General features: G+C 46.0%; 1 protein-coding gene across 3 annotated transcripts; it reads right to left on the bottom strand.

Moving 5' to 3' along the window:
• Positions 1-23,669: 23,669 nt before the first annotated feature.
• ZDBF2 (zinc finger DBF-type containing 2) lies at positions 23,670-69,850 on the bottom strand. 3 transcript variants are annotated; one of them, XM_088449483.1, is made up of 7 exons: positions 69,732-69,850; positions 60,888-60,990; positions 57,511-57,562; positions 55,744-55,795; positions 46,849-46,954; positions 44,986-45,113; positions 23,670-27,105 (listed from the first exon to the last, which is right to left on the bottom strand). In XM_088449483.1, exons 3-7 carry the CDS (start codon positions 57,560-57,562, stop codon positions 24,462-24,464), a joined length of 2,982 nt encoding a protein of 993 aa, XP_088305609.1. In that variant the 5' UTR covers positions 60,888-60,990; positions 69,732-69,850; the 3' UTR covers positions 23,670-24,461. The 3 variants fall into 3 exon arrangements, with proteins under 3 accessions (XP_088305609.1, XP_088305610.1, XP_088305611.1); XM_088449484.1 differs by lacking the exon at positions 60,888-60,990; XM_088449485.1 differs by lacking the exons at positions 55,744-55,795; positions 57,511-57,562; positions 60,888-60,990; positions 69,732-69,850 and adding an exon at positions 50,625-51,010.
• Between the last annotated feature and the right edge of the window lie 2,239 nt (positions 69,851-72,089).

Below are 72,089 nucleotides of genomic sequence, written 5' to 3'. Positions count from 1 at the left end.
TAGGAAGGCGTGTAATACAGAGGGGAGCTTGTACGCAGCATAGGAAGGCGTGTATTACAGGGAGGAGCTTGTACGCAGCATAGGAAGGCGTGTAATACAGGGGGGAGCTTGTACGCGGCATAGGAAGGTGTGTAATACAGGGGGAACTTTTACACGGCATAGGAAGGCGTGTAATACAGGGGGGAGCTTGTCCACAGCATAGAAAGGCATGTAATACAGGGGGGAGCTTGTACACAGCATAGGAAGGCGTGTAATACAGGGGGAACTTTTACACGGCATAGGAAGGCGTGTAATACAGGGGGAGCTTGTACGCGGCATAGGAAGGCGTGTAATACTGGGGGGAGCTTGTCCACAGCATAGGAAGGCGTGTAATACAGGGGGGAGCTTGTACACAGCATAGGAAGGCATAGGAAGACGTGTAATACAGGGGGGAGCTTGTACGCATCATAGGAAGGCATGTAATACAGGGGGGAGCTTGTACACAGTATAGAAAATAGTGCTTACATGACAAAACATAGAGCAGCTCTAGCGTGCTGCTAAATTCCACGTCACTGTGCCTCACTAGCAATGTACAAAATGGCTGAAGGGTGGCGTAAGATGGTCCTTAAATGCTCCTAAGCTTTGCACGACGTTAACAGGCTATGGGCACCTGTATGGTGATCATGTCAACATTGATGAAGTCTGCACTGATGATTTGTCACCATGATAGAATGTCGACCTAATGTCCCCGGTGTTCAGTGGTCACTTACCTTATCCCGATGGATGCAGGGGCTCCAATGTCATCTTCCAGCGGAGACGTCTGACAAGCGGCGGTCACGGTATTATTCCCCTATCCTTACACCTAGTGCCTAACCCAGCGTTTTTCAACCACAGTGCCGTGAGCAGTTGTCAAGTGGCCATGGCATTCAGCTCAGCACACTAGTACTGTAGTGTGTTCTATTCCTGAGGCCAATGTAGTTTGTTTTATTCCCGAGGAGGCCAATGCAGTGTGTTTTATTCCCGTGGAGGCCAATGTCGTGTGTTTTATTCCCAAGGAGGTCAATGTAGTGTGTTCTATTCCCGAGGAGGCCAATGTAGTGTGTTTTATTCCCGAGGAGGCCGATGTAGTGTGTTTTATTCCCGAGGAGGCCAATGTAGTTTGTTTTATTCCCGACGAGGCCAATGTAGTGTGTTTTATTCCCGAGGAGGCCAATGTATGTATGTTTTATTCCTGAGGAGGCCAATGTAGTGCGTTTTATTCCCGAGAAGGCAAATGTCGTGTGTTTTATTCCTATTGAGGCCAATGTTGTGTGTTTTATTCCTATTGAGGGCAACGTCGTGTGTTTTATTTCTGAGGAGGCCAATGTCATGTGTTTTATTCCCGAGGAGGCCGATGTAGTGTGTTTTATTCCTGTGGGGGCCGATGTATGTGTGTTTTATTCCTGAGGAGGCCAATGTATGAGTGTTTTATTCCTGAGGAGGCCAATGTAGTGTGTTTTATTGCTAAGGAGGCCAATGTAGTGTGTTTTATTCCTGAGGAGGCCAATGTAGTGTGTTTTATTCCCGATGTCAAAGCTGAATAATTGGCTGAGACAAGTTCAGTTTAAGATTTAATCGCGACGACGCCATCTTGCTATTGGCCGCAAGATGCCATCTTGAAAATGAGATCGCAAGACGCCATTTTGTGAATGGCCGCCTAAGCGTCATTTTAGATAAACTCACATTTTAGTACATGTGGCGATAATACTATTAGCACCATGCGATTGCATCTTTCACCATTTCTCATACACACTTTAATATGCACAATTGCGCTGTTAACTAGTCGCATATTAGCGAATGCATAGGACTTTGTATGAAACCGCTGTTTTATTAGTTTTATGCGCACGCATCTACCCCAAGTTAACTAACATCCTTATATCAAAACCCCGAATACTCACACATTACATATTCACACATAAGGTTCAATAAGCTTTAAAGTATATGATTTAAGTTGGTTCAGTTAGTTTAAATGCTGAAAAATAAAGATATTTGATAACTAAGGTTTTATACATGCTAAACAAGTCATGTTTGGTTTCGTACTGATGCGTACTCTTTCCACAGTATTCCGGTGTTATCGGTGGGGAGATCGCATCATGCATTCTCGAGTTATGGATCGCAGAGACTACAAGCAACAAAATGTATATTTCATGAACAACTGTTAGGATGTTACAGGGGGCAGGAAGGGAAAGACCCCCAGCTGTTAGAGGCAGGGAGAGTCTATTTGAACCAGCCTGTTAAATGCTCTGTAACAGATGCTTCTCCCCTGGGAACCAATGACATCAGCAACAAACTTCTCTATTGTCCTGTCTATTCTGGGGGGTATAAATATGTGTGCTCAAACGCTGGGTTCTTAGTCTTCGTGCTGAATGACGAGGGGTCTCTTGCTAATGCCTATCTTTGGGTCCGGAAGCGCCTGCGTATGTATACTGTACTTGGGTCTGTATAATTCCTTTTGCGCCTAAATTGTGTCTGGATCAATTGCGTGTAACTGTCTGAACTTTTACTTGAATAACACTTGTGCTTTGGAACCACAGATTCCAGGTCTAAGTCTTTATTTACTGTATGACTGCGTACGCAAATTAGCGTCATCCTTAGATGTTTATAGGAAGGATTTTAGAAGGTACAGGCAGGGGTATATAGAGATTCATTTTAATATCGTTAGTTGGGGGCTGGTAGTGAAGTCACTTACCTGCTCACACGGTACATACGGCTATCGATATTTCAGCAAAGAGTGGAGTGGCCACATGCAGGGTTTGCCTGCAACCGCTTTGTGCTGAAAGATCGCTATCCGTCTCCGTGTGAATCAAGGAAGCTGACTAGAATCCAGGGACAAGAGAGGAAAAAGTCTGTTTTCCTCTGTTGATAGAACCTTACGTTTAAAGGGGCGCAGCAGTACTGATTACGCGGCTAAGTTGCAGGTTTGCGCATAGCAAAGACGCACTTTTGTGTACGCAGCTAAAAAGTAATTATACGGTTGTGTGGTAGTCGCATTATTGTGCATGCGGCTGGTCGCACAATAGCGTATACGCACTTTCGGATCTGCTGCCACGTGTTTTAACAAAGCCGTTGAGGTTTACCTTTTTCAATTGTTACCAATATCTGAGTTAACGTTTATTTTTCTGCGCAGGAAAAAAGTGTGTAACAGTGAACATTTGTTGAACAAAGTTAAGAGTATCGTATGATCCTTAAGGGCTAGGTGCAAGGGTTAGTCTAGCCGCTCGGTAAGTAGCTTTACCGCTCTATACACAGTAGCAGGTGTACATTTTGTCTTTGTTATAGAGAGGTGCGTAGGAGTGGCCGACATATAAACTCCCATAGATGTGGAAGTTGCCTTACTAAATCTTATCCGGGTGTGGAAGTTGCCTTTTTCAAATCTTATCCAGGTGTGTGGGCGCCGCTGACTTAAATCGTACACAGGTAAGTGAAAGTATCTTGATTGTCTTTCACCAGTTTAAATCTTTATTGAAAAGCGTAGGAGTTGTCTCAGAATGGGAGCCGCGCAAACAGTAGAGATGTTAGACAATGATGTGCTGCTAATGGAGGCGCCGATCGGATCGGCCCGTCGTATCATGCATACCAAGTACGGTACTTATGCAATAAGGTATTGTGATTTATGGTTTAATATGATGAGGAAGAGTGTTAGTCCGTTCCCCAGAATTGGTAGTTTTGATAAAAATGTGTTAGACAATGTCCGGGATCACATCAGTCTGATGCGCTCCCGAGAGAAAAAGGTTAAATATTTTGAATGTTTAAAACTGTGGCAGCATGAAGGGGATGCGTGGCTTAAAAATGTGCAAACGACGCAAACTAGCATCGTGAGCACATTGCCAGAAAATACATCCATGGCGCTAAATTGCAATACGGATGAGCCGCAAAATGGCGCGCCCCTGTGGCAAGGTAGCGTCGTGGAGAGTATTGCCAGCAGTTTACGCTCACCTCCCCCACCTTATGTGGATGGAGGTGCAAGTACAGTTACCAAAAATACCCATAAAAATGTAACAAGCAACTTGTACCCTCTCTTAAGCAACTATAAAGAACATGTTCATGATGTGGATGATAAGCCTATTGTAATGTCTGCCATTTCCCATGCTGTACAAATCATAGATGCGGCATCACCACAATCACGAGTGGTGCCTCCATCTCCATCGGTAACAGCAAGGGAAGTGTTAATGCCCTCTGCACCCATAGAGGAAGTTGTTCATACCATACGTAGCAGCAGCAGACTAAACCCCCAGCCAGGTAATCAGGTCAAAGGTAGCAGCACTACCGGTCTGCATCCCATTTGGACAATAACTTCCAAATGGAAATGCAGATGCAAACGGTATAGTGCCCACGAGGGAAGTAGTAATACATTGTCCTTGGACAAGAGCAGAACTAAATTCCATCATAAATGATTTCCCCAATCCCAAAAAGGAATTAGCCAAATGTCAAAGATTTTTGAGAAATTTGGGTAGTTCACATGAACCCACTAATAAAGATTGGCGTGTGGTGTTAAGGGCCTGCCTACCACGCAATACCGACATGACAAAATTTATTTGGATGGTGACGTTCCCTTAACAGACCAAGTAAACCAAGGTAACATTTCCCGCATTGTAACTCAACTGGGTATATATTTTCCAGTAGTAGTTAACTGGAACAAAATTTTCACCATTAAGCAGAAGGAGAGTGAAACTGCAGAAGATTATTGCGATCGGGCTCTGCAGGCTATCACCCAGTACACTGGGATAGTGGATATTAAAGATAGCACTCACCACCGGGGAATGATAGTCACGGTACTTGTGGACGGTCTGAAAGAGAGTTTAAAAACTCAGGTTCAGACCTCACAGCCTGGCTGGCGGGGACTCACAATAGATACCCTCATAGAAACCGCCATCGAACATGATAAAAACATCTCCAAGAAGAGAGAAGCCCAGAGGGAAAAACTAATGGCTGTCAGTATACAAGCTCTGGAGGGAATGACGGTAACATCACAGCCAACAGACACACTTGCACACACACTCACTTCTGAACAAGTATGTGCTCTCACTAACCCCACGCAACAAGCACAACTCTATCCCACTAACCCGATGCAACCACAGGTCCCATGCTACCCACCAACTTATCCCCCACAATACCCTTACCCTCCCTATCCTTACCCATATCCACCACCTTTACCCTCTGCGCAAACCTCACAACACCACGTCTTCACCCGATACACAAACATGTTTTAACTGTAAACAACCAGGACACTTAAGAAGAAACTGTACAGTAAAAAGAGTAGGGACCCCACATCAGGGAAGACCTGGATATCCCTAAGGGATATGCACAGAGGCCAGCAAATGTTCAGCAGGTACCAGCTCCAAGTGTAGCCGTAAATGCTTTATTGGAGAATGGTAGCCAACGCTAGGGGTCAGGTCATACCTGTAGTCTACAGATAGTCAGGTTAACGGGAAGTACTAGGGAAGAACCGGTCATGATGGTTGATGTAGCTGGTACTGAATATCCTTTTCTTGTAGACACAGGGGCTACCAGGTCAGTGATAAAATCTCCCGTTAATTTGCAGGTGACCAACGAGACAGTACCAACAATGGGTGTAACAGGTAAAGTGGAACATTATCCTTTAACAAAGTCCACAGAGGTTACTATTGGGCCGTTGCATACCAGGCATTCTTTTCTCCTGGCTGCTGCGACTCCTACTAACCTACTGGGCAGAGACTTGTTATGTAAGATGGGATGTGTTATATATTACACCCCTGATGGTGTATTTTTAGATATCCCAGAGAGAATGGTATACGAGGTGCGGGATATGTTAGACACTCCTCAAAGGATAATGTATCACTCTACAGTTTTAAATGAAACCCCATCACAGGTAGATGAAATGTTGTCCCTAATTCCAGATTCCCTTTGGACGAAAGATGGACAGGACACTGGATTAATGGCAAACGTAAGCCCCGTAATGGTAGATTTAAAAGGCGGTAGGCAAGCTCCAAAAATTCCCCAGTACCCACTAAAACAGGAGGTAGAATTAGGGTTTTTTCCAATAATTGAGCGATTATTGCAACAGGGAATTTTAGTTCGTACAGCTAGTGTAGCCAATAGCCCCATCTTCCCGGTGAAGAAGAGTGGTGGGAGGGGTTATAGGCTGGTACAAGACCTTAGAGGTGTTAATAAGGTAGTAGAGAGCCAATTCCCGGTAGTGCCAAATCCAGCTGTCATTCTGATGCAGATCCCACCAAATGCAACCCATTTCACTGTCATTGACCTCTGTTCTGCTTTCTTCTCTGTGCCTCTCCATCCTGACTGTCAGTATCTATTCGTCTTTACATACAGAGGGTTACAATACACATGGACACGATTACCCCAAGGTTTCATAGACAGCCCCAGTATCTTCTCCCAGGCATTGCACGACTGTTTACAATCTTTTCATCCTATACACAAAGAAGAAATACAGGTGCACAACTCCAAATTAACTGATAATATATAAATAAATACATTTTGCAGTAAATACAATAGAGGTTTTTGGCATAATCTTGGCCAAGGTTATGGGCCTGCCCACCATATCCGGGTAACCTCTTGTCGGGCCGGTCCCTAACATACTAAGGCTCAATCCAGAGCGCAGGACACCCCCAAACTAGCCCAGCCAAACCACCCCAAGGCACCGCTCTAATAAGAAAAGTGAAGTGTTAAGAGCAGCCGCTGGCCGCATATAAAGCATAAAAATAAAAAAGTGAAATACATATATATAAAAGAAACAGACAGTGAGGTATTAAAATGTGTTAAAGGAAAATGTGTTATACTGTGGTGCCCTGAAGCAGATCAGCAAAGCAATCTAGGGGGACCCACACCCCAAAAATGAACCAAAGCTGTACTACACAGTCTAAATATTAGCAGGACTTACCTATTATTGTGCCTCTGACTGGTGTGCATATTACATTGCCAGACTCCATGCTGTAACCAATGTAGTAGAAGTGCTAGTCTGAGTGGGAAGTGGCTCAGGCTTCCCAGGTGTGCAAATCAATGCACTAATTAGTTTACAAAGAAAATGGATCTCAGACTGCACATTCTGGACATATATATATATATATAATTGGAGGTGCTACCTGTGGAGACCATTGATATATACACAAAGAAGAAATACAGGTGCACAACTCCAAATTAACTGATTATATATAAATAAATACATTTTGCAGTAAATACAATAGAGGTTTTTGGCATAATCTTGGCCAAGGTTATGGGCCTGCCCACCATATCCGGGTAACCTCTTGTCGGGCAGGTCCCTAACATACTAAGGCTCAAATCCAGAGTGCAGGACACCCCCAAACTAGCCCAGCCATACCACCCCAAGGCACCGCTCTAATAAGAAAAGTGAAGTGTTAAGAGCAGCCGCTGGCCACATATAAAGCATACCATATGTACAACATGATGTACAAAAGGTGGAAGGAGAGGAGTTGCTGGCGGGAGGTGAGTTCGGCAGACATAATGATACGCACGATTGTATGACATATCTGAATTAGACCTTTACTGCTAGACCTGACATACATGACACACCTTTAGAGAATGTGGATGTAACTTTTATACGGATGGGAGTTGTCATAGATAAACAGACACAGGTGAATTATGTACAGGTTATGCTGTTGTAAATGACACAGACATCATAGAAGCTAAACCTCTCGGTCCTCCTCACTCAGCCCAGGTGGCAGAGTTAGTAGCACTGACTAGAGCATGTGAAATGGCAGCAGACAAATCTGCTAACATTTACACTGACTCGAGGTACGCGTTCGGGGTGGTGCACGATTTTGGGGCTCTATGGCGTCTGAGAAATTTTATGACAGCAGCAGGCACACCAGTTGCACATTCTCGACACATAAAACATCTTTTAGAAGCAATCCAACTGCCCAAAGCAGTGGCAGTGATTAAATGCAAAGCCCACACATGTGAGGATGACCCGGTGTCACTGGGCAACAACAGAGCTGATGAAGCTGCAAAATGGGCAGCAGGGTTAAAAATGTTTTCTTCAACTGAAACAATTGTGTCATTTCAAACAATTGATATGCTGAAATTAATTGAGATGCAAAATTTGTGTTCAATACCGGAAAAATCCATTTGGAAGTCCAAGGGTTGTGGGCAAGAGTCCTGACTCATCTGGGTAAACAGGGTATGTGCAAGTTGGTGAGGGCATACTGGTGCGCACCAGGTTTTTCCTCACAAGCAGAAAAAATACCAATGTCCTGTCTGACCTGCTTGAGAAAGAACATAGGGAAAGCGATCCCTACCGAACCGTCCCACATTCCACCGACTGATGGACCTTTCCAGGTGATACAAATTGATTTCATCCAATTACCACCCTGCAGGAACCTTAAGTATGTATTAGTGTGCACAGATGTATTTTATAACTGGGTTGAGGCCTACCCAGCGGCCACTAATACTGCTGCGTTTACTGCCAAAAAAAGTTCAGGAATTTGTATGCAGGTACGGTATCCCTAAAATCATCGAGAGCGACAGGGGAACCCATTTCACAGGTGATGTTTTTCAAAATATGTGTAAGCTGATGGGTATTAATAGCCGACTTCATACCCCCTACCGACCGCAAGCCAGTGCCAAGGTAGAGAGGATGAACGGGACTATTAAAAATAAGTTAAGTAAAATCATGGCAGAGACTGGACTAGGCTGGCCAGAAGCGTTACCTTTGGTCCTACATAGCATAAGGACCACTCCTAGACCTCCTCTGAATCTGTCCCTATTTGAAATATTGTTCGGTAGAAAACCTCATTTGATTATAAGTCCACAGGAAGACCTGAAGGGTAACAACGAGGTAACTGTAAAGTATCTTATATCAATGAGTAAGCAGTTAAAGCAGCAGCAGCAGAAACTGAAATTGTTGTCTAATGATATGCCTGAAACTAACTGTCATGATGTTGAACCAGGAGAATATGTAATGATCAGAAACTTCTTGCATTCAGGTTGTTTGACTGATCGGTGGGAAGGTCCGTACCAGGTGCTGCTGACGAGTACTATATCTTTGAAGGTGGCCGAGAGAGATACCTGGGTCCATTCCACTCAATGCAAAAGGGTCAATCAACCGGTGGAGCAACAAGTCGGAGACAATGCTGATAGCGTGGACCTGTCAATCGCGAGCTTGTTCCGGGAGGATTGAACAGGTTGTAGTGAGATACCTGAACTGAGAGAAATTTGCAGATCTTGTTCTGACAATGGACAGGCTTGCTGTGTTCATTTTCATATTCTCTTTTAGAGTGTTCACCATCCTGGTCAGTTTGGGGATATCCAGTGTCTGTGATGGGGGACCGATTTAGGAAATGGGAGCTGATGGCAGTGCTGATGGAGTGGAGAAAGGAGGAGTGCAATGCCAATCAGGGGAGTGTCTACCCAATCTTAGTACTGTTATTGTTAAGAGAGCTGTAATTCCGGATACTCGGGGAAGGTGTGAAGGTTTATCGTCTGAAGATTCCTGTATTTGTGAGCTTTGTGTGTCCCTAGTTGATGAGAACTGTATCCAACGGTGAAAACCTAAATATAATCTGTACTGGGGTGGGTATCCTCTAGAGGATTATCATAGCATGGTAGGCAAAGTGTTCAATCAAACTGATTGCTGGGTGTGTTCACATGTGCCACAGGGACAGCAAAACGTAGGGTTGGTGCCATTTCCACTAAATACCACGGAAATTTTAGAATTGCAAAAAGGGAAAACCTTGGATGGAAAATTTCTCTCATCCAAACCACCTCATTTCAAACTCTATCAATTCCAAGTAGATAGATCACTTTTGTGCTTAAACATAACCAACCCCAATAGACCCGGGAGTTGGGAAGTGACGGGGAATAATCAGACGATGACCTTCTCACAAAGAGCTGATAATGAGTCCATAAACCATGATCTGTTACGCTCCATTAAGTCTGGTGGGAAACATTTTAGGTATCGGTATACATTGAGTTCCACCAAAGAAATTATTGGTAAGGTGCCAAATGGTTATTGTGCTAAAATAATACAGCCAGAAACTTGCATGCACCAGCTGGAAGACCCAGCAATAGGATTGTTTGCAAGGGAAATGTGCTTAATGATAATGATGCATACCATTCCTTATGTTCTCCCTGATAATGTATATTTCATCTGTGGAAGAAAAGCGTATAAATGGCTCTCCCCGATTGCCGAAGGTTTGTGTTACCTGGGAAGAGTAGTCCCAGAAGTTATGACCCTCACACATGTTGAAATGCTGGGTATACATAAAAACACACCGTCACCATATCTTCACACACAGTATGAACACAGAGGCAAAAGAAATATGATACCTGGTGACGTACATAAAGCCACTCAGTTTATCAGTGAGACAACTGGCTTTTAAGTTTTAGTCGCATTGATCCCACCAGGATCGCTCGGGGTACATTCAATTTTAGATATATCCAGGAACTTGCTAAATTGATAGATAATATCAATTATGATCAATATCACCGAGATGTACGATGACACATTCAGGTATACAGGGAGAGAATTGCAAGCGTACAAGAAAGAACTAGTGCAACACAGGCTAGTGCTGAATTATTTAACTGCTGTTACTGGAGGGTATTGCGTAACATTGGCCACCCAATTTGGAGTAAAATGTTGCACCTATGTCAACAATGATACCAGCGACCCCAAGGAGGTGATAGACCGAAAGATGGATGAAATGCTGCAGCAAAAATGGGAGTTTCGTAAGAACCATAACGCTTCAGTGGCTGAAGTAGGGGAGAAGATAGAAGGATGGGTTTCATGGCTGAACCCAGTGAAATGGTTCTCAGGTCTAGGGGAATGGGTCCAGGTAGTGATCGCCAGCATAGGCAAATTCTTAATCCTTGTACTGATTGTAATCATAATAATTGGCATATGCGTCTGGTGTGTTCCTATTGTGTTGAAGTGTGGAAAATGTAAAAACAGAGTAAAACGTAAGAATAAAACTATGATGGTGGTCAGTAATGACAATATGTATACTGAGGTAAATATAGAACTGCATTACAATCCTGAACTAGGAAATACTATCGTTTGATGTATTATATTTAGACATGCATAGAATGTATTATTGAAATGTTATTTATAGAACACCTTAGATAATGTAAAGTCTCAATTCCCCTTCAAGACTGCTGTTATAGGACTGGTGCGCGGTGTGCGTATAATTGTAGTTTTATGTCCCCACCCAGAGACACATTATTGATGGATTAAGAACCACCTTGTGCCATCCCATAATAACACTAAATAATATGTAAATGTAAGCCTAAATTAAATTCTAATAGATTGTGATAGCATGTTGTTTGCTATCAAAGGGTGGACTGTCGAAGCTGTATAATTGGCTGAGACAAGTTCAGTTTAAGATTTAATCGCGACGACACCATCTTGCGATTGGCCGCAAGACGCCATCTTGAAAATGAGATCGCAAGACGCCATTTTGCGAATGGCCACCTAAGCGCCATTTTATATAAACTCACATTTTAGTACATGTGGCGATAATACTATTAGCACCATGCGATTGCATCTTTCGCCATTTCTCATACACACTTTAATACGCACAATTGCGCTGTTAACTAGTTACATATTAGCGAATGCATAGGACTTTGTATGAACGCTGTTTTATTAGCTTTATGCGCACGCATCTGCCCCAAGTTAACTAGCGTCCTTATATCAAACCCCGAATACTCACACATTACATATTCACACATAAGGTTTAATAAGCTTTAAAGTATATGATTTAAGTTGGTTCAGTTAGTTTAAATGCTGAGAAATAAAGATATTTGATAACTAAGGTTTTATACATACTAAACAAGTCGTGTTTGGTTTCGTGCTGATGCGTACTCTTTACACAGTATTCCGGTGTTATCGGTGGGGAGATCGCATCATGCATTCTCGAGTTATGGATCGCAGAGACTACAAGCAACAAAATGTATATTTCATGAACAACTGTTAGGATGTTACAGGGGGTGGGAAGGGAAAGACCCCCAGCTGTTAGAGGCAGGGAGAGTCTATTTGAACCAGCCTGTTAAATGCTCTGTAACAGATGCTTCTCCCCTGGGAACCAATTACGTCAGCAACAAACTTCCCTATTGTCCTGTCTATTCTGGGGGGTATAAATATGTGTGCTCAAACGCTGGGTTCTTAGTCTTTGTGCTGAATGACGAGGGGTCTCTTGCTAATGCCTATCTTTGGGTCTGGAAGCGCCTGCGTATGTATACTGTACTTGGGTCTGTATAATTCCTTTTGCGCCTAAATTGTGTCTGGATCAATTGCGTGTAACTGTCTGAACTTTTACTTGAATAACACTTGTGCTTTGGAACCACAGATTCCAGGTCTAAGTCTTTATTTACTGTATGACTGCGTACGCAAATTAGCGTCATCCTTAGATGTTTATAGGAAGGATTTTAGAAGGTACAGGCAGGGGTATATAGAGATTCATTTTAATATCGTTACCGAGGAGGCCAATGTAGTTTGTTTTATTCCTGAGGCCATTGTCGTGCGTTTTATTCCTATGGAGGACAATGTGTGTATATATTTTTATGTGGGAGTCAATATTTCTGTTTTATTTATTAGTCAAGCACACCGCATAGTGCGCCTTGGCAATTTTAAAATTTTGTGTAGTGTTCCTCGGGGTGAAAAATCACTGGCCTACCCCTAACACCCTCACCCTCCCCCCAGCAGCACTCAACCCTAAACGACTGCATTCTGAGAATGTAAAAATTGTGACTGTGTAGACATACAAAGCATGTCGTCATGGTGCCTGGATCCCGAGTTCCGCACCAGTCATTTTCAGCAATTGACACAAGCTACACGCCGGTGGAGATGTACATATCTGGCCGATGTGGAAGAAAAAGCTTCACGCAAAAGTGTTACATGTAAAAATCTAAATATTTAATTATTTGAAAGTGGAGGTAGATTTACATTCACGCAGCAGAACCTCCGCAGGCTTCCACGCCTCCGCGCAAAGTCCCGCACGCTTGTAATCTGCAGAGTAGTCTATGGCATGGACGGTAGGTGCGCAGCCGAAAGTGTGCGGGGTCTACGCAACCGGTGCGCATCATAAATGAGGCGCTGCTATGATCTCACAGCTCAAACATCCTAAATGGCTCAGGTGCGACCGTGTGCTGCAGTCATTTCCCAATCACAGCAATGTGTCGTTAGCTTTTATCACCAGCCAGTGGCGTAGCTACTGCCCCCGCGGTGGCTTGGAGGCGCTGGGTAGCTTGGGGGCGACGGGGGCAGTAGTAGTAACTACGGAGGGTGCAGGGGGTGCGGTCGCACCCCCTGCACCCTCCATCTGCCGGGCACCCGCTGAGTGTGTTACCAGCGGGCGCCCGGCTCCTATTCAAACCCCCGGCGGCAGCCGGAGGACGGAGCTCCCTCCGTCTTCCGGGTCCCGCAGGGCACTATGGGAGTGACGTAATGACGTCACTCCCATAGTGCCGAGGAGCGGACGCCGGGGACGGAGCTCAGGAGTGAGCTCCGTCTTCCGGGTCCCGCAGAGCACTATGGGAGTGACGTAATGACATCACTCCCATAGTGCTGAGGAGCGGACGCTGGGGATGGACAGCAGCAGCACTGGAGCGGGGATAAAGGTGTTTGTTTTTTTCTTTTGTGTGTGTGTGTGCGCGCGCGGAGGGGGGGAGCAACTACAGGCGGCTAAATACAGGCGGCTAACTACTAGAAGGGGCACTACAGGGGGCTAACTACAGGGGGCTAACTACAGGCGGCTAACTACAGGAGGCTAACTACAGGGGGCTAACTACTAGAAGGGGCACTACAGGTGGCTAACTACAGGCGGCTAACTACTAGAAGGGGCACTACAGGGGGCTAACTACAGGCGGCTAACTGCTAGAAGGGGCACTACAGGGGGCTAACTACTAGCAGGGGCACTACAGGGGGCCCTGCATAATGGGCACTACTACAGGGGCACTACTTTAATGGGCACTACTACAGGGGGCATTGCATAAGGGGCACTACTACAGGGGACATTGCATAAGGGGCACTACTACAGGGGGCATTGCATAAGGGGCACTAGTATAGGGGGCATTGTATTTTGGGGCACAACTACAGGGGGCACTGTATAAGGGGCATTAATTTGTTACACAGTTTACAGGTTATAAACTATGTTCCCAATAATCTGGTTCTACACGGACATAAAAACTGTGCAACCTGTCTTGAGCTGAGGTGACGGACTGGCAGGAGCAGAAAGGAGGGTTGGTGAAGTTGATCTGTCAGGGTGGGATGTAATGGGCATTACTGTTTGGCATAATGTATATTTGGCATTACTGTGTGCACAATGTGCTATTAGGGGCATTACTGTGTGGCATAATGTGTTGTATGTGGCATTACAGTGTGGCATAATGTGAAATAGGGGCATTACAGCATGGCATAAATTTGTTATAAGCGCTTTACTGTATGTCAATATGTGTTATATGTGGCATTATTGTGTGGGATGTGTAAGGGGCATTGCTGTGTGGCATAATGTGTTGGAAGGGGCATTCCAGTGTGGCAAACTGTGTTATAAGTGGCACATTACTTAGTGTGTCATAATGTGTAAGGCACGCTGATGTATCATGTAACCACACACCTTAAACATAGTCTTTGGGTGTGTTTGATCTTTGGGCAGGAGGGGGGGGGGCGCCTGGAACTTTTTTGGCATGGGGGAGCAAAATTTATAGTTACGCCACTGTCACCAGCAGAAGACTGCATTCAGAAACAGAAGTCCGTCTCAGGACATAGACTGAGAAAATGTACTTACGCCTATGCCGTATTCTATATTTAGCCTTGTTTTAGGCACAATGAGAAAATGAAAGAAGTGTTTGCGTTTTCCGTGTACGCTAGCAGGGGTTGCTGAGGTTAGATGTTGTCAGGTGACAGATTGTATGGTACTATATGAAGACTGAAGCCATGTACATTGAAGTGCCAAAGTCATGGGAGAACAGTATGTAAAGGTTAATGGTAGCTGGCATCACCGTACTGTGACTTCATGGAAATACCCAGGCCTACATCAGTTGTAATCTGACATGTTTTGAGTCAGTCTGAACACCGGCTAGGCTGCTCATGCCAAGGCAACGTGAAGTATCGGAGTTCAAACGGGGAATGAAAGTGGGTGCCCGACGGATGGGACGTTCCATTTCCAAAGTCGTGCGGGCATTCACCATTCCTGGACCTATAATGTCAGGTGTGTACTGGGAATACCTCTTGGAAGGCATTACCACCCACTGAGAACAGTGCCGATGGTCATGTTGCCCACGGGAGGAGACCATGGAGCACTTATTCTGCGGGTGTCCCTTTAACATAAAGGTTTATAAAAAGGTTTCAAGAGCTCTGCGTATCCCGTGTCTTTCGGGGCTGAGTTACCCTGAGTGGGCTTATGGGGGATTCAAGCGATACGGAAGGTTTGATTTGTGCACAATTTTTTTATTTAGCTTAGCAGTTTTTGCACATGGAACGGACGGTGTCAGCTTATGATTCGGGGTAAAGTCCTTCCCTGTGAGACGGTGGTGGATGAGATTCTGCACGAGGTGAGACGGATGATGGACATTGACAAGAAGAGGATGGACGCTGTCAGTTGGTCCCGGTTGTGGCGCCATCTGAGGCCCCCTTTGATTGGGTAGCAAAAATCTTATTTTTTTGTCAATTCTTAAAGGCTGTCTGTCCTGGTGCTGAGTAACATTAGAGGAATGCTATACATACATCTAGATGGCTGTACTTAGGTTTCCGCTACTTAGGGCTACAATAGGTTAGGACTGTGAGGGGGAGGGAGGGTGGTTTGGTTCTTTTGTTATTGTGTGGGAGTTTAATAAGGGACTAGGGTGTGAGGTGGCGAGCGAAGATATAAGAAGTTACGAGGTATTATAGTTCATTATGCAACAATGTATATATGTATTATAATTTATATGTATGTAATATTGTTGCAATCTGCTTTTAATAAACAAAACCACCCACCGAGGACAGTGCAGTGGCCGACCACGCGTGTTTAATGATTGTGACCAACAGTGCCTGACCAGAATTGTCTGTGGCAACAGCCAAGCAACACTGGCTCCCACCACATCCACATTCAATGCAGGGGGTACCAGATGCATATCCAGCAGGACAGTGTAGCAATCTTTAGCTTCCACGAGTTTGTGACATCGTTAATTGGACCCTGGGGGCAATGTGACGTGGTCCGATGAGTCACGGTTCCAGTTTTTGGGCTGTGGGCAGGGTTTGGGTGTGGTGCAGACCCCAGTAGGCCTTGGTCCCCAGATGTCAACAAGGCACTGTGCAGGCTGGAGGCGGTTCCATAATGGTGTGGGGTGTGTTCACGTGGCATGGGTTGGGTCAGCTGGCCCACCTGAACACATCATTGACCGGTAACCGCTACATTGCATTGCTTGATGACCATTTATTGTCCTTTTGTACAACCACAATGATGGATCAGTCTCAAGTTGTCCAGAATTGGCTCGAGGAGCCATCTGGAGAGTTCCGACGAATGGTGTGTCCACGTGTGTCCTTCGTGAACCCAATCATACATTTAGGGGAGGTGGTAGAGGGGTCCATTCATACCCAAAATCCTGCACCTACAAATATCAATAGCATGGGTCAACATTTCTCCAGAGGTCTTCCGTCCACTTGTGGAAATGACGCCACGTCACGTTGCTGCACTTCGCTGGGCTAGAGGGGGTCCTACACGATACTAGGCATCTATCCCATGACTTTTGGCACTGCAGTGTATAACAATGTGTAATATCAGTTTTATATCAGCAACATAAGTGTCATGAGGACACCACTACAGGGTAACAGCTGCCAACATTAAATAAAAGAAAGGTCCAGTGCAATTATTGGTGATTGGGACTGAAATTCTAAGTATAACTCATTAATATATGCTTCAATTCCATCAGAATGCCAAATGAAACATAGCAATAATTGCCAAATCTTATTAATGATTAAAAAAAGAATGTGGGAGCGCTTAGCCAGGAGAAGAGCAAGAGAAGAAAGGCGCAATTCTAGGTAAGTCCTAGAAGTTATATACTGTAGTGCAACTTTGGTTCATTTTTGGGGCGTGGGTGCCCCTGGATTGCTTTGGTTGATCTGTCTCAGGGCACCGCATTCTAACAAATTTTTCTTTTATAACAGATTTTAACCCTTCACTATTTGTCTATTATACATGTACTTCACTTTTTTATTTTCATTTCTTTATATGCACCAATGGCTGCTCTTAACAATCTCTTTACACTGCACTTTTCTTACTATGGTGGTGCCCTGGGGAAGCTTAGCTGGGCCGGTTTTGGGGGGGTCCTTCGCTCTGGATTTGAACCCTAGTATGTCAGGGACTACCCTAACGAGGTTACCTGGATATGGTGGGTAGGCCCATAACCTTGGCCATGATTATGCTAAAAGCCTCTATTGATTGCAAAATGTTATTGCATTTATATATTATAAATAATTTGGAGTTGTGCACCTGAGATTTGTCTGTTTCTGTGCCTGCAATTAGTCTCATCAGGTAGCACCTCCCACTATATATATATTCAGGGTGTGCAGTCCAGGAATCTTTCCCAAGAGAAGAAAGTACCAGAGAATAGAATAGATTAGGATACAAATGCTTTGAATTAGGTGGTATGTATCACATATATAGTATCCCGTGCACAAAGCAGCTACAGCAGACTTACCATACAGCGGATCCCTGGATGATGGCCGGTTTCAGAGTGGCCACATCGCAGCAGCGTTTATACGGATGACATTACAGCCGTGCATATTTGCAAACTCCCAACTAGAAGAGATGAACAGGTCCTTCCCGGAAGCGCTGACTCCGCACGAATAAAAACGCTGACCACACAGATTTCAATTCCCTCACTCATTTTTTTTTTTTTTTGTTTAAAACAATAGTTTCCCAGGTTCAGAATACATGCAGGTGCCTTGCTAAAAACGTAATGATCCAAAGAAAGTAACTCAGCAATATTCCCAGGACAGCGGTGATTAGTGCTGAGTTGGTATGGTACTGCGTACCAGCGTAGGCCTTGTGAAGTCATTTTAATACCAGTAATGTCTAAAACTAAATATCTTAACAAATGCAAGTTGTTACTGCTATGTCAGAGGGCAGGCAACATGTGGCGCTCTGGTTGCTGTGGAACTACACATCCCACAGCATGTCCTGTCAGAGTTTTCTCTTTAGGGCATGCTAAAACTGTGGCATGCTGGGATGTGTCGTTTCACAGCAGCTGGAGGGCCGCAGGTTGCCTACCCTGCGCTGTGTGATACTCTTACCTTAGTATACGATATAACATCTGGGCAGCCACAGCCTATGGAATGGATACACAGAAAATCAGATCCCCATCCTCTGTGTGTACTGTGTGGTATATACAATTAGCATTTAATTTCATTAAACAAAACAATTGTTCCTTAGGGGATGCGGTCAGTATCCCAGCAAAGGGGAGGGCGGAACTTAGAATACAGGAGCCGGAATCCCGACCACCAGGCTCCTGAAAGTAAGTAGCAGGGTTAGAGTGAGGGTTAGACACTAGGGGAAGGGTTCAGTTTAGGGTACAGGGAGGGAAAGGTTAGGTTTAGGCACTAGAGGGGGTGGGGGTGGGAGGTTAGGTTTATGCACCAAGGAGGGAGGGTTAGAAGAAAAGTTAGGAAACCTACTGACAGGTGTCGGTACCCTAACCCTGTTGGGATGCTGGCGTCGGGATTTTGACCACCGGTATCCCATACCCAACCCCTCCTTAGGTCTTTTTAAAATGTTTGATTAATCCCGTAGGGATCTTTTGAACAATTAATTGAATGTTAAACTTTTTTTTAGCAGTTTTGGACGTCGTATCATGGATTTATATATGTCCACATTCATGGCGCGACACAACGTTCTATCTCGAAGTTCCTTTCCATCATCACATACAGGGTGAGAACATCAGAATTTAATCTGGGGGTGTAGTACTGTGAATAGGCGCCAACGTCAGGTCACAGTCCCTTTACATGAACAGGCGCCCACGTCAGGTCACAGTCCCTTTACATGAACAGGTGCTAACATCAGGTCACAGTCCCTTTACATGGATAGGTGCTAATGTCCGGTCATAGTCCCATTACGTGAATAGGTGGCAATGTCAGGTCACAGTCCCTTTACATGAACAGGTGCTAACGTCACATCACAGTCCCGTTACATGAACGGGCGCCCGTGTCAGGTCACAGTCCCGTTACATGAACAGGCGCCCGCGTCAGGTCACAGTCCCGTTACATGAACAGGCGCCAACGTCAGGTCACAGTGCCGTTACATGAACAGGCGCCCGCGTCAGGTCACAGTGCAGTTACATGAACAGGCGCCCACGTCAGGTCACAGTGTCGTTACATGAACAGGCGCCCACGTCAGGTCACAGTGCCGTTACATGAACAGGCGCCCACGTCAGGTCACAGTCCCGTTACATGAACAGGCGCCCACGTCAGGTCACAGTCCCATTACATGAACGGGTGCTAACATCAGGTCACAGTCCCTTTACATGAACAGGCGCCCACGTCAGGTCACAGTCCCATTACATGAACGGGTGCTAACATCAGGTCACAGTCCCATTACATGAACGGGTGCTAACATCAGGTCACAGTCCCTTTACATGAACGGGTCCCAACGTCCGGTCACAGTCCCTTTACATGAACAGGTGCCAACGTCCGGTCACAGTCCCTTTACATGAACAGGTGCCAACGTCAGGTCACAGTCCCTTTACATGAACAGGTGCCAACGTCAGGTCACAGTCCCTTTACATGAACGGGTGCCAACATCAGGTCACAGTCCCATTACATGAACGGGTGCCAACGTCAGGTCACAGTCCCATTACATGAACGGGTGCTAACGTCAGGTCACAGTCCCTTTACATGAACGGGTGCTAACGTCAGGTCACAGTCCCATTACATGAACGGGTGCTAACGTCAGGTCACAGTCCCTTTACATGAACGGGTGCCAACGTTAGGTCACAGTCCCTTTACATGAACAGGTGCTAACATCAGGTCACAGTCCCTTTACATGAACAGGTGCTAACATCAGGTCACAGTCCCTTTACATGGATAGGTGCTAATGTCTGGTCATAGTCCCATTATGTGAATAGGTGCCAACGTCAGGTCACAGTCCCTTTACATGAACATGACGCTATGTTTACTATGCAAGAAGTAAAACAACCTTTATTTTACGCTGGACTACTATCACACGTATCAAAATCTTTTAATGATTTCTCCTTTAACAAAAGATGCACAAATAATTACTGACTATTTTATACATCATAGTTAGTTTAGATACCTGGAAGACGTGGAGCTAAATTATTTTATCAAATGTTTTTGAGGGTATTTGTGTAAAATACGTTTTATTTACATCCAAAAAGAGCAAATGCTATTTCCTTGATAAATAGTACTTCTTTCCTTATCATCGTACGGGGTACTGTGCGCTGATATTAATACAATTTGAAACCTTTAAAGTAGTTACCAAAACTACAGTATTGTTTATTGCTACAACTTGCTGATAGCACTAAAATTAATAACCTTTAACATTCCTGATGTACTGTAATACCCTGTAAATAACAAAACAGTGGTAATATCTTCAGGAAAATAATGTTAATAAGAGGATGATGAGAACCATTTTTAGAGTCCTTTAGGCCGTTTGTGAATTGCACACAGTAACCCTATATTTTGCATATGCTTACAGTGCAACATGCACAAGAAAATAAAGATTTTATTCACTAAAGTGCAAATTCCTGCCAAATGCAAACCTGGTCTGGAGAGCAGCAAATTCTGTCATTTATCCTATTAGAAAGTCAGGTACCATAATTGAGCTATCAGTGCATAACGAATCTAGGGCCTGATTCAGACCCACTCGCGAGCGGCTGTCCACTCGCAAGTGGGTCGATGTTCTGGACTGAGCATGCGCACGACGGAGGAAAGTCCTTCGCTCGTTGTGACTGATCAAAGGGGGCGTGCTGTCGATGTTGATTGACAGCACGCCCCCTTTGGTAGGCGTGCCGGGGGCGTGCCTCCCTGACGGGGGCGTTCCCACGGGAACGCCTCCCGTCAGAATCTGGCCCACTGACATCACTAGTGATGTCAGTGGGAGTGATTTTGGCTCTGATAGAGCCAAAATCACTCCGGAGTTTGCGGTTGAAAACCTCAACCGCAGGCTCCGGCTCGCAGTTTCGATGGTCGCGATGGTCAAGACCATCGCGGCCATCAAACTGCACGCTCGTATAGCCTGTGGGTGGTGACCCACAGCTATACGAGCGTCCAGGAGGACGCTCCATTTTCATGGAGGCCGGCCCTCATTCAGAGCGTGCGCTCTGCTCAGAGCGTACGGCTCTGAATTAGGGCCCTAGTTCCTTTACCTTCACGGTAAGGAAATTGTACAAACCACCATAACTTGGCATGGTGATTCCTAAAGTCTCCTATCCAGAGCCAAGCTCAGCACTTCTAAGATATATGCACACTGTGGGCATACAGGCTCCCAATGGCATCAATAACTGCTGTTGGACTGGATACAATGTCAGACAGTGTACATAAACCGTTAGATACAATGTTAGACAGTGTACATAAACCGTTAGATACAATGTTAGACAGTGTACATAAACCGTTAGATACAATGTTAGACAGTGTACATAAACCGTTAGATACAATGTTAGACAGTGTACATAAACCGTTAGATACAATGTTAGACAGTGTACATAAACCGTTAGATACAATGTTAGACAGTGTACATAAACAGATACAATGTTAGACAGTGTACATAAACAGTTAGATACAATGTCAGACAGTGTACATAAACAGTTAGATACAATGTCAGACAGTGTACATAAACAGTTAGATACAATGTCAGACAGTGTACATAAACCGTTAGATACAATGTCAGACAGTGTACATAAACCGTTAGATACAATGTTAGACAGTGTACATAAACCGTTAGATACAATGTTAGACAGTGTACATAAACAGATACAATGTTAGACAGTGTACATAAACAGTTAGATACAATGTTAGACAGTGTACATAAACAGTTAGATACAATGTCAGACAGTGTACATAAACAGTTAGATACAATGTCAGACAGTGTACATAAACAGTTAGATACAATGTCAGACAGTGTACATAAACAGTTAGATACAATGTCAGACAGTGTACATAAACAGTTAGATACAATGTCAGACAGTGTACATAAACCGTTAGATACAATGTCAGACAGTGTACATAAACCGTTAGATACAATGTTAGACAGTGTACATAAACCGTTAGATACAATGTTAGACAGTGTACATAAACCGTTAGATACAATGTTAGACAGTGTACATAAACAGATACAATGTTAGACAGTGTACATAAACAGTTAGATACAATGTTAGACAGTGTACATAAACAGTTAGATACAATGTCAGACAGTGTACATAAACAGTTAGATACAATGTCAGACAGTGTACATAAACAGTTAGATACAATGTCAGACAGTGTACATAAACAGTTAGATACAATGTCAGACAGTGTACATAAACAGTTAGATACAATGTCAGACAGTGTACATAAACAGTTAGATACAATGTCAGACAGTGTACATAAACAGTTAGATACAATGTTAGACAGTGTACATAAACAGTTAGATACAATGTTAGACAGTGTACATAAACAGTTAGATACAATGTTAGACAGTCTACATAAACAGTGATACAATGTCAGACAGTGTACATAAACCGTTAGATACAATGTTAGACAGTGTACATAAACCGTTAGATACAATGTTAGACAGTGTACATAAACCGTTAGATACAATGTTAGACAGTGTACATAAACAGATACAATGTTAGACAGTGTACATAAACAGTTAGATACAATGTCAGACAGTGTACATAAACAGTTAGATACAATGTCAGACAGTGTACATAAACAGTTAGATACAATGTCAGACAGTGTACATAAACAGTTAGATACAATGTCAGACAGTGTACATAAACAGTTAGATACAATGTCAGACAGTGTACATAAACAGTTAGATACAATGTCAGACAGTGGACATAAACCGTTAGATACAATGTTAGACAGGTGACCACGGGGTACGTTCAATAACCCAACAGAGGGTAATTCCGGCGGTCAGAATGCCGATGCCAGAATCCCGAAGGTAAGTAGCTGGGTTAGGGGGAGGGTTAGGTTTAGGCACTAGGGGGAGGGTTAGGTTTAGGCATCGGGGAGGGAGGGTTAGGTTTAGGCATCGGGGAGGGAGGGTTAGGTATACTTACCTCGAGCCGTCCGAATGGTAACCTAGTCAGGATGCTGGCGTCTGACATGCGGGATCCCGAATGCCGGCATCCTGTACCCAATCTGGTGACCACATCTGGCAGAGCTTAGAGATTATCTGTGATTAGCGTTAGGCCCATACATGCAGAAATTGCGCTTTTAATTGGATCTACCATGTGGAAATTGCTGGGTGTATGGGCATCTTATATATCTACCCCACACAATTTGGAAAGCAATTGGCAACTGGTTTAATAGATAAGAGGAACACTGAGCGTCCTATTTTGCAGTAATACCGTATGCTGGCAGGGCACTATAGGCCTGGCATGATTCTATTCAGCGTGATGTAAATAGCCTCGGGAGATAGCTCCCGGAGCTATTCAATTCATCGCGATGTTAGGTCAGGGAAGGCTCGTTATCGCGCCTTAAACAGGGTCTTTAGGCGCGATAACGGGCATTCCCCGACCTAACTTCCCGGCGCGAGGCTGTCTTCCAGGCGCGAAGGGCAGAAAACAGCCTCGCGCCGGGACTTTTGTCGGATTTCTTATCTCATCCCCCGGAGGGATGAGAGAAGAAATCATTAGTCGGACTTGGCAGCGCGATGTATTGAATAGCTCCGGGAGCACACTCCCGGCGCTATTTACATCGCGCTGAATAGAAGCGTGCCCAGAGACTTACGTATATAGCCAATATTTCCATAAATCTCCAATAATGATCTGCGATCAGCCGTAGCATGACTGACATGCTGCTAGCATTTAGGGCCGGTGACGGGGAGAGTTTTAGAAGACGTGAGCATATTGGCACCATTTTCTGGATGTGCCGATGCCAGCAGCTGAGTCCTTGAATGCAGCATCACTGGCCCAGGCAGCACAATTTTGCCGGACTTCCTGCGTAACCTGAGGGCTATTCAGATGGCCGAAGCCGGCAGCGTGCGGCTTTGGCATGATAACGCACAACTCTGCGACGTTAGCCTCCTGGTCTGCACCAGACCCTATATTCCAGGCTTATCATATGCAATTCAATACAATAACACCAACGTACTTATCTGTTTACATAGATTTATAAAATAAACAAATCTATCATTTTACAATAAGAACAAGGAACTTGTAAAATAATTTGGAAATTAGCTCAATTCTCATCTTCAACAATTATAAAATAAAAAAAAAAATAGTACAAAAAATACTATATTACCCGTTTTCCGGAACACAGTGTTTTAGCCTTTTATAAATAAAGAAATCGGAACAGAACTTTATCTGACTTTTCTCCTCTTGAGCGTATTAGCGAGAGGTCTGGTGCTGGACGCTGTGGTTGTAGTGATGCGTCTGCTCCGCAGATGGTGTATGATGTTATGGACGATAACATCAGACGCGTCACTTTGCGCTCTAGTAACAGTTTTGTCTTGATTCTGTGCGTTCTTACGTGGCTTAGTCAGGCTCGATTTTCTCTTTGCAGGCTTTAGTGAAACAAACTGTGACTTTACACGTGTCCTATGTTCCCCGACGGGCTGCTCATTGCGTCGGCTTGTGCCCGTTTTCTGACTTAGTCGACAGACCTGTACAAACCCCCTGGTTAGTTTCGGGGAGGAAGACTTCCTTCTGGGTCGTTTCTTAGCTTGTGCAAGTTTTCCTAAATTCTTTACCATCCTCTGTGGATTGTCCTTACGTTGTGGAGCAGCTTTTGGTTCCTTCCTCGCTGACGACTTAGGAGACGCTCTTCCAATCATTTTCTTTGGCCTCAATGTTTTTAGAGATTGTGCCCTTGAGGAACTTTGCTGAAGGTCTTCCTTGGCCTGGGTGCCTCTGGCATTAGAAGGGGAGAGAGAAAAGTGTGCATATGGCTTATCGGGGTGCCCTGATCTTGCACAAGCACTGCCGATATAGTTTGTGCTGACTGAGGATCCCCCTCCATTTGTGCTTGAGTTCAGATCCTTTCCTTTGGCAGACTCTGTGCGTACAGAAGCCACAGAACAAGTGCTCAGAGACTTCTTTTGTCCTAACTCTGGTTTATCGACATTCCCTTCGCTACTTAGACTTCTAAACAGCTTCCGAACACAGGGTGCATTGCTACCCAAGCCTGCTGCTGAATTCCTAGGAGGGGTTTTTAGAATACGATTAGTCAAGGGATCATAATACTTCAGAGGGGATTGCTTATATTTATAATATATAGAGTCCCTACTGTCAGTAGAGTATTGATTGCGGCCTCTGCTAGCGATGCAAGCTGCTTTACAAGTCCCCGGTTTTATGTCTGGGTGGGAAAGAACATAGACCATAGTCTTGGGTTGCAAAGGGGTTAAGATTTTGGTGTAGGATTCTGGAAGCTTCAGAGCACACATCCGAGTTTTCATGTCTGGTGTACTTTCTTCTGCGAAATCATCAAACACACTCTGCTGTGGTTCGTTTTTCAGGATTTTCTTTCTTATCACGGGAAAGTTGACCACACTTGTCTGAGTACCATGGCTGACCTTAACGACTTGGCATCTTGACGTTTGTCTCCACGATCTTCTACAGGGTTTAGGGTGCTTGGGTTTTAACAACCTTTCTGACTTAATACTATGAGTATCCGAGTGATGATCCTCACAAATATCTTCAAATAACTGCAGGACGTCAACTTTTTGCGATTCCTTCCAGTCACCGGCCTGTGTCTCCTCTTTCTTTTCTGTCTCTCTCTTTTTATGACGTCTCTTGCTGCCAGCATTCATTAAATTTCCATCTTCGAAGTAGCAATGGAACTTTCCCTTCCTAAACTGCTTGACAAGAGCTTCAACTTTCAAGTCATCTTCATGCATTATTTGGGACCAGGTTTTGCCAACAAAGGATGGAGGCACGTGATTCAGGGCTGGAAGAATCTCTTCTTTATGTTCAGACTTTATAGCTTTTGTATCACTTTCTGGTTTTCCATTGAGAACACATTTAAGTTTCGACTTGTAGTCTTCATCGATCTTCACACTAGATTCTTTGAGCACGTCTAAGTTTGGAATCGCCAGCTTGGAATTATCCTCTCCTAGCTGCATTGGTACATTCCATTCAAAACTTAGACTTGAACCCTCACTGCAACTAACAATCGACTTAACATTTAATGAGGAGACACTTTTATCGTCTTTTTCTGAAGACCTCATTGACGACGGTTCATGGCAGTATTTCCATATGACAGCCTCAATGATATCATCTACAAAGGTCTTACCACTGAGCAAGTGCTTCCCTTTGTCTTGAAGAGGGCTAGAACCTTCTCCAACAGTTCCCGTTCTTTTAAAGTCATTAGCCAACACGCAGTCCCTGAGATTAACTTCTTTCCTCTCCTGACATTTTAAAACGCTTCCTTTTCCAAATAATGTACCTGAGGTCAAATTACAACAGCTGCCTTGGAAATAAAATTGTCTATTTTTTATAGCACTTGTGGGGCTTGTAGTCATATTGGGACAGGGGCACTTGATTCCCTTTCCATGCTTCACGTTTCTGTTCTTATTGGGCCCTAAGCATAATACAGAAAGTGGAGTTTCAAAAGAACCAATTTTTTTTGCAGTCAACTGGTTGGGTGTAAAGAAAGGAGAGGGGCTAAAGGGAGGACTTAGAGGAACGGTATTTACTGCTGTACTTAAGGGTCCTTGCCCAATGGTTAATGTATTACTGAATGCAAGACTTCTTTGCTGAGGATCCTCTCTTGTGGAACACGGCTCTCGATCAGGATGGTTATTGCAGGTCTGTGTGAGTGCCATTTTCCTAGCGTCGTCCTTTGAGCTATGTGGACCAAGCACGCAGTTCTTGTCCAATTCCGTTTTTGCTATTTTGGAAGCAGTGGCTTTACTCGTCTGTGTTTGGGGGGGTGGTAGAATGAAGCACTGGTCTTCTGACGAAGAAGAAAGCGTGCCCACTTCTGGTATATCATCATAAGTTGGTCTGAAAAACAAAGATGTACTGTTTAAATACTTATGGAAATGTTTACCAAATGTGTTTTAATGTTATAAAAAAAAATACCCTGCAAAAAATAAATAAAAAAAATTCAAGTGAACCTGGGATAATTGCAACAATATTAATTTGCCGGGCCCTACTCTCCAGCAGGTGTTGCTCCTCTTTCATACAGTCATAATCGCTGCTAGTCCCGGCATTGTCCGAATGTGCGACGTCAGTGCTCTAGTCTCTACAAATGTCACACAATGTGTTATGTTATAGGAGAGCATACTCCCACCCTTGACCTCTGTCATTCTGTTATCTCCAATCCAGGATGTGAAGATGGTCTCAATTATCCGACCTTCTCTAGTTACCAACCTCAATAACATTGCCCGGCTACTTTCTTGTATGGATCCAATTGCTGGACCATCAGAATAGACGTGCTTACCAGATCTAGGTTATTTTAGTCCCTAACGGTGCCTGGCAGGTCCTGTACCTGTATGGTATATGAGCATTATAGCCATGAGAAGAAGAAAACAGCCAACATTTTGTTAAACCAAATTAATATTTTTAAATATCAGGACACCATAAACATTCATCTGGTCATCATCATGTCCTAAAATATAATAAATAAATGTGACAAATGTCCCAAACAGATTTGACTTTGGCATTATTTATTCAAGAAGAAAAAAAAAAAAATCCACGCGAAGAAGCCATGGGTAGATACTAAGTACCTCCTTACTGCATCCACATCAGAAGGGAAGGGTAGGTGAGCCAGGGGCTACTGTCAGTGCTGATAATTAGGAAGTGCCGACTGCTACAGCTCATCAGCCTGGAAAGTGTTATGAGGCCACTTCTGATCAAGTCCATTCTACAGAGACAATGATTATTTACAAATGGAGAAGGCTGAATACAGCTGGCAATCTTCCCAGGAGTGGCGATGCCAGCAAATCTGGCCGAAGATGCTTGAAGAACAACACTTTACACTTTAAACCTAATACTACTACCATCAGAAGATAAAAGGAAAACTGTTCAATAATAAAAACTTGGCTTAGGCGTGCAATGTTGCATCTGAAAGGAACGCAAGACTTCTGGAACAATGCCTGCTGGACAGACATGACCAGGTTACAGCTGTTTGGTCTTCATGCACAAAGCCATGTCTGACAAAAGACAAACCCAATGTATCACAACAAGAACCACAAATAACAACCGTCATACATGGTGGTAGAGTACTGTACAGGAATATGTTCGCGCATCCGTCTGACTGCTGAAGGTTAACCCTCCGACATCAGTGACCTGCAGCAGTGTGGTAAGGAGTCGTCTGCCTCTATATGACGTAATGACTTATACTGAGAATGATTACTTCACGTCACTGATACTATAGGTGCTTCCCTAAGATACTGAAACGTTATCGTTTCACAGAGCGCTTCTTCATGTATAGTTGAATAAATAATGACATAAAAAATCTGGCGTAATTGAAAACATTTAATAAAGTAAATGATGGCACCAATAGGACTATCCCAGAGCCAAGAGACACACCTCAACTCTATATAGATATACATTTATTGCACTGTATATAGTAAATATATTTGTATTCGAAAAAGACAATCAATAAGCAAATGTTCAACACACACACTATATATATATATATATATATAGTCTGCATACAGAAAATTATACTTGTGTAATAAAATAGGATAAAAAGTGAGAAAAGATAATCTCAAATATACAGTCCACGATCTTATTCCAAATTGTATAGGAGGAGCACCAGCTGTATGCGCCAATATTATGCAGATGAAGCAGTTATTAGTGTCAGTCAATCCTTAGGTGAAGATTCAAGTTAGAAAGTGGCATATGGATAGGACAATGTATCAATGTGTCACTTCAGCAAATGTAATATATCCAACCTTGACCAGCTCTTAATGCCTCCTTAGTGAGGCTCCAATTACTTATGTAATAATAAATGAGCTGCTACTCCACAAAGTCGTCCAAACCAGTGCAGGTATGTATTATATGTGGCTGGCTGACACAAGGCTCATGTCTCTGTGCGTCAAGTGACGAGGGAGAGAGAAGGGGACCGGACTTACATATCACCGCCACAGCACGCTATTCATAGCCGTAACCAGGGAGTACACGCTGATATGACGCTCACCTGGTGTATGTCCTCGGCCGTGCACAGCTGGGTCCTGCCGCTGCAACTGCGTGTGTGGGAATCCCCGTACACACGGAAGCGGCATTTCCTATTGAAGGCGGCGGGCGATGAATGCCGCCTCATGTAAGCGTATGCAGACGGCCGATTGTTGCGTACTACGCATGCATCGCAGTGCGCGTGTGCGAAAGTATCATTGCGACCGCACTGGTGTTACGAAAACCATGGAGAGCCATCGCAGAGTGATTGACAGGCAGTGAATGTTTTGGGGTGGTGACTGGGGGGAGAGGGGGGGAGGTGGTCAAAAAAACACAGGCGTACCTGACCGTTTGAACACTGTTACATGTACGTGCATAAATTACCCACTGCGACGGCATACGCAGCTTGAATGCTCACTGCGTGCAGGACGGTCTGACCTGTCGTAAGTGTGCGTGAGGCTCCAACGTTACTTGATGGTACCGATGTTTTTTCGCTGGACTGCATGGTATTACGTATGTGAGATAGGGGAAGTGGGCGTCTTTAGGTTGGTCTGCGACGACTTTGCGTTAGCATTCATTAGCATATTTTCGCAGCAGACCTGCATGTGATTACGGAGATGCGATCACAATAGCGATCTATAATGATTCAGGCCCTATATCCCCAACCCACCTTAAAAAATGCATTCCGATGCCTCCGACAGGTGCTGGCGCAGCTGCTCGTTAGGAGGAACGTTCCTCCATATTTGGTAGGCCTGTCCGAAACTTACTGGTTCCTGGATAGATATTAAAAATCTGATTTCTGCGATTCTCCAGCTCCCGATACCCTTGGAACCTAACTGTTATCTCGCACTATCCCCGCGGTCACCCACCACCAGCAAAATAAACTTATTAGGCACATTCTCTCTGCAGACAGCCGTCAGCTTACCTGACCGGAAACCGCTGCCCAGTCCCTGTCTTCATTCAATTATTAGTAGGATATAGCACATCCACCACATGGAGTTCATAACCGTCAGCATTATTAGGGAGTCCTCCAGGCCCTTTGACAAGGTCTGGGGTCCTTGGCTACCCTTTTATGCTAGTTCCCCCTACACATAATCTCCTCTCCCACCTTTTTCCTCTTTTCCCCTCTCTCTGATGCTGGCCATACACGGGACGATTTTTCACACGATTTGGGCAGTTTCTACAGGTTGTACAGACCAATCTTATGAAAATATGTGTATTTTGTGTCTTCTAAGACCCCCGTTGCGCGTCCCCGCCGTCCTCTAGTTGGATCGCAGATCAAATGGTTTTGCAGAGAGACCTACGATCTTCTGAGTACAACCTGATTCACTTCTATGCATCTTATCCTACGATCTTAATGATCAATCGTACACCACTTCACCACATCTTATGAAGAATTTCAAGGGAAGAATTTTAAGGGAAATCGTACAACTGATCTTACCAACTTTGAATCTCACCGTGTATGGCCACCTTAAGGGGCAGATTCAATTAGAAGAGAAAAGTCCAGTACTTTTCGCATGCCGAACTTTTCGGCGACATCGCTGGTTTGGCATGCGAAAAAGTATCGCGAGCGTTCCCGCTTATCCCCGTATTTAATTACAAAGGACGCGAAAACGCGTCCCGGCGACACACAAACCATCAAAAAGTGCTGACAGATATGGGGAAATCAGCCTGACACCCCCCAAAAGATGCACTGGCAAGGGGGATCACTATGTATACCCCTGAATAGCCCTGCTGGAGGTATTTGCGGTGCTTAAATGCTCTCAGTTGGTGCTATTTTGCGTCTTTGCACAAGTGGTGAAGAATAGTATTTTGCAGGTTGTTTTGCAAAAAAAAAAAGCAGTCCCAGCAAATTTGGGGTAGATGAAAATGGGGGCAAACATGGTTAAAAATTGCTAAAGTGAGGTCTTAAAAAGCGTTAAAAACGCACCTTCACCAAACACCTGTAATAAAAAAAAACACCTCCCCCATACTTGCAGACCCCCCCCCCCAAAGTCTATTTCGCTAGTTTTTAAGTTTGTACTCCAACTTTGAACTTTTTCGCCCCCTTTTTCAAAGACATTCTTTAATTCTTTTTTTGACGCAGTTTACCTTTAAGGACCTGTCCTAAGGTCATAAAACCGCTATTATGCACTTTTTTCCGCCAGCTATTCATAGGCAAAACTTTTCCGCCGGGTACATTGCATTGCGTTTTCGCAACCGGCGAAAAGTCGCAACAATTGAATATGGGGATACGTTTCCGCTGGTGAAATGAAGTCACCGGCGAAACTTTTTCGCCGCTAATTGAATACGGCCCTAAGACGGTTCTAGCCCCGCTGTCTCCTTCCCCCACTTATCTTTTCTTCTTTATAAATCCCCATATAGTTCCACTGCTGTTACCGTTTATCATTACTGGCACTCCAGCTGCCTGGTTACTTACGGCTGTCATGTGATTGCGCATTTTCTGCTTGTTATTTTGCTACTGTGCTGACCTTTTAATAAACACGTACTTAAAAAAAAAAAAAAAAAAAAAGAAAAAAAAGAATCCAGCAAATACATTAACATCTGGAGCGACGTTACGAAAAGCGACGTTCCGCGGGGCTTTATCACAAGAAGTCTGTGGACAAAACACATTAGACCAGGTGTTGCTTTTCTTAGGAAACTCCAATTATAAATGTTCTATCGGCCAAGCTGGTACCAAAGTATATATATATTTTTTTTAAAGTATTTTTATTCATATGTAACAAAAATATAATATCTCATTTCATACTGAGAAACACAAATCAAAACGACAAACAAATAAATCATGAGAAAAGTTCATTAAACATGCACATCATAAATGAAGCTAGTGATTATCAATATGTTACCTTCCGCACATTTATTAATATTTATTTAAATAGTGCTGGCAAATTCTAAGGGCTTTACAACTGCACATATAAAAGTTCTGGCGTAAAGATGAATGCCCATTTCTTGCTGGGAAGCTATGGCCATCTGCAAAATAGTAACACGGGCATTTCAAATCGCGAGGTATTAAAATTCAAAGATGGTGCCGAAACCCAGTGAAGAGCAATGATTTATATCACATACAGTATCCGCTGGGCATATTAGAGCAGGGATGGGCAAACTGTGGCCCGCCGGGCAATTTATGTCCCACGCCAACACAGCCTGTACGCTGCCCTCTCCTCCAAGCTACCTCGGAACTTTAGGGCATCCTTTAAAGCGGCTGACGGCTCCCTGGGAGCAGAACCAGGGTCACGCAGGATTGTGAGAGTGCGCTGGCGGCTGTGGACGCCTCACATTACTTACACCAGCGTAGAGAGGTCAGTGAGTCAATCGCAGCGTCAGCGTGCTCTAGTGAAGAGGAAAGAGTGCTCCAGTGGCAAAGGGAAGTAGGCTGGGCGGAATTCTGATGGGCATATTGGGATTATCATGGGTATGTGGAAGAGAGGGCATATAGGGGGCATATGGAGCGGAGAGCCTATAAAGGGTGCGTAGAGGAGTGTGATGGCTGATCAGGATCGTGTGTAGGGGTCTAGGCATTTTAGGAACATGTCGTCCACCTATTTTATTTATCTATCTTGCGGCCCCCGACCCCTTACTAAAGTTCTTTAAGTGCCCCCCCCAGATATAATTGCCCATCCGTATATTAGAGTAATTGCCAGTACACATGTACCCTCCAAATCACTAAATGTGCCTTATGGAATCCACACTGTCACAACTTATCGTTATTGTCACCAATAGACCACATCGCCCCAACAACTACTGTCACCAACTTCTACATTCACTGCTCCCGAGACTGCTGCTGTATCACACCAGAACCAAACTGCTCCCGAGACTGCTGCTGTATCACACCTGAACCAAACTGCTCCCGAGACTGCTGCTGTATCACACCTGAACCAAACTGCTCCCGAGACTGCTGCTGTATCACACCTGAACCAAACTCTTTACATAGCCCTTGATAAAGTGGCTCCAGCTACCCATCACACTCCACATAAACTGAAATGACAGCCGTGGCTTTCCACAGTAATAAAACGTCTACATAACTCTCACGTAACGTAGAATGTCAGTGGCGTAGCTCTCTTACCCCAAATGACTTCCTCACATACCGTATAATACGAATCCAACCATCTCTCATTCTAACCTTCTGTCCTGTGCTCATTGTCTACCCGATCTGTGTCACCCCTGCCTGTCTGCTCCTCCCCTTTACAATGTAAGCTCTCACGAGCAGGGCCCTCTTCCTTCATATGCTTTTCCTTCCTTTACTTATATTTTAATCTACTCTATACGCCTTACACCAGCATCTAACCCTACGCTATACTCCTTACACCAGCACCTAACCCTACTCCTTACACCAGCACCTAACCCTACTCTATCCTCCTTACACCAGCACCTAACCCTACTATATATACTCCTTACACCAGCACCTAACCCTAATCTATACTCCTTACACCGGCAACTAACCCTACTCTATATACTCCTTACACCAGCACCTAACCCTACTCTATACTCCTTACACCGGCACCTAACCCTACTCTATACTCGTTACACCGGCACCTAACCCTACTTTATACTCCTTACACCGGCACCTAACCCTACTCTATAACAAGAGATATGGTAAGAACTTACCTTTGTTATCTCTGTTTCTACGAAGTCCATAGGGTCCACAGGGTTGACCTTGGGGTATAGCTGGATCTGGATCCACGGGCACCACACAGTTAAAGCTTTTACTGCTCCCAGGATGCACTTGGGTCCGTCCTCCTCTATACCCCACCCCCGAGCCACAGGCACCTCAGTTGGTAAGCAGCCAAGGCCGGAGGAGGAGACTAAACAGAGAGAAGGAAGACTGGAACACACAAGAAACCATACTCACAGAAATGGGAGACGGAAAACCGGTGACCAGTCACACAGCCCATTTGAAGCCAGGTGCGTCAGGGCGGGCACCCTGTGGACCCTATGGACTTCGTAGAAACAGAGATAACAAAGGTAAGTTCTTACCATATCTCTTGTTTTCTACTTCAGGGTCCATAGGGGGTCCACAGAGTTGACCTTGGGGATGTCCCAAAGCAGTTCTCCTGTGCAGAAAGGAGAATCCTGCGCCCAAAGGATGCATCCTGAGAGGCAAAGGTGTCAAACGCATAAAACCTCAAAAATGTCTGAATTGAAGACCAAGTGGCCGCCTTACAGAGCTGAACAGCAGAGGCACCACGTCAAGCAGCCCAAGAAGGACCCACAGACCGAGTGGAATGAGCCTTAACAGAGGCTGGAACAGGTAAACGTTCCTGTATATAAGCCTCCCTAATAACAGAACAAAGCCAACGGGCAAACGTTTGTTTGTTGGCAGGCCAACCCCTCTTATGAAAACCAAAGAGGACAACCAAGGAATCGGACTTTCTTACAGAAGCAGTCCGATCAACATAAACTCTGAGAGCACGGACAACGTCCAATGAAGCCTCACCAGCTGTAAGATCAGGAGATTGAAAAGCTGGTACCACAAGTTCCTGATTGATGTGGAACTTAGGGCCTGATTCAGACCCACTCGCAAGCAGCTGTCCGCTCGCAAGTGGGTCGATGGTGTGCACTGAGCATGCGCACGACGGAGGGAGCTCCGTCGTGCGCATGCGCCAGACGCGACGAGCGAAGGAAAGTCCTTCGCTCGTTGTGTCTGATCAAAGGGGGCGGCTGTCGATGTTGATTGACAGCACGCCCCCTTTGGTAGGCGTGCCGGGGGCGTGCCTCCCATCAGAAGCCGGCCCACTGACATCACTAGTGATGTCAGTGGGAGTGGTTTTGGCTCTGATAGAGCCAAAATCACTCCGGAGCTTGCGGTTGAAAACCTCAACCGCAGGCTCCGGCTCGCAGTTTCGATGGTCACGACCATCAAACTGCACGCTCGTATAGCCTGTGGGTGGTGACCCACAGCTATACGAGCGTCCAGGAGGACGCTCCATTTTCATGGAGGGCGGCCCTCATTCAGAGCGTGCGCTCTGCTCAGAGCGTACGGCTCTGAATGAGGGCCTTAGAGACTACTTTAGGCAAAAACTCAGGACGAGTACGAAGCACGGCCCTGTCCTGGTGAAAAATTAGGAAGGGGGGACTACATGAAAGTGCCCCCAACTCGGATACCCTCCTGGCTGAAGCAATTGCCAGGAGAAACAGTTTTCAGTGTTAACCACTTGAGGTCAACGGACTCAAGAGGCTCCAAGGGAGGTCCCTGCAGGACCCGAAGAACCACCGCCAAGTCCCATGGAGCCACTGGAGGCACAAAGGGAGGTTGAACCCTAAGCACACCCTGGAAAAAGGTGTGAACATCAGGCAGGGTAGCAATCCGTCATTGGAACCAAACAGACAGAGCCGATACGTGAACCTTCAGGGAAGCAAGACGTAAGCCCAGGTCAAGACCTGACTGTAGAAATGCCAAAATCCTAGAAACCCTGAACACCTGAGGATCAAAGTTTCTGGACTCACACCACTGAAAGTAAGTGTGCCACACTCTGTGGTAAATCCGTGCAGAGGCAGGCTTGCGCGCCCTCAGCATGGTACCGATGACAGAGGTTGAAAAACCCCGGGACCTTAAGACGGCTGTCTCAAGAGCCACGCCGTCAAAGACAGCCGACCCAGATCCGGGTTAAGGCAGGGCCCCTGAGACAGCAGGTCCAGACGCTGAGGCAGAAGGAACGGAGCGTCTACAGACAAGCTTCTGAGATCGGAGTACCTAGGACGTCTGGGCCACGCTGGAGCCACCAGCAGAAACGTGCCCCCGTCCTGTTTGATTTTTCTGAGTACCCGAGGTAGCAGGGAGATCGGAGGGAACAGGTACGCTAGGTGAAACGTCCATTTCACCGACAGTGCGTCCACTAGGCTTGCGCCTGCATCTCTTGTCCTTGAGCCGTACACAGGCAACTTGCAGTTGTGACGGGAGGCCATCAGGTTCAACTCCGGCAGTCCCCATTTGTCCACGAGAAGTTGAAACACCTCTGGGTGAAGCGACCATTCCCCGGGATGCACGTCGTGACGGCTGAGGAAGTCTGCCTCCCAGTTGAGGACTCCCGGGATGAAGACTGCCGAGATTGCCGGAAGGTGGCACTCCGCCCAAGCCAGGATCTGAGACACCTCTGACATTGCAGCTCGACTGCGAGTCCCTCCCTGGTGATTTATGTACGCTACCGTGGTAGCGTTGTCCGATTGCACCTGAACTGCTCTTTCGTGAAGAACGGTGCCTGACGACAGTAGAGCACGGTACACCGCCCGCAGCTCTAGAACGTTTATGGGAAGGGCGGCTTCCTCCGCTGACCAACGGCCCTGAAGAGACAACGAGCCGGTCACTGCCCCCCAACCCCGGAGACTGGCAGCTGTCGTAAGCAGAACCCAGTCCGGGATCCAAAAGGGGCGACCCTGGACGAGATGAGCTGACTGAAGCCACCACGCCAGAGACCGGCGCACTTCCGGGGACAAAACCAGCATCTGGGATCGGATCCGGTGAGGTAACCCATTCCACTCCAATAGAATCTGCCCCTACAGGGGCCTGGAATGGAACTGGGCAAATTCCACCATGTCGAATGCCGACACCATGGACCCCAGGACTCTCATTGCTGAATTGACCGACACTCTGCCACTGCTCAGGTAACTGTGTATCGTCAGTTGTATTGAGGACACCTTTTCCGGAGTCAAGAAAATCCTTTGTTGACCAGAATCCAGAAGTGCTCCCAGATGGACCATCTGTTGTGATGGGATCAGAGAGGACTTCTTCCAATTTATCAACCACCACTGTGCTTGAAGACAAGCAATGGTCAGGTGGAGACGTCGAAGAAGCACCTCCGGGGAGCTTTCCAGCAGCAGAAGATCGTCCAGGTATGGCAACAGCCGTATACCCTGACCCCGAAGGTGGGCAGCCATAACTGCCATCACCTTGGTGAACACCCTCGGACCCGTGGAAAGGCCGAAAGGCAACGCCCGAAACTGGTAGTGATGGTTCAGGATAGCAAACCTCAGATACCGCTGATGTGCCGGTGCTATGGGCACATGGAGATAGGCGTCCTGGATATCGAGGGAGACCGTGTAATCCCCGGGTTCCATCGCCAGAATGATGGAACATAAAGTTTCCATCCTGAACCTGGGAAATCTGACGAATTTGTTCAGAGACTTCAAATTCAGGATAGGGCGAAGAGAACCATTGGGTTTCTGCACCAGAAAGAGTAGAATAGTACCCCGTCCCGCGCTGAGACTGCGGAACGGGAACAATGACCCCTGCTTCTAGCAAGGATTCTATAGCTACCTGAATCTGGACAGCTTTGGTCTTGTCCAGAGAAGGACTCGTACAGAAAAACTGGCGGGGCGGCCTGAACCGAAAAGACAGGGCGTACCCCTGAGAGACTACTTCTCGAACCCAGGCATCCGTGGTGGTATTGTGCCAACACTGGGCGAATTGGAGAAGTCGGCCTCCCATTCTGGGGTCCCCCAGAGAGAGGCCCGTCCCATCAGGCAGCAGGTTTATCCTCCTGCTTGGAAGAAGGGCGCCGAGCACTCCAAGCCTGCTTCTTGGGCTTGGGTGCAGCCTTGGTAGCCGAATGTCTCGGAAAGGACTGACCCTTGGCCTTACCCTGAACCCGAAAGGACCGAGAGGCACAGCTCCGAACCTTAGCCGGCGCTGAACCCAAAGGAAGGAAGGCCGACTTGCATTTAGCCAAGGTATCCACTATTTTGTCCAAGTCCGGAACAAATAGTAACTCACCATTAAAAGGCAATGCCTCCAGACCCTTTTTAGAGTCCGCATCTGCTCGCCAAGACCTCAGCCACAAGGACCGACGAGCAGACACAGCTGCAGCCGACACCCTAGAGGTCAGCAGAGTAGCATCCAACGAAGCTTCCCCTACATAGGAAGCGGCATCCCTCATTTGTCCAATTAACGCTCTCTGGATCTCCGGAGCATCCTCTGGAAAAGTATCCTCCAAAGCGTTAGCCCAGCTCTCAATGGCCTTAGCCACCCATGAGATGGCCATGGACGGGCGCACCACCGCCCCTGAAAGGGAGTAAATGGATTTCAAACATATCTCGACCTTCCTGTCTGTGGGATCTTTCAAAGAGGAAATAGACGGTAATGGGAGCGTAGCGCTCTTAATGAAGCGGGTGACATGGGAATCCACAGCCGGTGGAGTTTCCCACTTCCTGCAATGCGCTTCAGGAAAAGGATAATTCGATGCCAACCTCTTTTGTGGTTGGAATCTCTTACTGGGCAACTGCCAGGCCCCCGCCATATGATCTGTCAACTGGTCAGACAAGGGAAAGACACTTGACGTAACCTTAGCTTTTTTAAAGTTAGGGTACTTAGATTTCGGGGCCGGTGCATCATCCTCTATATGAAGGATAGCGCGCACCACCCTAACCAATGCCGGTACATTAATGGAATATTTAGTCTCCATCTCCTGGGCCGCGGCGTCACAGTTAGTGTCTTCATGAACTTCTCCATCATCCGAAGACACATCCGAGTCCGACAGCTGCGCTGTTAGAGAACTCACAACCTGACGCTTGGGCGCCTTAGGGGGCAAATTACTCTGCAACATAGACTGAAAAACAGGAGGATGAGGCCGCCAGGCTCTGCACAGAGCTGGAGAGTACATCCACCCAAGGTGGAGGCGCTGCATGAGGATAACCCTGAAAAGGCACCATCGACTGCTCACAGGGGGGGACTGGACATACACAGGCACCCCCGCATAAGGACCCACAGTTTGAGACCCGTGGGGAGACTGCAATAAATGCGGAATACCCGGGGAATGGGGAATGTTAGGCTGGGGCAACGCCCTAACAGGCACCGCAGCCGGCACCGCCAAACGGTCCGCAATAGATGCCAACACCTGGGAAAACATCGCCCAAGGAGGATCCTGTGAAATAGGGGGCACAGAGGGGCCAGGCACCAGCTGGCACCGCCCGCACAGACCATCCTGAGATAGATCCCCCCTATCAACTCCAGCAGCACAGCGTCTGCAGGAAAACAGCACAGGAGCTCCGGAGTGCTCAGTCTCCTCATCAGACATGATACAGAAATGCTCAATGAAAACGTATCACCAGAGGGAATATGGTGAAAACACCTCCGCACTCACAGCATGCAACACAAACAGCCCACAATATGGAACTGTGCAGCACACAACTGTATGTGACTGACCTCGCAAATACTTGATTTATACAAGCGAGGTCCACAGAAAAAAGCCCTTCCCCCACACACCTGTCGGGCCGTATGGAAAAGGAAAGGGATAGGTACAAGCTGACAGTAAGTTAGAAATAAGTCACAGACAGCAGCACTAGCAAAAGTCACATACAATGCAGTAAGGATTTGACTCACCGCACCTTCCGCTAAAATCACCCTCCCAGATTCAGTGTCTGGGAGGGCTATAGCGCTGCGTACACTATCCCTTTGCAGAGGAGAGGTACACAGGGGGACCGGTCCATGCACCGCCTGGGAGTCTGCGTTACAGCCTTGAAGATGGCCGCCGGAGAGCTCTGAGGAGTGGCCGCATGAAGAACAGCTCAGCGACGCCAGCACACATGAGAGAAGGCGCGCTGAGCTGAGGGGAGGAGCCGCTAAACCAGGGAAGGCTGCCTCCCCTGGCTAGCAATTAACCCCAGGGACGCTGGTTCCCCTCCAGCCATTATTCCCTGGTGGTCCAGCGGACGCGCGGGGTATGCCTGCAGAGAGGGGAGCCTGCCGACGCTACTAGCGCCGCCGGTCTGTCCCCAGAGACCAGCGGCTAGAGACTACATTTCCCCCGCGTGCAGCGCTGATAGCGCTGCTCGCGGCTTACCTGAATCCCCATGAGCCCGGCAGCAGTCAGTGGGAGGTCCCGGAGCCACGCTAGTACTGACTCCGGGGTCCCGCTGCGATCCCCAGATCAGTACTGGCGTCGCAGCGCCAGCGGGGCTGTTGGAGCGGCAGCGTGGATGTCCAGCTGGACAGTCTGATGCTGACGCTCAGAAGAGTAAAAAATAAAACAATAAATCTTCTATCTTCTTAAAAATAAAGCTTAGGGGCTGTCATAAACAGCCCCACTGCGACAGGGTGACCCGACTCCGGCCGGGCACCAACTAAAACTGAGGTGCCTGTGGCTCGGGGGCGGGGTATAGAGGAGGACGGACCCAAGTGCATCCTGGGAGCAGTGAAAGCTTTAACTGCGTGGTGCCCGTGGATCCAGATCCAGCTATACCCCAAGGTCAACCCTGTGGACCCCTATGGACCCTGAAGTAGAAATACTCCTTACACCAGCCCCTAACCCTACTCTATATACTCCTTACACCAGCACCTAGCCCTACTCTATACTCCTTACACCAGCACCTAACCCTACTCTATACTCCTTACACCAGCCCCTAACCCTACTCTATACTCCTTACACCAGCCCCTAACCCTACTCTATACTCCTTACACCAGCACCTAACCCTACTCTATACCCCTTATACCAGCACCTAACCCTACTCTATACTCCTTACACCAGCACCTAACCCTACTCTATACCCCTTATACCAGCACCTAACCCTACTCTATACTCCTTACACCAGCACCTAACCCTACTCTATATACTCCTTACACCAGCCCCTAACCCTACTCTATATACTCCTTACACCAGCCCCTAACCCTACTCTATACTCCATACACCAGCACCTAACCCTACTCTATACTCCTTACACCAGCACCTAACCCTACTCTATACTCCTTACACCAGCACCTAACCCTACTCTATACTCCTTACACCAGCACCTAACCCTACTCTATACTCCTTACACCAGCACCTAACCCTACTCTATACTCCTTACATCAGCACCTAATCCTATTCTATACTCCTTACACCAGCACCTAACCCTACTGTATATACTCCTTACACCAGCCCCTAACCCTACTCTATACTCCATACACCAGCCCCTAACCCTACTCTATACTCCTTACACCAGCACCTAACCCTACTCTATACTCCATACACCAGCCCCTAACCCTACTCTATACTCCTTACACCAGCCCTAACTCTCTCTATACTCCTTACACCAGCCCCTAACCCTACTCTCTACTCCTTACACCAGCACCTAACCCTACTTGACTTTTGCCATCCTGCTACTGTTGCAGCAATGTTTATATACCATGTACTTGTCCTGCAATGTCTTATACTGTATGTCACTGTATTCTTGTTCTGTTCAACTGTTTATGTACTCTGTAAGGCGCTGCAGAACCCTTGTGGCACCATATAAAGGATAATAATCATAATAAATGCCAATGAACAGTAGCTCTATCAACAACCACAAACAGCTCTTTTCACTTGCATTGATGACTATGGTCTATAGCACTTATCAATTCATCGCTGCAGAGGTTGGCGCTAATGACGGGATTGCTGACTGTAATGTTTTCAGACATTCTTCAAAGGGGAGGAAATGTCAGAAGGTAAATTCAATTTGCCACTCCGGAGACATTGCCAGGAAACAAGAACCTTTCTCCTATGTACTGACAGCTGATCAGGCTTTTACGCTATCAGTAAATATGCCGGAACCTCTCCCCAAACATGGACTTTCTGTATGATGCTGAGTATTTAATTACTGACTTGCCAGAGCCGGGCATCTTCCAGCACTGTGACAACCAACATGTGTGCTATAGACAAGGTGTATTCTGCAATAAGGGCAATGTGTATGTTATGCAAGGTTGTCAGGCAGAAACTGGACCAAGGAGCTGACAGGCGGAATATGAAAGTAGGAGATGGTGACATGGAGGGAGAATTATTCTGGCTGTATGGAATGATTTTACAGTTATGTTGTGTGTGATGCATACATAAACACTAACTATATCTATATATATATATATCTATATATATTTTACCAGTTATGTATATAGCGCACACATATTCCGCAGTGCTATACAGAGAATATTTGGTCATTCACATCATTGACGTGAATATATATATATATATATATATATATATATATAACAGTGTCAGTACCTATTGTAGGTGCTCGATGCCGGGTGCATCATACCAGTCATCAGCAACTGATGCTGCTTAGGGTGTATACTCATTTGGTCAGAGCCGTCTTCATGTCATTGTAGGTTATGGGTATAAATCACGATCCCTCACATATACAACAGGTCAGAGCCGTCTTCATGTCATTGTAGGTTATGGGTATAAATCACGATCCCTCGCATATACACTAGCTGCACCACGATGTTGGTGATTTATAAATAAAAAGAGGTTGAGGATTATCTTCCAAAATCCATGCTATATTCAACATGGTTCTCATGTCACACTACAACAATTATACTAACTTCTCCAACACCTTACTGTGACGTCAATCTGGGTTATGTTAGTCCCCACCTGTACCTGGCAGCTCCTACCGCTGTCTGTAACGAGCAATGTTATACTCCCATGTACACAGATCAATCATCAGGAGTCCCCATGTCACTGACTGTATATTGTATGGTGACATGATGTAATGTCCCTATGTCACTTACTGTATATTGTATGGTGACGTAATGTCCCTAGGTCACTGACTGTATATTGTATGGTGACATGATGTAATGTCCCTAGGTCACTGACTGTATATTGTATGGTGACATGATGTAATGTCCCTAGGTCACTGACTGTATATTGTATGGTGACATGATGTAATGTCCCTATGTCACTGACTGTATATTGTATGGAGACATGATGTAATGTCCCTATGTCACTGACTGTATATTGTATGGTGACATGATGTAATGTCCCTATGTCACTGACTGTATATTGTATGGTGACTATGTAATGTCCCTATGTCACTGACTGTATAATGTATGGTGACATGATGTAATGTCCCTAGGTCACTGACTGTATATTGTATGGTGACATAATGTCCCTAGGTCACTGACTGTATATTGTATGGTGACATGATGTAACGTCCCTATGTCACTGACTGTATATTGTATGGAGACATGATGTAATATCCCTAGGTCACTGACTGTATATTGTATGGTGACGTGATGTAATGTCCCTAGGTCACTGACTGTATATTGTATGGAGACATGATGTAATGTCCCTATGTCACTGACCGTATATTGTATGGTGACATGATGTAATGTCCCTATGTCACTGACTGTATATTGTATGGTGACGTAATGTACCTATGTCACTGACTGTATATTGTATGGTGACATGATGTAATGTCCCTAGGTCACTGACTGTATATTGTATGGTGACATGATGTAATGTCCCTAGGTCACCGACTGTATATTGTATGGTGGCATGATGTAATGTCCCTATGTCACTGACTGTATATTGTATGGTGACATGATGTAATGTCCCTGTGTCTCTGACTGTATATTGTATGGTGACATGATGTAATGTCCCTAAGTTACTGACTGTATATTGTATGGTGACGTGATGTAACGTCCCTATGTCACTGACTGTATAATGTATGGTGACATGATGTAATGTCCCTAGGTCACTGACTGTATATTGTATGGTGACATGATGTAATGTCCCTATGTCACTGACTGTATATTGTATGGTGACATGATGTAACGTCTCTAGGTCACTGACTGTATATTGTATGGTGACATGATGTAACGTCCCTAGGTCACTGACTGTATATTGTATGGTGACATGGTGTAACGTCTCTAGGTCACTGACTGTATATTGTATGGTGACATGATGTAATGTCTCTATGTCACTGACTGTATATTGTATGGTGACATGATTTAATAACGTAACCTTTTTTTTTCTATAAAAAGGTCAAAGTTCTTTAATTCGTTAATAAACTCCAGCAGGAAATACAAAATGAGTCAAAAAATTATGAGTTACTGTCTGTTTAATGGATCTCCCTATACCTATAGTAACTATTAACCTGCCCGGGAGAGCCACTTATATAAAGGCTTGTTAATGACAAAGAATGTGGCAGTTTAAGGAATAAATGACAGGCAATCGCGCCATTCCATACTGAGGACAGGATGTATCAATGCCAAAAATGCGGTATAATGTCGGCAACACATGTGGTTCCCCAGATGTATTAAAAAGGGTCGGCAGCAGATATCAGAGATATACACTGCAGACCTGGGTGCCACTTGCTGGGGGCAGCATAGCAGGTATCCCCGGCATCAGTGCCCCAGTGAGAGGCTGGCCTGGTGGTGCCACCCAGAGGTCGGGTGATTCCCATTTATCTTTTGGTCATTATTAGTTATTTTTGTGTGTGTGTGTGGGGGGGTCGCAGGTGGTAAATTGTGATGCGGTAGGTGGGGGGATAAGGTTGGGGTTACTTTGGCTGTATGGAGGCATCCTGGCCCGCCCTAGCATTAAAGGGGCAGATCCAGCAGTGACGATGTGGGGGGTTGCACAGTAATGTTGTTTCTTGTGGCAGCCTGACCCCCTAAATCTGCCCCTAGCATTTCCTATAGAAGCCTATAGTTTTCTATTCAAAATAAGCCTAAAAAAATAAGCCTGTACATAAGCGGCTTGCTTATGTACAGGCCGATGTCCGCGCACGCGCAATAGGACCCCTGCGTCATAGACCCAGGGGATGTCTCTTCGCTAGGGACAGATCTCCCTATCACAATTGCCGGTATGCAGGGGAATAAGAGTGATATGTATTGGAACGTTCACATCCCGCCCTGAGAGAAGTAAAAATCTCTGGCAATCATACAATAATCATCATATTACATTGCCGCAAGGTCTGTCACACGTATTAAAGGGACCTTTCTGATGCAGGTGTGGATTGCAGCTCGTGTCACAACGAGCCAAGCACCTGGGTCGTATTCTGTCACCAGAAATAAATGATTTGGCACGGCATAAATCTCACCTGGTGTCGTGGTAACTCTGGGGGTGGTAGAGGTGTACGTCCTGCAGGAATCGCTCCATCAACATGCTGGTACTGAGGCGGATCCTCTTACAGACGGAAAGCTGCTTGTGCTGCTCACTTGCCAGATGCTGGAACAACAATGACGCATTTAATGCAGATAGATGAACTCGGTGCAGATGATGCATCTCCTCTATTGCCTACAAATACCATTTACACTCTGGGCGCTTCCATCCAATTTACTCCTTCTGGCTATTTATAACGGAGCTTAGACATCTATCAGTTGTTTCTATGGACGGTAACTGCGCATTAAAAGTCAGACCGTTCCTTAGTGATGCTCCGAATTCCTAGCAAATTCATAGGCTGTATGTAGGTGACCTCTAATGCCGCCTAACCCTCCACCTCCCCAGAGCCTCCTGTGCGATCGCTGCATTAACTGCAGATTTGCAGCAGGACGGGGTTATCAGCAGGTAAATAGTCAGAACTAAAAAAAAACTAGAACTGTACCAAATAGATAAGTAGCCTGACAGCAGGGATTACTAATGGGCAAGGGATATGATAATAATACATATGTATCCATAAAAACTATGCATGTATGGATGTATAAGATTGTTATAATATGGCGACACCAAAATCTCCCTGCATTAGTATGAGGAGTCTCACGTGACTCTGCAGCTGGAGGAGCCTCCCTAATACTATCTGACACTCTGGGGTAAATGTAATAGTCTGCATGCTGCAGAAAGACGAGAGATTTAAAGCAGCAAAACTACCCCTCAAACTGTGGCTTCCTGTTCACCCATCTGTCCACACACACACACACACTACGCCCCACACACACACACACACTACGCCCCACACACAAACAATCTCACTACGCCCCACACACACACACACACACACACACACTACGCCCCACACACACACAATCTCACTACGCCCCACACACACACAATCTCACTACGCCCCACACACACACAATCTCACTACGCCCCACACACACACAATCTCACTACGCCCCACACACACACAATCTCACTACGCCCCACACACACACAATCTCACTACGCCCCACACTCACACAATCTCACTACGCCCCACACTCACACAATCTCACTACGCCCCACACAATCTCACTACGCCCCACACAATCTCACTATGCCCCACACAATCTCACTACGCCCCACACAATCTCACTACGCCCCACACACACACAATCTCACTACGCCCCACACACACACAATCTCACTACGCCCCACACTCACACAATCTCACTACGCCCCACACTCACACAATCTCACTATGCCCCACACTCACACAATCTCACTACGCCCCACACTCACACAATCTCACTAGCTAAAAAATAAAGAATGACATATGAGTCACGAATTACCGAGCGATACAAAAAAAAAAATTACTTCTGATATACCCGGAAGCCGGATCTGTCATTCTCACAAATCATCATGAAGACGGCAATGATAAGGATAAGACTGTAATGTCACCAATAGGATGGACCCGCAATGGGTGCTGGGATGTTTGGCATAAGCGGAGCCATACACTGCTACAGTAAGTGTAAAAGTTATGGATGGGACATCTCAATAGCGAGGACAAAGCTACTAAATACTGCATTATAGTAAATCCAGCAGTGAACGATCCATTACAACCATCCAGGTTACAGCCCGTTCCGCACTGCAGCAGTAGACAACGTGTGGCATTCCAGCCGCTATGGAACCACACATCCCAGCATGCCCTGCTACAGAATTAGCATGCCCTCACAGCAAAACTGTGTGTTCCACAGTGGCTGGAGTGCCACACGTGGCCTACCCCTGCTCTACTGAAAGCTTCCAACACTGGCTAAAGCTGCCTTACCTTCTCTAGGTTAATGTAGTGCACTTGGCAGCAGCTGCAGTAGCCTTGCCTGGAGTGCCCAGGGGGTAAGCTGCTTCCCGGCTGCACAGGGATTCCTGCATTCTCACTGGGAATAAGAGGAGGAACACTTAGGTTTCTTTGCATAGTTAGTTTATAGTACAGTACAGAGATTAATATCGTTTAACAAACCTCTATAAAACCAACACCAAATTAACTGGAGGGCAATATCCAGCCTCCTACTCCACTAGGAAATATAGGGGCCAAATGTAATGAGGTGAGAGGTTAGATAATGTGAGAGTTTAGCAGTAACCTCTCACACTTTTTAAACTCTCCTTATGTAATAGAGTCTGAGAACAGGGAAACTCTCCTTATGTAATAGAGTCAGAGAACAGGGAAACTCTCCTTATGTAATAGAGTCAGAGAACAGGGAAACTCTCCTTATGTAATAGAGTCAGAGAACAGGGAAACTCTCCTTATGTAATAGAGTCAGAGAACAGGGAAACTCTCCTTATGTAAGAGAGTCAGAGAACAGGGAAACTCTCCTTATGTAATAGAGTCAGAGAACAGGGAAACTCTCCTTATGTAATAGAGTCTGAGAACAGGGAATCTCTCCTTATGTAATAGAGTCAGAGAACATGGAAACTCTCCTTATGTAAGAGAGTCAGAGAACAGGGAAACTCTCCTTATGTAATAGAGTCAGAGAACAGGGAAACTCTCCTTATGTAATAGAGACAGAGAACAGGGAAACTCTCCTTATGTAATAGAGACAGAGAACAGGGAAACTCTCCTTATGTAATAGTCAGAGAACAGGGAAACTCTCCTTATGTAATAGAGTCAGAGAACAGGGAAACTGTCCTTATATAATAGAGTCAGAGAACATGGGGACTCTCCTTATATAATAGAGTCAGAGAACAGGGAAACTCTCCTTATGTAATAGAGTCAGAGAACAGGGAAACTCTCCTTATGTAATAGAGTCAGAGAACAGGGAAACTCTCCTTATGTAATAGAGTCAAAGAACAGGGAAACTCTCCTTATGTAATACAGTCAGAGAACAGGGAAACTCTCCTTATGTAATAGAGTCAGAGAACAGGGAAACTCTCCTTATGTAATACAGTCAGAGAACAGGGAAACTCTCCTTATGTAATAGAGTCAGAGAACAGGGAAACTCTCCTTATGTAATAGAGACAGAGAACAGGGAAACTCTCCTTATGTAATAGAGACAGAGAACAGGGAAACTCTCCTTATGTAATAGAGACAGAGAACAGGGAAACTCTCCTTATATAATAGAGTCAGAGAACAGGGAAACTCTCCTTATGTAATAGAGTCAGAGAACAGGGAAACTGTCCTTATATAATAGAGTCAGAGAACATGGGGACTCTCCTTATATAATAGAGTCAGAGAACAGGGAAACTCTCCTTATGTAATAGAGTCAGAGAACAGGGAAACTCTCCTTATGTAATAGAGTCAAAGAACAGGGAAACTCTCCTTATGTAATACAGTCAGAGAACAGGGAAACTCTCCTTATGTAATAGAGTCAAAGAACAGGGAAACTCTCCTTATGTAATAGAGTCAGAGAACAGGGAAACTCTCCTTATGTAATAGAGTCAGAGAACAGGGAAACTCTCCTTATGTAATAGAGTCAGAGAACAGGGAAACTCTCCTTATGTAATAGAGTCAGAGAACAGGGAAACTCTCCTTATGTAATAGAGTCAGAGAACAGGGAAACTCTCCTTATGTAATAGAGTCAGAGAACAGGGAAACTTTCCTTATGTAATAGAGTCAGAGAACAGGGAAACTCTCCTTATGTAATAGAGTCAGAGAACAGGGAAACTCTCCTTATGTAAGAGAGTCAGAGAACATGGAAACTCTCCTTATGTAATAGAGTCAGAGAACATGGAAACTCTCCTTATGTAAGAGAGTCAGAGAACAGGGAAACTCTCCTTATGTAATAGAGTCAGAGAACAGGGAAACTCTCCTTATGTAATAGAGTCAGAGAACAGGGAAACTCTCCTTATGTAATAGAGTCAGAGAACAGGGAAACTCTCCTTATGTAATAGAGTCAAAGAACAGGGAAACTCTCCTTATGTAATACAGTCAGAGAACAGGGAAACTCTCCTTATGTAATAGAGTCAGAGAACAGGGAAACTCTCCTTATGTAATAGAGACAGAGAACAGGGAAACTCTCCTTATGTAATAGTCAGAGAACAGGGAAACTCTCCTTATGTAATAGAGTCAGAGAACAGGGAAACTGTCCTTATATAATAGAGTCAGAGAACATGGAGACTCTCCTTATATAATAGAGTCAGAGAACAGGGAAACTCGCCTTATGTAATAGAGTCAGAGAACATGGAAACTCTCCTTATGTAATAGAGTCAGAGAACAGGGAAACTCTCCTTATGTAATAGAGCCTGAGAACAGGGAAACTCGCCTTATGTAATAGAGTCAGAGAACAGGGAAACTCTCCTTATGTAATAGAGTCAAAGAACAGGGAAACTCTCCTTATGTAATAGAGTCAGAGAACATGGAAACTCTCCTTATGTAATAGAGTCAGAGAACAGGGAAACTCTCCTTATGTAATAGCCTGAGAACATGGAAACTCTGTTTTTCAGATTCAAAAAACTGTCACGATTTAAACTCTCATCCAGATATTTTCCCCATTTTGAAGATAATAATCGACCAATGTGACAGTCACATTTTGTAATCTCTGACCCTGTTACATTTGGCCTATAGGGGGCGATTCAATTCAACGTGAATTGAATAGCGCCGGGAGGGAGCTCCAGGAGCTATTCAATTCAGTGCGCTGTGTGGTTGGAGAATGCCGGGTGTTAAGGCGCAGTAACCGGCATTCTCTGATCAAAGTGCCGGACGCGCAGCTGTTAGCGCCGCACTAAGCAGAAAACCAGCTGCTTGCCCGGCACTTTGGTTGGATTTCTCCTCGCATCCCCAGGGGAGTGCGAGAAGAAATCCTTAGCCCGCCCAAACAGCGCGGTGTATTGAATAGCTGCGGGAGCTCCCTCCCGCGGCTATTCATCATCACGTTGAATTCAATCGCCCCCACAGTGTTCATTCTAGCACCCTGCACCTGTCACAACCTGTGCAGGTCCTCATTCCTGCCTAGGGTGTCACACTCTGCTCTGGTGCTTCTAGCACACTCTGGCCTGTATCTCAGTAGTTAGTTGCACCAGCGGAGAGTGTAAGAAGCACCAGATCAGAGAGTGACTGCCCCAGACAGGAAAGAGGAACTGCATGGGCTGTGACAGGTGCAGGGTGCTAGAATGAACACTAAAATAGTGACATCCTACTGAATGGACACATTGGGGGAGATTCAATTAGCCACGCCAACCAAGACAAGTCAATGAACGGGGTTTACCACACGCGCTAAGACCCAGAGGTGGACATTTCCTTGCAGTTTAAGAAGCTGCGTGGAAAAGTCTGCGCTAAAACGCACCCTGATGGGGATAACATGCGAAGAAACTTGTTGATTACACATTGTACGCAGAAACAATGAGTTAGCGCACGTTATTCCAGTGTTTACAGCGCAGGGAAAAGGAGCTGAATTGCTCCAGGAGTGAAACCCAGTGCTTTTCCCGCACGGCTAATTGGATTCCCACCGTTGTCTGCATGCAGATGAAGGGTCCATTTTCCATACATTGCCCTTATAGATTACATGTCACCCACCGACAGGAAAAAAAGACAAGAGGATCAATAAACTACACCAATCGCACTCATTGTAATAGGTTACATAACATCTAACAATGCTACTGGCTGCCACCTACTGTATTGCAAGTGTTACATTGGATTATTCAGCGATCCGGTTATAAAGCACTCCCAGGCTGCCACAGCAGAACGATGGATGGGGCGGCTCCTGTATAAATAACTTTTATTGGTGCATATAAGATGCAAAGTTTCAATGTGACCATAATTCTTATCAGATATCTCTTCTTGCACGTTTCATACAGGCGGTACCGTACAATGAGTCCAATGACCACGCAGCTATGTAATAATAATCACCAGAGGAGTCCTGCTGTGACCTGCCCACAGGGGTCTCACAATCATCCATTAACGTGCTCCTGTGATAAGTGTGGGAACGACAGATATTGAATGGAATCCAATACGCCCACATAGACGGGTGTAGGCTGAGCAGAAGAGATCCGATAAAACACTTGGGACGATATTCCATGTATATAAACACTGCGATAGGTATATAGAGGAAATCCAGATCCTCAGTAACTGAGAAACATGTCCGCAGGATTCCAATACTTCTCCGGTGACTAAATGTAACAGTCAGCGCCACAGACGGGCTGGAGAGAAGGCCAGGAAAACATCATAGTTCATTATTAGCAGAATAGTGTCAAAGAATGTGTATGTTTAACGTGTATGTTTAACGTGTATGTTTAAGGACATTGGCCCTGATTCAGAGCCGGACGCTCAAAAAGATGGACGCGATGGTCTTGACCATCGCGACCATCGGAATTGCGAGGGAAACTCTGCGGTTGGGTTTCCCAGCCGCAAGGCCAGGAGTGATTTTGGCTCTATCAGAGCCAAAATCACTCCCACTGACATCACTAGTGATGTCAGTGGGGCCAGCTTCAGACGGTAGGCGTTCCCATGGGAACGCCTCCGTCTGGCAGGCACGCCCCCGGCACGCCCACCAAAGGGGGCGTGCTGTCAATCAACATCGACAGCACGCCCCCTTTGGTGCGAGACCCGGAGCGATGGAAAGTCCTTCGCTCGCCGGGTCTCGCGCATGCGCACGACGGAGCTCCCTCCGTCGTGCGCATGCCCAGTGGGGACCATCGACCCACTTGCGAGCGTACTGCCGCTCGCGAGTGGGTCTGAATGACCCCCATTGTTTTTATTTCTAGATCACAGAATCTAAAATCAAAAATTATTTAAAAAGTGGATGAACTTTTCAGCGCAGACATACATCACTGCCTGTTTGTAATGGAGACGAGGCACCTAAATATAATGACCTCTCTCCGATTAGTGGCTCAGGAAGGTATAATGTCTGGCATCACTCTGGGACAATGCAGAACGCAGACTCCCAGTGATAGAAATGCACTTTCCTGGATAACAAAACTGTTCTCTACAGATTGGCCAGTGATGTCATAGCAAACATAACTGACATGCTATGCTTTAGCAGTTTAGCTTCTTGTCCTATAACACTGCACATTATTAGAGATGTGGGATGTAGCATTTGCTATTTATGACGAGGGAAGAGGAAAGTCTCGCACGGCCAATGAAAACAGTTACTGACATTTTGGAGGGAAAGGGCTAAGCGGAAGAACCAATGAAGAGCTGCAGTAGAGACCATAGCAGATTCTCATTGGCCCCCTCGCTCAGAGCCCCGCATTGCAGCCATTTGTAGTGTGGCAGAAAAATGTTCCTTAATTACCATGGTAATCCAGCTCTAAGGCAATATGGACCTCATTCAGAGGCGGTCGTTGGATGGAAGCGGTCGCACAGAATCAGGGCGGCCGCTTGCATCCTGAACGGCCGCCTCCTTGTCGATCGTTAAGCTGTGGGTTACCACCCACAGCATAACGACCGACCAGGTTGATGGTCGCGATGGTGATCACCATCGGGGATTATGACCAGACCCTAGGGAAGGGTCTGGGCACTCGTAAGCCCCAGGGAGCTTTCTGCTCTGATGGAGCAGGAAGCTCCCCACTGACATCATTGATGATGTCAGTGCGGCCGCCCACAAAACGGTAGGCGTTCGTAAAGGAACGCCTCCATTTTGGAAACCACCCCCCCGGCCCGCCTACCAAACGGGGGCAGCTGTCGATCAACATCGACAGCCGCCCCTTTGGTAACGAGCTCCGGAGCGACAGAGTTTCTCTGTCGCTCCGGGGCTTGCGCATGTGTGCGCAGACCAAACCATCAAGTTGGTTACGAGCGCATCGGTGCTCGCGACCGACTCTGAATGAGGTCCTATGTCTCACTAAATTGTTTACCAGATTAGAAATCCTGATTTCATGATAACATTACCTTTACAAACACTGGCAAATACATACGTGGTACCATGTACTTATCCATTGCTAAATTAAATGTAACCCAGCACTGGTAAATACATACGTGGTACTATGTACTTATCCAACGCTGTATTAATGTATCCCAGCACTGCTAAATACATACATGTTAGCATGTGTTTATCAATCTCTGTATTTACGTAACCCATCACTGGTAAATACATACGTGGTACCATGTGTATATCTATCCCTGTATTTCTGTAACCCAGCGCTGGTAAATACATACATGTTAGCATGTGTTTATCAATCTCTGTATTTACGTTTCCCAGCACTGGTAAATACATACGTGGTACCAGGTGTATATCTATCCCTGTATTTCTGTAACCCAGCGCTGGTAAATACATACGTGGTACCATGTGTATATCTATCCCTGTATTTCTGTAACCTAGCGCTGGTAAATACATATGTGGTACCAGGTGTATATCTATCCCTGTATTTCTGTAACCTAGCGCTGGTAAATACATACGTGGTACCATGTGTATATCTATCCCTGTATTTCTGTAACCTAGCGCTGGTAAATACATATGTGGTACCAGGTGTATATCTATCCCTGTATTTCTGTAACCCAGCACTGGTAAATACATACGTGGTACCATGTGTATATCTATCCCTGTATTTCTGTAACCCAGCGCTGGTAAATACATATGTGGTACCAGGTGTATATCTATCCCTGTATTTCTGTAACCCAGCACTGGTAAATATATACGTGGTACCATGTGTATATCTATCCCTGTATTTCTGTAACCCAGCGCTGGTAAATACATACGTGGTACCATGTGTATATCTATCCCTGTATTTCTGTAACCCAGCACTGGTAAATACATACGTGGTACCATGTGTATATCTATCCCTGTATTTCTGTAACCCAGCGCTGGTAAATACATACGTTTAACCAGGTGTACATCTATCCCTGTATTTATATAAACCAGGGGTGGGGAACCTTTTTTCTGCCGAGGGCCATTTTGATATATATAACATTATTCGGGGGCCTGGTGCAGACCACGCTCCCTCCATGTGACGTCACACGGGGGCGGGGCCTCAATCGCCAGTGATTACAGCAATGCCTGGAGCATCCTGAGGATGCTCCGGGGAGCTGTAAGGACGCCCCAGGCGGCACTGCTGCACAGATTCTGGCTGCAGGGTGCTATACTAGGTACACTGGTAGCCAGATGAGGTCAGCAGAGAAAAGCTCAGGTGGCCAGACCAAATGATTCCGCAGGCCCTATACGGCCCCAGGGCCTGAGGTTCCCCATCCCTGATATAAACAGACTTCTTCCATATGTAATATTTTTATTAATGTAGCACAATATAAAATAAACATAAATAGGCACGGCTGCACTTGAAACCAGTAATGCATTTCATTTTTAACAAAAACATTTTAGTGTGAAAGAAAATAATTTGAATCAGCAAATATATTGCCACGTGTTAAATTTCAGACACAGAAATAAGAGGAAGAGAATGAGACGTGACGTTTGCTGACTGTTGCTGTTTTTGCTAAAGGGACAATAAAATGCAAAGATGTAAGTGACGCACGTAATGTTACCAGACGACACCGCAATGTCTGCCTGCGTACATTACATTATCTAATACAGGAAACATTTTGCAGGGCACATCACTCCGATCTGAATCCCCCCCCCCCCTCCAATAGTGCACACTCGCTTTCTTCTCAATATATACTCAGGAGTCACTAATTATTTTACCTTCCTGCATATGAAATCTTGTGACAGGTAATGTCAGCGGTGGTTCATAAGGGGGGGGGGTCTATTTACTAAGCTTTGGATGGTGATAAAGTGAACGGAGATAGAAGTCCCAACCAATCGGCTCCTAACTGCCATGTCACAGGCTGTGTTGAAAAATTAGTTAGGAGCTGACAGGTTGAGAGACTTTATCTCCATCCAAGGCTTAGTAAATAGAGCCCATAATAAGCATTGCCGGAGCGGAAGAGGTCATGTGACCATTGCATGCTCCTCTGTATTGCTGCAAGGACATACTCAGGTTCTAGATCAGTACTATCTGCCTTACGGAAGCCTGTGTGATTTGCTGACTATGACTGCATGGCACTGTGTGTGCGATTACGGAAGCCTGTGTGATTTGCTGACTATGACTGCATGGCACTGTTTGTGTGATTACGGAAGCCTGTGTGATTTGCTGACTATGACTGCATGGCACCATGTGTGCGATTACGGAAGCCTGTGTGACTTGCTGACTATGACTGCATGGCACTGTGTGTGTGATTACGGAAGCCTGTGTGATTTGCTGACTATGACTGCATGGCACTGTGTGCGTTTACGGAAGCATGTGTGATTTGCTGACTATGACTGCATGGCACTGTGTGTGTGATTACGGAAGCCTGTGTGATTTGCTGACTATGACTGCATGGCACTGTGTGCGATTACGGAAGCCTGTGTGATTTGCTGACTATGACTGCATGGCACTGTGTGTGCGTTTACGGAAGCCTGTGTGATTTGCTGACTATGACTGCATGGCACTGTGTGTGTGATTACGGAAGCCTGTGTGATTTGCTGACTATGACTGCATGGCACTGTGTGTGCGTTTACGGAAGCCTGTGTGATTTGCTGACTATGACTGCATGGCACTGTGTGTGTGATTACGGAAGCCTGTGTGATTTGCTGACTATGACTGCATGGCACTGTGTGTGCGATTACGGAAGCCTGTGTGATTTGCTGACTATGACTGCATGGCACCATGTGTGCGATCTGGAATGCTCTGACAGGCCAGTGAACTGCGACCCCGTCACCCAAGCAGTACATGAAATTGCGGAGTTCCGTACTCCAGCGCTGTATGAGTATTATGTGGAAATACCGTAAGACGATTGATTTGGCAATGTAACGCGCTCTCTTACCTGCTGACGCTCTCCATCTTAGCATAGTTTGTTTTGCCTTCCCTATCCCCATCTGTAAGAGAAGCAGATATGTAGTTATGTCATACAGGTTTGCATTACAGGGAGCCCCCCCCCTCACAATCCCCCCCTTTACTATTGCAGCTGTACGACTGTGCGCCATATTCCTGCCTGTTGTATACGACGAGTATCTCATTGTTACTGGTCATGTTGTTGGTGTCTCAGCCACATACACATCTAGTCTTATTTACTTGGGTTCATAGCTCTGTACAATTTATTTAGCTTTATTTCTGTGTTATTGATTCTGAATAGAGTTTATTCAGTTCCCCATTTTATGTGCTTTATTGTCGCTATGTTCAACAATTATCAGAATCCATAAACTATATTATAAATATTTAGATTACTATTGATATTTATTTTTACCAGCCTCACACTAATAATGGCTAGCACTGTGCAATCCAGACTGCATGGTCTGTTATTTACTGACAATTGAGCTTCATGTTTCCAGACTATTTTATATTTTTGTATATTAAAAAAGGAGCCTGTCTGTATCACTATTAAACGCCCGGCAAAGAGATTTATGGACACTTGATTTTCAGGATTACACTAGTAGCAGCAAGTGCCGGCCTTTCATACACCAGTGCTATAAATATCAAGATTACCGGCACCACGGCCGCGTGACAATCACTACTGCATTAACATAAAACCTGCACAATTTACTACGCATTTTTGCCACCGGCACCTTGGAAGTACTGTGGGCCACATTGGCACTTGTTTTTATGGAATAAAACATCGGCTGACTATTAGGTACCCCAATTATTCAGCACATATACTGGAGGTTTTCACTTCACCTATTACAGTCGGCGTGAGAAGTTCCTCGTAGTCACACGTATACAAGATGGATTCGGCTCCTGCTTCTTTGGTTTCAGACATATTGTTATACATGTATCAACTTTTTCAGTGGTATTTAAATACATTGTCATCACACTAAATTGTGATTAGCTGCCTCTGACAACACCAATTGTTACTATTCACTTCTTTTTACTGACTCATTGCTTTCATATATTATGGGTTTATGGGTCAGCAGACTTTATTTATGTACAATTTTTCTATCACATATGTTCTTCTACATTTTACTCTGTTTTTAGTCATATATTGGTTTATTTATTGTGTTTATTTCAATACATTATTCATTAAATTATCATTTAGCCGTTTGCTCTCCGTTTGAAACTTACTTGAGCTTCAGCTCCCCAATTGTTAGATTATCCTTTTTATTTTATTATTTCTTTAGAAGCGCCCGGGTTTAGCGTTATCTGTGTTCTTATGACCATGCGCCGTCTGATTCAGGTTAACGGACCAGGAAATGAGGCGTGCGCTATTTTGCTGGCGTGCTTGTGTGGATAACGAGGCTCCGGTCACTGCAATCTGTTAAAGCTTAGACCTCAGCGACTGCCACATTATGTGAAAGTACTGATCATCTGACGCAAACGCCGGCGTGTCTGACCGGTTAAACGCCATTTCATGGGTGTAAATGACCCATTGTGATGGCTTTTGCAGCATGAGAGCTCTTAGTGTGTCAGGAGAGCTGCAGTGTATGTGGAAGGTCAGATTTGTGACTGCCCGACGCGCGTCGATGCTACCGATGTTTGCATTAGCGTACATCTCTGGTTCATGCCATAAGTTACTACTGAACAAGCAGCATCTATCATTCCCTTTGCTGTATACTAATACCGTATATGAAGAACTTTTTAGTGTCTCCCACTGTGTTACCTTGTACTGAAGCAGACGATCCTCCCTCAGACGGCCTTTTCTCATCGTACATCTGGAAATAAATGTCACATTTAAATGTGATATCAAGAAATACATTTCATCAAACAAAACAAAGTACTAACACACAATATATAGTATAGGCTCCTATATTATTCTTACTCAATACAATAAGAACAACCATTTAAAACAATGTAAGAATACGAATAAATAATAAACCATAATGAACATAAATCTCTATTATTCCATGTTCGGGGTAGAGCGGCACCCTATGTAATATAGAGATGTATTAGATATTAAGTAGGTCTAGGAGTAAAAGTGAGAGGATTTTGGTGGTGGGAGTGGAGCCTTTATATTAATATATTGCTCACCCTCACCCCACTCCTCCTCCTCAGGTCTATGATAGATGGCGTTCAAAGTGTTCCTTCCACAGGCCAATATATTCTCCTTAATATATAGAAATTGTCATTCTTCCTGGCTTTGCTTTCAATTATAGATGACAGTGTTCAAAACAGAGCTCTTCTGTATGAGACTGGAGACCCTCCAACACTACACACACACGGATCCATGTGAAGTCCTGACCACCACCACATAGCTGACCCTAAGGGTGACGGGTCAGTGCAGTCCTGACCACCACCACCACATAGCTGACCCATAGCTGACCCTAAGGGAGACAGGTCAGTGCAGTCCTGACTACCACCACATAGATGACCCTAAGGGTGACAGGTCAGTGCAGTCCTGACCACCACATAGCTGACCCTAAGGGTGACGGGTCAGTGAAGTCCTGACCACCACCACCACATAGCTGACCGTAAGGGTGACAGGACAGTGCAGTCCTGACCACCACATAGCTGACCCTTTGGGTGACAGGTCAGTGCAGTCCTGACCACCACATAGCTGACCCTAAGGGTGACAGGTCAGTGCAGTCCTGACCACCACATAGCTGACCCTAAAGGTGACAGGTCAGTGCAGTCCTGACCACCACCACATAGCTGACCCTAAGGGTGACAGGTCAGTGCAGTCCTGACCACCACCACATAGCTGACCCTAAGGGTGGCAGGAAAGTGCAGTCCTGACCACCACATAGCTGACCCTAAGGGTGACAGGTCAGTGCAGTCCTGACCACCACATAGCTGACCCTAAGGGTGACAGGTCAGTGAAGTCCTGACCACCACCACCACATAGCTGACCCTAAGGGTAACAGGTCAGTGCAGTCCTGACTACCACCACGACATAGCTGACCCAAAGGGTGACAGGTCAGTGCAGTCCTGACCACCACATAGATGACCCTAAGGGTGACGGGTCAGTGCTGACCACCACCACCACATAGCTGACCCTAAGGGTGACAGGTCAGTGCAGTCCTGACCACCACATAGCTAACCCTAAGGGTGACAGGTCAGTAAAGTCCTGACCACCACCAGCACATAGCTGACCCTAAGGGTGACGGGTCAGTGAAGTCCTGACCACCACCACGACATAGCTGACCCGAAGGGTGACAGGTCACTGAAGTCCTGACCACCACCACCACATAGCTGACCCTAAGGGTGACAGTCCTGACGACCACCACCACCACATAGCTGACCCTAAGGGTGACAGGTCAGTGCAGTCCTGACCACCACCACATAGCTGACCCAAAGGGTGACAGGTCAGTGCAGTCCTGACCACCACATAGATGACCCTAAGGGTGACGGGTCAGTGCTGACCACCACCACCACATAGCTGACCCTAAGGGTGACAGGTCAGTGCAGTCCTGACCACCACATAGCTAACCCTAAGGGTGACAGGTCAGTAAAGTCCTGACCACCACCAGCACATAGCTAACCCTAAGGGTGACGGGTCAGTGAAGTCCTGACCACCACCACGACATAGCTGACCCGAAGGGTGACAGGTCAGTGAAGTCCTGACCACCACCACCACATAGCTGACCCTAAGGGTGACAGTCCTGACGACCACCACCACCACATAGCTGACCCTAAGGGTGACAGGTCAGTGCAGTCCTGACCACCACCACATAGCTGACCCAAAGGGTGACAGGTCAGTGCAGTCCTGACCACCACATAGATGACCCTAAGGGTGACGGGTCAGTGCTGACCACCACCACCACATAGCTGACCCTAAGGGTGACAGGTCAGTGCAGTCCTGACCACCACATAGCTAACCCTAAGGGTGACAGGTCAGTAAAGTCCTGACCACCACCAGCACATAGCTAACCCTAAGGGTGACGGGTCAGTGAAGTCCTGACCACCACCACGACATAGCTGACCCGAAGGGTGACAGGTCAGTGAAGTCCTGACCACCACCACCACATAGCTGACCCTAAGGGTGACAGTCCTGACGACCACCACCACCACATAGCTGACCCTAAGGGTGACAGGTCAGTGCAGTCCTGACCACCACCACCACATAACTCACCCTAGTGGGGAATTCAATTAGGTGAGAGTTTTCAATAGGCGAAAAACTCTCACTTCAGCTTATAATTCGCTCACTTCGCCTTCACGCGCGCAGCCGAGATACGCACAATTCAATTAGAAATGCCAAAATAGCAAGAAAAAGTGGGGAGACCTTCCTGGACCCCAAAAAAGTGAAAACTTTGTTACCAGGTAGAAGACTATTAGCGGCCATAAGGAAAGTATTGTATGCTTTTAAAACGTGTCAAATGGGTGATTTGTGCATTTTAAAATAAAAACAAAATGTAAAAAACTGCAGAATTTCGTTTAATTACAAATGAATTAAACACGAACATGCAAAAAAAATAGAAAATAAAAGATGCTTTTGGGGTAATTTGAGGCAACTTTATAAAAAAATAAAAAAAAAATTATAGAAGGCAATTATTTTTCTTTGAAATAAATACTTTCATTAAATTTGGGGTGCAATATTTATGCTTAAAAAAGCTCAATTTGAGGGCATTTATTTATCACCCCAAAAATTACATATTACTGGCCCAAATAAGCTAACTGAAAAAATTCCAAATGTCTAATTAGTCTTCAGGAAGGGGGGGGGGGGGGGGGGGGGGGGGGGTAGGATTCAAGGGCTTCTGAAGTCCTTACATTTTTACATTAAAATACAGATTTTCCCAACCTTTTCACCTGCTTTGGGGGGTGCGAACAAAAACAGGCACATTTACTCTGAAAAAGAAATGCAGTTTGGGATTGAATTTCAAATGTAATTGGGGTGCCGTGAAAAAGAACGTTTAGGAACCACTGATATATAACAAGAATAATTGCAGCAAATTAGAGTCCCCAATATTTGGGAAAGTATTTAGGAATCCGTGTTTATAAGTGTTATATTACATGGTTATGTCTAACTTAGTCATCAGCTCAGCTACTACGATAGTGCGATCATTTTACCACTGGGGAAGGGCTTCTTATGTGAGCACCCACCTTTTAATTATTCTTCCTGCGCACGTGTCTCGTCAGTCGCTAGCTGCGATGGATGTCTGGCACGTGACGTACATCAGCCGCTACCATCACCTCTGAAGGACATCTGTGACATACAAAGGAAGGGAATGTAACACGGGTCTCTCTGCCCACAGAACCAAGACAGCGCTAAGAGAAGCCACCACTGGTTATTATTACATCTGGGTAATGGCAGTAATATCACTTACCAAAACCAAATACAGCTAATAAATAACAGATAAAAGGGGCATCGCATTGTGTTTTCCTTCGCAGCAAACGCGTCTTGTTGAGTGAGCTTACAGAAGTCATTAATTCCTCATAAGCCAGAGGTTCCCATACTGGGGTGCCTCAGTGCAGGTTAGTGGTCCAGTACCAAATACAGTGATTGTTAGTGCGATTGGCGTACATTAGCACTGGTTTTGCCTATCAAAACATATGTGGACAAAAAGAAGTGCAGCCTGTGGACCACCACACAACTGACCCTAAGGGGTCTATTTACTAAGGTACCAGCCAATCAGCTCCTAACTGCCATGTCACAGGCTGTTTGAAAAATGACAGTTAGGAGCTGATTGGCTGGTACCTTATCACTTTTCACTCTGTCTCCTAACACTGCTTAGTAACTAGACCCCTAAGTGTTACACACATAAGCACAATTTACTTAATTTAATTATTGCTGAATTTCTCAATAAGAAACTTTTGGCCCAGGTGGGTGCCGCGGAAAAACCGCTGATACTGCAGGGCGCCGTGATTCGAAAAAGTGTTGGAACTCCTGTCGTAAGCTATACGTTCCGTTCCTGCCCAAATGTATTAAATGTATGTATTAAAGGCAAAATTTTTAGCTTGTTTGAGACGTGGCCGTGCTTAGATGTGACCAGCCACCATCAATTGTCATAGGGATCACTGGTGTCTGTCTCTGCCGCATTTTTCCATCAGTTTCTAAGCTGTTTGCCGATGGCACAGGGCTATAAGGTATGTGCCCGCCCTTAAGCTCGGTACACACTGACTATACTATATAATGGCCGATCTTGCAATGGGCGATGGATCGCAATGACCATCGTATAGTATGTATCCTGATGCATGCACATAACTGCTATACATCAGAGGGGATGATACATGTAACGATATACCACATCATATGGCGGATTCTGCAGTGTGAATGGCGATACGATGTATCGTTACATCGTGTCACCGAGGTGTGTACCCAGTCCTAACCCAGTTCCAATGCACTTTGTTTACAGATAAATATTCTAACAGGAAAAAGCCCAAACAGGTGGTCGTTACAAAAAGATAATGAGCGTCCACCTCTGCCAAGTCACACGCTGTAACATCGGGGTGTAAGGACTTGTCATTTAATGTAGGGATCAATAATCCCTTACGTAGCAATGTGCTTTATGCAAACAGATCTATGGACTGCGGGGTACGATTGTAGGAACGAGCATGCAGCCGGTGGTGCAAATCCCCTCTGTGGTACATTCACATCTGTCAGCGCCTTTAGGAGTGGTGCTTAATTACAGAACGCAGGAGACGCCATTAAATTACTAAACTAGAGCTTAAATAAAATAGTCCCAAAATCAGCAACAAAGTCCAAACTCCTCACCACCTTATAAAGGTTATTTAAATGTTATTTGCACTCAACACCAAATGTTCTATCATTACCACTGTTTAATACAGTAATTACAAAGACGTAAGTGGCCAAAAGACACAACAAATAAAGGCAGAAAGAACAGCCTTGTTCCTGATAGAAGAAAAACTGAGGAACCGCTCAAGTAAGGAGAGGCCGATGCAATGGAGGCCAGACAGGAGGAGGCTGCACTGCGGGAGGTAATTAGAAGTGTGGATGAGAGTTATGGTGCCGCCAGTGGTGAGAAAGCGCATAGTCCTGTGATATTGTAGAAGTAACAGGGTCTGAAGAGAGACGGGAAGCGAGGACCGCTGGCTGGGGAGGGCAGTGTTGCTGGCGACATAGATGGAGGTTTGGAGACTCTAGGAGGGAAGATGACGAGGTCAGTGTTACACAGTTACAGGTATCTATTATGTTGGCCTGCGATATTATATGTTCTAGACAATATCAGCCAGTAATCAGCCCATGAACTTCAGTGGAACCCTTGTTAGGATTCGTCCAGCAATTACAGATTACTTCAGTCAACAAAAACTTTGAAACATATTGGTTTTCAGTACAATATCATACCTCATTAAATGCCCTCAGATTAGGGGAAAAACCCTAAGTAAAACAACAAGAGTTAAAGCTCTCCTGGGACTTGCTCATATGAAGAATACAGCTCTATACAATATATTGCATTGTATCTGGACAAAAGGATACAGACCGATGATCCCAATAAGTCCTGGAAGAAACTGGTAGGAGATTAAAGGGTAGAAGAGACATGGGTTAGAGTAGGGGAGACAAAGAGGGGGAGGAAAGAGCCAAGGCACAGAAGAGACCAGGCACAGAAGAGACCAGGCACAGAGGAGACCAGGCATTTGGGGCAGCTATAAGACAAACAGAGCAAATACAATGTAGTAGATACAGTAGGAGGTATGGGAGTGGTGGGAGATCAGTAGAGACACAATGAAGACAGAGGCCACAATAAAGTAAAACAGAAATGCTGGGAAAATATAAAGACATTGCAGTAAGAACGGCTGTGTGTTTTCTGTGCCAGGCCATTGTGTATAAGGATGGGGATACTGAGGTTATGTGGTGTGAGCACTGTAGCTATGGGTGAAGGTCTGAGGCCTAAAGTTACTGACACCACTGGCCACACCATGTGCACACCAACTGGATTGCCTCTGGAGAACCTAACCCTCCGTAGTACAGGAGGCACTATTAATGCTATCACAGCACTGCCACCGATTGCCACCAGTGATTTTCAGGACCCTGTAGGCGATACAAGTAAACTGCCCCCTTATTGTAAAGCAATCATCCCATGGCTGCGTCTATATCAGAGATCTACGGCAGGCAAAAGGAGTGCAAGCTCATCGTACCTACTACAGTCAGGTGTATAAATATTGGGACATTGACAGAATTTTCATATTTTGGCCTCTATTCACCACCACAATGGCTTTCAAATGAAACAAACAAGATGTGCTTTACCTGCAGACTTTCAGATTTAATTTGAGGGTAATTACATCCAAATCAGGTGAACGGTGTAGGAATTACAACGGTTTCTATATGTGCCTCCCACTTTTTAAGGGGCCAAAAGTAATGGGACTATCAACTCAAAAGCTATTTCATGGACAGGTGTGGGCTATTTCCTCGTTATTTCATTATCAATTAAGCAGGTAAAAGGTCTGGAGTTGATTCTAGGTGTGATATTTGCATTTGGTATCAGTTGCTGTCGACTCTCAATATGAGATCCAAAAAGCTGTCACTATCAGTGAAGCCATCATTAGGCTGAAAAATCAAAACAAACCCATCAGAGAGATAGCAAAAACAATAGGTGTGGCCAAATCAACTGTTTGGAACATTCTTAAAAAGAAAGAACGCACCGGAGAGCTCAGCAACACCAAAAGACCCGGAAGACCACGGAAAACAACTGTGGTGGATGACAGAAGAATTATTTCCCGGGTGAAGAAAAACCTCTTCACAACAGTTGGCCAAATCAAGAACACTCTCCAGGAGGTAGATGTATATGTGTCAAAGTCAACAATCAAGAGAAGACTTCACAAGAGTGAATATAGAGGGTTCACCACAAGATGTAAACCATTGGTGAGCCACAAAAACAGGAAGACCAGATTAGAGTTTGCCAAACAACATCTAAAAAAGCCATTACAGTTCTGGAACAACATCCTAAGGACAGATGAGACAAAGATCAACTTGTACCAGAGTGATGGGAAGAGAAGAGTATGGAGAAGGAAAGGAACTGCTCATGATCCAAAACATACCACTACTACCAGTGTCATGGCGTGGCATGTATGGCTGCCAATGGAACTGGTTCCCTTGTATTTATTGATGATGTGACTGCTGACAAAAGCAGCAGAATGAATTCTGAAGTGTTTTGGGCAATATTATATGCTCATATTCAGTCAAATGCTGCAGAACTCATTGGACGGCGCTTCACAGTGCAGGTGGACAATGACCCGAAGCATACTGCAAAAGCAACCAAAGAGTTTTTTAAGGAATGTTATGCAATGGCCAAGTCAATCCCCTGACCTGAATCCGATTGAGCATGCATTTCACTTGATGAAGACAAAACTGAAGGGAAATGCCCCAAGAACAAGCAGGAACTGAAGACATTTGCAGTAGAGGCCTGGCAGAGCATCACCAGGGATGAAACCCAGCGTCTGGTGATGTCTATGCGTTCCAGACTTCAGGCTGTAATTGCCTGCAAAGGATTTGCAACACAGTATTAAAAAGTGAAAGTTAGATTTAGGATTGTTTAGTTTGTCCCATTACTTTTGGCCCCTTAAAAAGTGGGAGGCACATATAGAAACCGTTGTAATTCCTACACCGTTCACCTGATTTCGATGTAATTACCCTCAAATTAAATCTTAAAGTCTGCAGTTAAACCACATCTTGTTTGTTTCATTTGAAAGCCATTGTGGTGGTGAATAGAGGCCAAAATATGAAAATTCTGTCAATGTCCCAATATTTATGCACCTGACTGTATATGCCACAGAGATGGCTCAGTGCCTGCACGACTAGGAAGGATGAGAGATACTGCCAGGGATTAGGCCACTCGTAACTGTGTGATGACACATGAAAACCGCTCGCCATGGGAACCGATCTAATATACAGATTATATATAAATACACAGAAGACCACAAAGATGTTCATTAAAACACATGCTGGGAAATGGGTAAAAACCCATGAAAACTAATGGCCTTTAGAGATGCACTGTTAATGCGTTTTCTGTGTTCTAAAATGTTAAATATGGCTTGGAATACAATGGTGGGAACGCGACCATATGAAAACATTCAGCATATTTGTAAACAGGCTTTTCAGGCACTGGCACGTGAATGAAAAGCGCAATGATAGCGCACACGTGTTCAAAACGTAAACAACGTGTAACCCTCCACAGCTGCTGCTATTACACAATCTATCGCTCCCAGCGGGAAGGGACGGGCGTACTACAGCTGGGAAGCAACATTTTTATTACAAAATTAAATCCACTTTCCCCAAGGATGTCGTCTTCTTAATATGTTTCCAACAGGGAAAGCAAACATTGTGTAGCGCTGCTGGCCTCAGCTGTGGAATATATATTAACAAAGACGTCATAAAGCAATCCAAGTCATCGGCAGAAAATGCCTATAGAAGCGACTTCTATAGGAACCTTTCTGCGGTATTTGTAGGACAGTGAAGAGTCAGACCCCTCAGGAAAACAGCTGTGAGGACACAAATGTTATTGTATCAGATCCATCAATTGTATGCGTAGTTACCACTCCTGTAGGGATTGTGTGCTTGTATTTATTACAAGGGATGCTGGCCCTCGACATATTACTTAAAGAGCCAGAATATTACAGGTAGCTGCCTTAACTGGGCAGATCCTTTGGGTTTTTACAAAATCGAGAAATATTTATTCACAAGCACAATAAATAATATTTTAAATACTTTCAATTTAATTCGGTAATGAAAAAAAGATGAACACACACATTTACTATGTTTTAATTTTTTTATTTTGTCTTTTTTTTTTTTTTGGTAATACAAATTATTGAATAGAAACACTTATTGATACAGGAGCATATAAATACCATACAATTACAGTATGTAGTTGTCCAAGATTGCATTTTCCTAATGGTCAAATGAACCCATCACACAAGCGGATCACTGCTAGACCTCACCAACCCAACTGCTAATTATTGTTGATATAATCAAGGACGGTTAACACAAAGTCAAGAGATTAACAATATAATGTAGATGTCAGGAGCCAGTAAGTCACATATGTGGACTGAGGATATTGTGAAGGATCCAGGGTAGATGCAATTGGAGATTAAAAATTAAATATTTCACATGGGCCAACTATATAATATCAATGCCCTGCATGTAATATCATCTTGCCTGTAAAATCTAGTTGTCAACTGAACACATCAGCCAGTAAAGTACAATGACCCAATCGGTTTGTTAATGAAAATCCCTATACAAAGTATAACACAATTACACAGATTTATATTTTTAACATGAGGAAAATTATTTTAAGCTTTAATGAAGATTAATTAAAGTGTTTATATTATAACAATTTCCAGGTCTCGCAGGAAACACTTATGAATATATCTCTGGGAATTGTTATCCGGAAAGTGTCCATCTTTTTACAGTATTTACTAATGCTCAGTGCTATTTCCAGAATTTTGTATGTTGGGTGGAGACCTGTTAAACTTTTATTATTATTTGGACTCTATAACCCAAAATAAAAACAGGGGGGAAAAAAAATTCAAAATACAGGAAGTAACAAGCATATTACCATGTGACTGTAGCACTAAGGTCTGCCCCGTATGGGTTGTTAGATGCAGAACGGCGCCCTAGAAATGACACGTACATTCACATGGCTTATACATGCAAGTATGGGAATGTGTGCATTTGTACTTGCTCAGTCTTCCAGACTGCTTAAAACCTCAGGATTACTATTTATGGTATAATCCAAGATGTAGATTACTTTGGCCTATATCAGAGGTTCCCAAACGCGGTCCTCAAGTCTCCCCAACAGTTCAAGTGTTAGAGATATCCATGGTTGAGCACAGGTGACTTAATTAGCACCTCAGTCAATCTGATTTAAACACCTGTGCTCAACCATGGATATCCCTAATACCGGAACTGTTGGGGAGCCTTGAGGACCGTGTTTGGGAACCTCTGGTCTATGGAATAGTGGAAATAAGGACTGAGACAAATATAACAGCCAGGGAGAGCTGGAATTAAACTTTGCGGTAGCCTGGGATACTTAAAACAAAGGGTGGGAGGTAATGGAGTGATTGCCAATCAATCATTGGTCCGCCGTGCCCCCTGCTGGTGCCCACCCATCGCTTATATCATAATTTACTGCCCACTGCCTACAACGGCACCTAAGCTTTGGGCTCTACCGCCTGGCTGCTCATTTGGGTACTATGACGGCCGCTGCAGCCATGTTTATAAGTCATATCCTGTTATGTTCTGTACCGTACGTCACTTTTTTTCTGGTTTGGTTCATACAGTTTCTGGTCATGTACTTTGTAAAGCGCAGCTGACTCTTTGTGGCGCCACATAGAGAATAATGATAATAAATGTGTCCACAGCCCCCTCCCATAATCGGTGTCTACATGACCCGGAGATATCACCATTACCTGAGGTCCCCATGCACAAGATGCAACAGGTCACCCCGACACAATACACTAGGGAAACTCTGCAACATAGAAAGTGGTTACCTGCAATACCCAGCACCGTGCACAGGGACCAGCGTGTATACACAGGGGCAGATACATGGCTGCTATCATATCTCTCTCTCTATATATATATATATATATATATATATATATATATATATATATATATATATATACATACATATATACATACACACATATACACACACCCCTGTCTGATACAAACACATACACCTCCCCACCCTGTCTGATACAAACACATACACACCCCCCCTGTATAACACCCACCCTGTATTACACATACACACACCCCCTGTATAACACACACACTCCCTGTATAACACACACACACCCCCTGTATAACACACACACACACCCCCTGTATAACACACACACACACCCCTGTATAACACACACACACACCCCTGTATAACACACACACACACCCCTGTATAACACACACACCCTCTGTATAACACACACACAGCCCCTGTATAACACACACACAGCCCCTGTATAACACACACACAGCCCCTGTATAACACACACACACACTCCCTGTATAACACACACACTCCCTGTATAACACACACACACACACCCTGTATAACACATACAAACACACCCCTGTATAACACATACACCCCTCCCCCTGTATAACACACACACCCTGTATAACACACACACAGCCCCTGTATAACACACACACACACTCCCTGTATAACACACACACACACCCCTGTATAACACATACACACACACCCCTGTATAACACATACACACACACCCCTGTATAACACATACACACACACACCCCTGTATAACACATACACACACACACCCCTGTATAACACATACACACCCCTCCCCCTGTATAACACATACACACCCCTCCCCCTGTATAACACATACACACCCCTCCCCCTGTATAACACACACACCCCTGTATAACACACACACCCCTGTATAACACACACACCCCTGTATAACACATACACACACCCCTCCCCCTGTATAACACACACACACCCCCTGTATAACACATACACACACCCCTCCCCCTGTATAACACACACACCCCTCGACCTGTATAACACACACACACACACCCCCTGTATAACACATACACACACACACCCCTGTATAACACATACACACCCCTCCCCCTGTATAACACATACACACACCCCTCCCCCTGTATAACACACACACACACCCCCTGTATAACACATACACACACACACCCCTGTATAACACATACACACCCCTCCCCCTGTATAACACACACACCCCTGTATAACACATACACACACCCCCCCCTGTATAACACATACACACCCCTCCCCCTGTATAACACACACACACCCCCTGTATAACACATACACACACACACACCCCTGTATAACACATACACACACACACACCCCTGTATAACACATACACACCCCTCCCCCTGTATAACACACACACCCTCCCCTGCCCCGGGCTGTTAGTAATGAGAGGCCTCCTGCCGGGCCCGGTGGGCTGTGTCTCTCCCAGTCTCACCCTCAGTAACGCAGAGAGCGCTGTCCCCGGAGTGTCCGGTTCCCGGGCCTGGCTGCCGCTACTACTTTTCCCAGGGTTTCCATCTGCTTCCGGCGTGGCTCACTTCCGCTTCCGGAATACCCGCACAGGCACCATAGAGAGCTGCTGCGGCTGGATAGACGGGAAACGGGCGGTCCTCCAGGCAGCAGGACAGAATGGGCAGCGGGTCAGGTCCAACATGCTCTGCTAGGTCACCCTATAGCCTGGCAGGGGCACTGGTGCTGCCAGGAGGTGATGCTGGGGGTGGCTGGAAGGCTCTGCCCTGGCCTCCTGTAGCCCCGACAGCAGCTCCCTGCAGCCCTCACAGCAGCTCCATGTGCCCCGACAGCAGCTCCCTGTGCCCCAACAGCAGCTCCATGTGCCCTGACAGCAGCTCCATGTGCCCCTACAGCAGCTCCATGCAGCCCTGACAGCAGCTCCATGTGCCCCTACAGCATCTCCCTACAGCCCCGACAGCAGCTCCCTGCAGCCCCTACAGCAGCCCCTACAGCAGCTCCATGCAGCCCCTACAGCAGCTCCCTGCAGCCCCTACAGCAGCCCCATGTGCCCCGACAGCAGCTCCCTGCAGCCCTGACAGCAGCCCCATGTGCCCCAACAGCAGCTCCCTGTGCTCCAACAGCAGCTTCATGTGCCCCAACAGCAGCTTCATGTGCCCCGACAGCAGCTCCATGTGCCCCGACAGCAGCCCCATGTGCCCCGACAGCAGCTCCCTGCAGCCCCGACAGCAGCTCCCTGCAGCCCCGACAGCAGCTCCCTGTGCCCCAACAGCAGCTCCCTGTGCTCCAACAGCAGCTTCATGTGCCCCAACAGCAGCTTCATGTGCCCCGACAGCAGCTCCATGTGCCCCGACACCCGACAGCAGCTCCCTGCAGCCCCGACAGCAGCTCCCTGCAGCCCCGACAGCAGCTCCATGTGCCCCGACAGCAGCTCCCTGCAGCCCCGACAGCAGCTCCCTGCAGCCCTGACAGCAGCCCCATGTGCCCCGACAGCATCTCCCTGCAGCCCCGACAGCAGCTCCATGTGCCCCTACAGCAGCTCCATGTGCCCCTACAGCAGCTCCATGTGCCCCTACAGCAGCTCCATGCAGCCCCGACAGCATCTCCCTACAGCCCCGACAGCAGCTCCCTGCAGCCCCTACAGCAGCTCCCTGCAGCCCTGACAGCAGCACCATGTGCCCCGACAGCAGCTCCCTGCAGCCCCGACAGCAGCTCCCTGCAGCCCCGACAGCAGCTCCCTGCAGCCCCGACAGCAGCTCCATGTGCCCCGACAGCAGCTCCCTGCAGCCCCGACAGCAGCTCCCTGCAGCCCCGACAGCAGCTCCCTGCAGCCCCGACAGCAGCTCCCTGCAGCCCCGACAGCAGCTCCCTGCAGCCCCGACAGCAGCTCCCTGCAGCCCCGACAGCAGCTCCATGTGCCCCAACAGCAGCTCCCGGCAGCGCCATGTGCCCGACAGCAGCTCCATGTACCCCAACAGCAGCTCCCTGTGCTCCAACAGCAGCTTCATGTGCCCCGACAGCAGCTTCATGTGCCCCGACAGCAGCTTCATGTGCCCCGACAGCAGCTTCATGTGCCCCGACAGCAGCTCCATGTGCCCCGACAGCAGCCTCATGTGCCCCGACAGCAGCCCCATGTGCCCCGACAGCAGCTCCCTGCAGCCCCGACAGCAGCTCCATGTGCCCCGACAGCAGCTCCCTGCAGCCCCGACAGCAGCTCCCTGCAGCCCCGACAGCAGCTCCCTGCAGCCCCGACAGCAGCTCCATGTGCCCCTACAGCAGCTCCATGCAGCCCCGACAGCATCTCCCTACAGCCCCGACAGCAGCTCCCTGCAGCCCCTACAGCAGCTCCCTGCAGCCCCGACAGCAGCTCCCTGCAGCCCTGACAGCAGCCCCATGCGCCCCGACAGCAGCTCCCTGCAGCCCCGACAGCAGCCCCATGTGCCCCAACAGCAGCTCCCTGTGCTCCAACAGCAGCTCCCTGTGCTCCAACAGCAGCTCCCTGTGCTCCAACAGCAGCTTCATGTGCCCCAACAGCAGCTTCATGTGCCCCGACAGCAGCTCCCTGTGCCCCAACAGCAGCTCCCTGTGCTCCAACAGCAGCTCCCTGTGCCCCAACAGCAGCTCCCTGTGCTCCAACAGCAGCTCCCTGTGCTCCAACAGCAGCTCCATGTGCCCCAACAGCAGCTTCATGTGCCCCGACAGCAGCTCCATGTGCCCCGACAGCAGCCCCATGTGCCCCGACAGCAGCTCCCTGCAGCCCCGACAGCAGCTCCCTGCAGCCCCGACAGCAGCTCCATGTGCCCCGACAGCAGCTCCCTGCAGC

This window comes from Taudactylus pleione, unplaced genomic scaffold (assembly GCF_031769625.1).
Source record: "Taudactylus pleione unplaced genomic scaffold, aTauple2 ptg000486l, whole genome shotgun sequence".
Lineage (NCBI taxonomy): Eukaryota > Metazoa > Chordata > Amphibia > Anura > Myobatrachidae > Taudactylus > Taudactylus pleione.
This window is presented reverse-complemented; position numbering and strand designations above follow the sequence as displayed.

Bases quoted from the DNA above. Each gene is read 5' to 3' on its own strand.
- ZDBF2 (XM_088449483.1), bottom strand. From the start codon at position 57,562: ATGTACGATGAGAAAAGGCCGTCTGAGGGAGGATCGTCTGCTTCAGTA. The intron at 46,955-55,743 runs GTAAGAGAGCGC...TCTTATTCCCAG, and splicing joins AAGATGGAGAGCGTCAGCAG to TGAGAATGCAGGAATCCCTG. The intron at 27,106-44,985 runs GTGAGATTTATG...TTTGTTTTTCAG, and splicing joins CAGAGTTACCACGACACCAG to ACCAACTTATGATGATATAC.